A 72089-nucleotide genomic window follows, 5' to 3' on the forward strand; every position below is an offset into this window, starting at 1 on the left:
CCTTGACAATAGATCATCTTCACAATTTTTTTTTTATTTTCCTTACATTTGCCAAAACAATCAGCCCCTCAATGGGCAAACATCATGTGACTATAAAGTGTCATGGAAACCGTGCTCCTCGGCTCTCCTTCGCACGCGATGATCATGTAAACTGCACGGTAGTGACTGACAATGTCTAGAGTCCCGGACAACAAAATGCAATTTACATGTAGACATCTCCCAAGCTTTTCCCAAAGTCAAAGGAGTTCATATCTATTGAATCAATTCCGTGCCCTACGCATCAATTTCACCCTCATGCATAAATGAAGACAACAGATGACCTTGCCACTCTTTTCAGACAATTTTCATCGTACAAAGATTCTTTTTTTGAAAATGACAAATACACGCACATGTACAGCTACGGTACTTCCATATTTGGTCACCACAATGCAAAGTGGTGACTTGCTTTGATTAGAATGCTAAAATGAAGTAGATTCAACATCAGGAATAAATAATAAAACAAGTACACATGTTTATTTCAAGTGTATTTGGTACATTTTACGTTACCGGTACTCTTTCCTTTCAAAGAGAAAATGACTATAGCAACATGAGTCATTCAACATAGAAACTTGTATTAAGACACTTCAGAAAGCAACTAGCATTGTCTAGTACCGTCCACATTGTCCAGTACCGTATCCACTACAAATTACAAGTGTACAAGTAATATTTCAAAAGCGCACTCTTGTCAAAATTTACACGAGATAAGAATTATGCAAATGTTGTTAAAAGAGTGCAGGTACATGTACACTGTATTAAAAGCAATACATAAAATACCGTGAATACAGGCAAACGTGTGAAGGTTGTACATATAACCAGCTACACTGTACATGTACCAGTATCAACCTTTCATTTATGGGTCATTCCACCGGGTTGGGGAACAATGTGTGACATATGACCATATTATTAAGAAAAGCATGAATGCCTTGCTAGCAGTTGCTCTACATAATATTTGTTGTTGGGTGTTTCACGACTGCAGAAAGTTTGAAATGATTTCAATGTATTGCCCAAAATATGAGCAAAAAATGTCATTTTGGACGCAACATTGACACCGTGTCAATGTTACGTCCAAACATGACATTTGTACTTTTTTTTTAATTTCTGCGAAACATTACCCAAATTCACTTGCGTACTTCTTACTATACATGCAACACAGTAAGAAAAGCTTTTGTTATGGTAGTCAGGTATCAAATGGAGCAGAAATGATAGCTTGGTTGTGTGGATGTAACATTTACACAGTGTAAAACGCAAATGTCACACTTCCACTGAGTGATTTTTACACCGCTACATCCACACTTGAGGTATTGTTTCTGCTATATTTGAACCCTGACTATACCAAAACAAAAGCTTTTCTTGGTGCTTAGGTGTCCAGTTGTAATAGCAATGTCAGTTTGGGTAATATTTTACATACGTGTAAAAAATGGCAAAAAAAGAATATTTGGATGTAACATTGACACGGTGTCAATGTTTTGTCCGAATTAATACATTTTTGCTCATATTTTTGTCAAAGTACAGTACTTTCGAATGATTTCAAACCTTCTCAAGTACTGAAACACCCTAAGACAAATATTATATTGAGCAATTGTTTAGAATGCATGGACACTTTAAGTAATATAACCAAATATATGGATGTAACATGCGCTGCTTCCCACCCCGGTGGAATGACCCTGATCAGATATCACACAGGGATACTGTACAAATACAAATAACCCAAGGTTTCCCACGCAGTCCACCGCTTAAATTGACGATAGTTGTCCTCAGTTCACAATGACAGGGGGATAGACAACCTTTAACGAAGAGGCTACCTGTACAAAATTTGCAATGCACGCAAGCAGCTGAATCATTCACTGTACACTGAGAAGAATTTAGCTTTCCGTACCGGTAGTATGGAACGTGTATGATAGTGCGCTGTACAACGTAGCCTGCATTACATTGTGCAATGTGTACGCCAATATAAGCGGCATTCAGTGAAGGCATGGCTTAGTCAATCAAATTACATCGCCGGTCTTATCCTATTCAAATACATCTATCTGTGGCTTCGTACTCAATCTTTTTTTATTTCCCAGCGATCAAACCGTGGTAAAATCCCAAGAAGAGGGGGAAAAAATGGGGGGTGAAATTCAATTAAATTTCTGAAATTGCCGGCTAACCCTCGTTGCTTTAAAGGTCAAGCGATGGTGCCTACGCAACCCATGCGGGCATTATGCAAGGTGGGGGGACGGGGGGCTTAGGTCTGCAGAATGAGGAGAAACGTAATTTAATTGTGGTGATCAGCGTTAAGTCAATTACCCGGTACATGTAACTGTTGGCCAGAATGGTAATGTCACTGACCTTGTTAACGACACGATTGTTTGTTTTTATGCTGAAGCTGAGCATATTTCGCTTAACTTTCTTCAAATAGAGAGGTCACATGTTTGCTGATGAAATTACTGTACAGTAACCATCACCCATGGCAACACTCATTGTTTAAATGATTTTTTTTTGTATTGATATATAAGTCGTGTCAAATTTTGGGTCGATTATGAAAAGATTTTGTTTCCATTGAAATATTGAAAGATAGTGAACTGCATGAGCCTATTAAATTTGAGTTGCTGAGCAGAATTCAGCATGCAACTGTGAATTTAGAAACAATAAACAAGGAAATTCCAAACCACACAAGACTTTGTAGTAGTATTTTTCAATTTGAAAAGGCATTCATGAGAAGTAAAAAAACGAGGAAATCAGTGGATCTAAGGAGAAGTTGCATGCCTGTAAAGAAAAGGTACCACCTGCTAAAAAAAAATTAACATAGTTGGCTTTGACCAGTCGGAAACAATCAACTGTATTCACAAGAAATGCTCCCTATCAGCTTCATTAATTAATAATTCCAATTTGTTCTTTGCTTTTACACACTACTCGAGTTCAATTTCTGAACTTGTATTGATGCGCATAAAAACGTACACGTACCGGTACATGTACAGTACATACATACATGTATGCTTACTTGACAAACACTCGACATGTTCTGTATCATGCTGTTTATAACCCATTCCATTCAAATTAATATTTGTATATAATATTAATTTTTGATTATTATTATTTTGGGGGTTTATTTTCTTAATTAAAGTTTGTTCAATATAATTGGAAGTTTCTCTTGAGTTTTCTTTCTGTTTCCCTTATATATACTGTCTTTGGTTGGGTGACAAACGTAAAAACCTTTTGTTTTCGCGCAGCATTTCAGGCGCGCGTTACACAAACCTTGTCAAATGACATTTTAAGTGTTTCACGTTTCGAGACACTTTCTTAAACATACCATTAAAGACACTAATGCACACATTCAGTTTATTCTGAAAAGTCACTCTGAAATTTTTCTCCGTGTTGAATTATACAACTTTGTACAATTCAATACACTATTCATATTTTTAACAAGCTTATACTACCAGCATGACATCTGGCATGAGATGCAAGCATTGTGATGTCAGTTTGGTTATATCCAGTAAGATAAAAATCAAATATGATCTGATTTTCTCATGGTCAACGGAGGCTTTGGGCCAATTTTAATCGACCCCGGGCACAGGCAGTATTAGAGACATCTGCCGATCTGAAAAAAAGCACAAGTTTCTCAAAGGAAACCCTGGAAAATTGTATCCGACGGCAAGATAGAACAAGAAGAATTGGTGATCTAATCATACACTGTCATCATCAGGCACGGATGACATAAAATAGAAATGTATCCTCTCGTAAGACTTTGGATTTACGTCCATCGGATGGGGGAAGGAGGACAGATGTCTCGCATTTCCGAGCATGGGCGCGAAGGACGCGTGGAATTTACTCAAATACACCCACGGGACGGGAGAGGATTGAGAAGCATACGCAACTAGGGATTTAATCAAACACACTCAAAGCTACAATGCACAGTAGTTTTTACTGCTATTATTTACTCTTTCTGTAATTTGACAACAGTCTTGGGTGCTCCTCTACAGAAGGCTTTGTTCTTCTCCCAGATGTCACCCCATTCATACCATTATTTTACTGTTGATACAACATTTGAATTTTTATAACCTACCCTACTTTGTTTATTCTATCATTTTGTGTAACAACTTTTTGTATGAGTGGAAATTAAAACAAACAAACAATGTACGTAATTATATATCATGTATATCAACATACATTGTACCAGTATGTACTTCAAACACATTGTATATAATGTACATGTATACTTCATTGTATACAATGTATACAGTCAAATTCTTCCTTTTTTTTTACATTGTATACAGTGTTACATTTTTTTTTGCTACTTACATGTATGTACATTGTATTTTTCTGTCACATTTATTTATTATAATGTGTTCTTGACAAGCAAAGGACTGCAAAGAAGTAGACTCTTTCTTTTCAAGCCATTTTGCACGGTATTTACAAACAACTGCCCAAAACAGAGTAAGCAAACTTGTCCGTTCACACGCAAAACAAATTCCGCGATCGAACGACCGCTTTAAAATCCAGATTAGGTGGGGATATTTTCTCAATCAACCGCGGCAATCCGATTTTAATATAGCCCCAGCAAATGAATGTGGTCTATCGTCAACGGCCCCAGAAATGTCAGGAGTCAAATCCCTGGATGGTCTGTTTTTCACCGTCGCTGCGAAGATGCCACGAACTGCAAAATACAGTGTGTGCACGGAGAATGGGCACACTATCGCTTTGTTCGGACTGTACATGTATGGCTTGATTTACATTCCAATGCACTCACCCAGGAGAGGCCGTGACTAGACAATCATGCCATCAGCTTCAATTTCATGGAGTAACTACCTGTTCAAATTTACTTATAATTACCTACATTATAATATAGCTATAACAAGTATTAAACTTTATGAAGAAAAAAAGGTCACATGTACATGTACTTTTATACTTGTGACTGTTTCACAGTAAATTTTTAATCCTTCATTGCACAGGGGAACTTTGTACAATATTTTTATATTCAGCAGTAATTTTTTTTTACAACTTTACATACACGTATTGTACATTTATCTGGATTTTTAATTCAGTAGAGCCCTCCTGCTATCTGAACAGTCACAGACAGTCAAAAAAATCAATCCTCTTCCCCTGCCATGCCTTGTACTCAGGCTAGTTACCAACAGTTAGATCATATTTCTAGTGAAGCACTGCGACTAGTCAAATTCAGTCAACAGACAAAAACGGACAAGTGGTAGGCACAGCTGGCTTATCAATCACCAACAGTCAAAGTAGCTTTATCAAGTTACATGAACAGTCACAGCCAGTCAGTCTTGCTCTATAGGCTGGGAGCTCTTGATTGTTAAAAACAGTCACTTGATTGATTTTGACTGCAAGGACAACTTGGCAGAGAATGTTTGCATAGAAGGGTTAAGAATCAATCTGAATGCTTCAGGACAAATTCAAATCTGGTCTGAAATCTGCTATGAAAATTTGTTTTCTTCTACTGTATCATAAATGTCTAATTTTGGTTATTGGTACACCACAACAGAAGTCATACTTGTAACAGTACACCATACAACAGAAGTTATTAATTTTATTGATAAAAACATCACATATCAAAAAAAAAATGAGGCATTAGTGTTTACATTAAATTCCAAAGCGAAATGTTTTAACAGAAAACAAGGTAAGCATTCAATATCCTCAATGCTTTACTGCCAAAATGACGAATCTTGCCGCACTTTGTTGCCACAGTTTGTCTGCAAAAACCAAAAATCTAAATTTATCAAGCTCTACGGTAAGATCAACTGCTCATTCATAGGTCCAGGATGTCATCATTATCGTTGACAATTCCCTGGAGCAGTTTCGTAAATGAACTTAAAATGACTGCATGGCTCAAACCGCTCAATAATGGCAAGATCGAGGACAATTTCAGTTTTGCAGTTTCGACAATTCATGCTGGATCTCCGTGATCTCAGAAACAATGACACTTTTACGAGGCTTGACTTTGGCTAAAAATTCAATACAATGGGAGTTCTCCTCCTCAACTGACTTTCCATTTGATGACTACTTTTTTAGTAAAATGTACTCCATCCACTTGTGTCAGTGTTTCCCCTGGCTAATGAACTGAGCGAGGTGGTAACAATTCAAATTGATGATTGAAATGAAATTAACAGTCTGCAAACTGAAAAGAATGCAGCACTCACAGAAATGCGCGATGATTCCAAAAACACATCGAAACTGTGAGTTCTTGATACGTGGAGGTATTTAAGGAAAACGCTCATATATTACACAAAATGATATTTTTTCAATTGATATACCTTTATTGTAAATCTTCACAGCGAGGTGGTGATATTGGCAAAAATTGAGCGAGGTGGTCACTGAAAGTAGCGAGGTGGGCCACCTCACGTTTGAATGGGCAGGGGAAACACTGACTTGGGTTACTGATGTAATTCACCTCTGTACAAGTATCATGCGTTGCATTTCAGAGTCCCTCCGGTTCTTTTCAGAACCACACATACTCACAAAAGAGATTTATTCACATGGTGCTACCGCAAACTTATCTTGTCGTTGCATTTCAAATAAGTTTTTCAATGGGAGACTTTTGAGACGTTGGTGGCAGCAAACACACCTTTTCCTTTGTTTGCATCATACTGAGCATGCGCGCTTTAGCTTAAATATGACGTAAACAATTGAAAAGGACCGGTGTGTTTGCTGCCACCAATGTCTCAAAAGTCTTCCATTGAAATAGCTCTCACTTGCACAACATGCAAAAGTTTTTGAGTAAATTCTTTGCATCTGATGTGCAAAAGTAAATTATAAGAGTCTACAATAATTGTAAAAATCTACATAATCCACCTGATCACTTCCCCAATAAAGAAAGCTTCTGGCCAAATCATATTTTTCACAGTGATTTATTTATTTGAGGGCAGGGGAGGGCTGTATTTGTAAGGGGGGGGGGTTTGCAAATGGACCACTTGATTGAGAACTACGATATATTTTCCCAGCTTTGCCTTCATGGACTGTATGCTAGTCAATTATAGGGCTCGCTCAATGACGGCCATCTCTGTAGGAGAACTGCAAAATTTTGAGTATTTTACGCAATCAAGCACGCATTGCGCAGTATTGAAAATGTTCCAAACACTCACGCTTTTTGCTCGACATGTGTTCGAAATACATGTACAACGCAGCTGATGCGGGTATAAATGCAAGTTGACGCTCAAAATGCTGATGCACGTGGATGGTCAGTAGGAAATAACGTCATTTGAACAACATACTTGGAACCAACTTTTAGAAGTTAACTCTCATATCACTGGTTATCAATAGCCACACATACATTTTTGTATCACAATATACAGCAGGGAACCAGGAGAGGTTCAGTCCGCTCGTAATTGGACCGATAACCTATCGCACTTCAAAATCGGCGCGCAGGACGCAAGTTACATCACAAATCAATCACCCGAGATCATTAATCGAACTTGCAATCGTAAAATTCAACGATGCATGTACACATACATGTACTACGAGAATCCTGCAGTTTTACTCTCTAAGCACTGAGGGGAACTGTGACGCAAACAAAAATCAATGATCATTACAGAAACATAATCACACTGACCTTTAAATTTCACATGTTTTTTTCGCTTTGGTATCCACAGGAGAACAAAAACGGAATATTTGAAACGTAGAGAAGGAATTTTCACTTGCAAAACATGATACGTGTATGGGGTAAGGGACTCTTCAATTTTCTGATCTAATGACAAAGACTAATGAATCAAATGTATTTATTTACATTTTTTAGAATTTTATACCGAAGCATATTTGATAAGGTATGTACGTCACATTTATATGATAAGTTGGTTTACAATTCATCAACTGTCTAAAAATAGCCCAGACAGCGGTGACCGGAAATTAAAAACACTTAAGGGTGATGAACAATCGCCTGGTAACCAAATGTACATTGTGTAAGCAGCCTACATGTACGGTACGTGTATGAGTTTGTGGAAACATAGGGCCAACATGAACATGGAACGGTAGTCTGGCATGGCCATGTATTTTCCAACAGGTAAAGCATATCCATATGTGTATATTTACATTCATCACTTGTGTACACATTCTGCGCATTATGTACACATAACACATGATACAATTTGTGAGTGTTCTTGAATGTTTATTTGCAGTACATGCGTCCTTACAAAGCTGTGTGTACACAGAATTTTTTAAGGATAGCCGCCAGACTTGGAAGGTTATAATGGGACAGTTTATGCTGCCCCTCCCCCCCCCCCCCCCCCCCCAGTTCGTACACCGTAGTTCAAACTATCTCAGGATGCAATGGGCAGAGCTCCTATACTTTCATATCACACTTCCCATATTTCAGTAAAAGGGTCCATATACACGTTTGTGCGTAAAAAGTCAGGATTTTGGGACGAGATTTGACCAATCTTTAAGAATAAGAGGACTTGGGCCAACACACCTGATGCTCAGGTGACTTCGTCGGGCTAAAATTAGTCGTAGGTACTCTGTACCTGAATGTGCACAAACCGATGCGGGCATACAGTGTGATTACTCCTCCAAAGACTGGTTAAAAAGCGCCACCTAGAGTTCGCGGTACCCATACACTCCAAACCAATTGATGTACGTACAGTATGTATGTATACGGTTTGTACAATATTAGTTATCTTGCGAGCGCGAGTGGAACACGGAATAATGTACATGTAGTGCGTCTGTGTCCGAGTGGTATGTAGGACACAGACGCACTACATTTTCCGTGTTCCACGAGCGCGAGCGCGATAACGAATTTATCTTCAAGCAAACTTGACGCACAGTAAAGTTGGAACACGCAACCTTACTGGTACGCGCAACTTTTGAATTCACAGTGAATTGTGCAGCACTTATCGCGTCGCATAGGCTTACAATAGCGCAATACGCGGAGTGCGGTATGGACCGTGGACGTGCGGTATGGACCGTGGCCGTGCGGTATGGTTATATGTAGCACGACTCAGTGGCATGATGGACGTAGGCCCTATTTTCAATGATATGCCCTGTAAGATTATCACCTGATTCACAAAGATGGCGGCATCTGTGAAACCTGTCTATGACCGACTGCCATGATAATGCTTTCTAATTCTACAGGCATGCAACTTGGAATTTAGAAAAAAAATGAGGAAATTCCAAAACACACAAAACTCTGTACAGTTTTTTTTAATTTGTAATGGCATTCATGAGAAGTAAAAAACAAGGAAATCAGCAGATCCGAGGAAAAGTTGCATGCCTGTTTCTCCTTTAAAGGGAAGATACAACATTTGCAAACATCAAAAAACGAAATGATCAAATTATCACGAAATATCTCACTGGATTGTTAGGGATTGACAGTCTAAAGCATCCTGTAAAGTTGCGGCTCCTGGTGTGCTGACATTTTCAAGAAAAAGTGTATTTTTCCAATCAATGCTGTCGGCCGACTAGCGTTGGAGAAAACTGGCTTTTTTTTCAAAAAGTGCTCCTAATTTTTCATCTTTAGTTCGCCTGCGTTTTCTGCATTTGATTACACACCTGTGAAGACTACAAGCCTGCTAGACTGATTCTCATGATCTTACAATTCCCCAAAGTCTATGAATTGCACCGGTTCATCTTACATAACCATTTATTTCTGAAAACTGCAGCAAAAGCAAATGTTGTACATTCCCTTTAATTTCCTGACACCCTGTGGTTGATCACATATCAGTAGGCCAGTGTGTACTTCCTGGTTTAAAGGGGCTTGCTACAATGTACGTAGAAAGCACACTGCCAAGTTTCAAGTCAGGAGCTGATATCACCAAAAGATTGTTTTATCATTAGAAAATTTAGCTTAGCAATATCAGAATACCAGCAACAATATCAAGTGATGATAAAATGTCTCAAAATTTTACATAAAATAGAACTGATCTTTGACATTTCTACAGATAAGTCAATGTTTGCAATCACTACAACTGACCTCTCAAAGCACAGGCGGCCCAGACTTAATACACACATTTATAAGGGGAATGTACTATGGGAACATGTATTCTGCCTGGAATTTCTAGGTCAATATGCAATGAAAACACTATCTACAGGGGCTCAAGCTAGGATATATTTGGCTATCTGAAATGGAAACCTTAAACTGGAAAGTGCATGACGATTGATTGGTCACATTATTATCAAAAGGTGTTAGCCTCTCTCTGAAATTACTGACGCTGTGAGGCTGATTGTCTGTCCCCATTCCAACAAGATCAGATTGCATGTTTCAAAAGTAAAAAGTTAAAGGGAATATACATACATCATTTGCAAACATCGAAAAATAAAATTACCAAGTTTTTACAAAATACCTTACTAGGATGTTGGTAAATGACAGTCTAAAACATCCTGTAAAATTATGGCACCTGGTGTGAAGTCATTTTCAAGAAAATGGTGTTTTTGTATACATTTCCAATGGTGGTCGGCCGACCACCGTTGGAAAAACCTAACTATTTTTCAACAATTGCTCCAACTTTACCTTTTTTCCAGTCCAAATTTTGTTTGCTATTGGTGACATGTTCCTGAACGGGTGAAGGCCAGCTAGACAGGTTCCCTTACTTCACAATTTTCAGGCATCTATAAATTGATCCATTTTATCTTTACATGTACTGGAGTCAAGGAACCAGACTTCTTGAACATTTTAGTTTTTCTTGTTTTTTCCAGCATTTCGAACACAAAACTTCAAACACGTCAGTTTAACAATATTTGATCTATTAATTATCATGATTATACTAACCCCTCAAATTGTTCATTACTGAAAATTACAGCAAAAGCCAACGATGTACATTCCCTTTAAATACGGCTGATCTAAGATACGGCTGATCTAAATTACAAATGTACATGGCTATGGCTTGAATCACACATGTGTCTATGGGAGCAGTTCAAGCCACTTCACATCCAGACATGTGTATTACTGCAGTGCTAGTCCTAGCCCCGTAATTCAGATGCAGGTGAAGTCTGCAGCATTCATGATATCGAACTCAACCTTTATCAGGGTGGTGATCAATTCTATTTCATCGCACCGTGCTGACGTTAAGTGAGACAGACACTTGTGTGTGGGAGGAATGACAAGTCAAATAGGGTATTTGATCATGTCCACCGATGGAAAATAAATGTAAAAGGTGCAACTTGTGTGGGGTGTTGGGTTTTTTTGGTGTACATCTGTTGCTGTTGATTTATTTCAAAATGTAGCTGCAGAGAAATCACACTTCTGTGCAGTATTTTTATCAGGTTCTCATACAGACCTACCGGTATTGTCGGGTCAGTGCAAAAACATCGTATTCGTAACTCAGTTTTTAGTCATTTTGAGAAAAGGGCATCAATAGTTTTGCGGTGGCTGGCTAAATTTGTGCATTTCATTAAAGCTATAGTCCATCATTTGTAATTAGTGCACTTTGTTCGTTTGAAGCAATAAAAGTTTTCAAAATCTAATGAAGGATACTGAACAACTTACTTGATAAAGTTTCAGCTCAGCTTCAGCTTCATATTCCGAGAAAAACAGCATTCTTGGATCTCAATCATGTCAATTTAAAATCAAAAGTTGCTAAATCATGTTTCGAATTGTTTTGAATTGCAGCTTTACGCGATGTCGCGCACTGATCCGACGAATTATAGCAACTGCGCGCGCCCGTGCGTTGTTCCAATGCGCGCTGCGCCGAATAACAAAACGAACAACTAATTTAAATTTTCCTACGGTGCTTCTTAAGAAGCACCGTTGGAAATGCCTTCTTTCGCTGATTTCTTCAAAATGACAGCTTGCCAGAAAGGATAATTTCACAGGGAGTTTAGTCCCCTTACTATCTTTCAACCAATATGTTTTTCATAAATAATTACGCCAGTTACTTTTTTGGATAGCTGCAAATGATGGACTTGGGCTTTACATCAGAAGATAATGTAACCTCATACCATTTATAATTTATTCAGAAACAATCATGTTCAGTAAGGTGAACTCTTTGTTATCCCGCGTGATTAAAGATAAAAGAACTTTTAAATGAATGACATCAGCATACAATGTTTTTGCTTGAGACGACGCGCTATGTTTATTTTGTCAACATGTCATAACTTGTCGAGATACAATGTTTTGGCATTAACAGACAATAACGCTGGGTTACTTTAGCACGTAGGGCTTAAATCGGGTAACGTCACAAAATATTTTTACTCTATCCCTAAAAAAATCTCAGAATTGAACAGGCCTGCTTATATAATTTACAAGAATGTTCCCAGCAGCATCTTATTCAGTGTAAAGTCTCTAGTTTAATATTTCTCGTATTTTCCATTTATTTCATTTGTTTCTCGTATTTTCCCCTTACTTAATTTTTTTTTTACAAAATCATGGCGAATTTCTAATGGCGATAATTTGGTTTAAAAAAAAAATGCAAAATATTAACTTATAAATATGGTGTCACATCGACACAAAACAAGAATTTCGATGACTTTTGAGATACAACGTATTTGCTTGCATGTCCAGGTTCGTAACCTAGATACAACCTTTTGACTGTAATAAATTACTTCATGATAACGCAATATTTTGTATAGAACTCTCCTGTAATAATCTGTGGGTAAAATTAATCTTAAAAAAACAAACACAAAAGCTGAATTTTGATAAATTTGTCAGTTACAACTTTTTGCACTGACACGACGATATACGTACATGTACATGTATGTTTTGATCAACATGACGAATTGATCAACTTCAGTAGTGTAGGGCATGCCGTTTGTGATGCACATTTTAAAACAAAAAATGTATATTGCTTGAATATAAGTAGGTGGGTTACATACATGTACGTCCGCCGATTAAAATGTATTCATTTGCACAGTACTCAAGACTTCGTAACTAAATTTCATTTCACAATATTTAAATTCAAGGTCTAAGAATAATGATCAAATTATCCTCAAAGGTATATTTTGACATTGGCTATATTCTTAAATTCAGGGTTAATTTGATATGGTTTCATATTCAACCCTAGCATTAGCTTTGAATACACGTACAAAATGTATGAATCCGTGTATGCTATTTGACAACAAAGACATGTAGTGGATATTTGGCCTTTCTGACTTTCTTTTACTTTTTTAGTAAATTCTATTAAATCCACAGATCGTACAGTGCCCTCTTTGATGCGATATGAGTAGGTCTACATTATAAGGTATTAAATTACCACCATCGTTCGGAGCACGTGTGACCGAGTTAGATATAAAACAGCTCCTAGTTTTGTCAAAATGGCATCTGCCATGTCTGCATGACATTTGCGACTCAGCCCTGCTCACCAATAATTTCACTTGTCACCCAGATTGTAGGCATGGTAGGTACCACTATCTTTAACCTCGAACTCGAACTAGTATTTTTGTGGCCGTTTTTAGCCATGCAACTTGAAATTTAAAAAAAAAACACGAAAACTTCAAACCATACAATTACAAGATTTTGTACAGTATTTTTTCAATTTGTTATGGCAATTCGTGAGAAGTAAAAAAGGCGAGAAAATCAGCGGATCCGAGGAAAAGTTGCATGCCTGTCATGCCTGTGTTTTTAAGGGTAAAATACACATAAACAAATTGTGTCAAGCATTTTGCCCGACCGTAACAATTTTATCACGATACTGGTAATACACAACGTCAATGGGCCACAGGCCCGGCCAACGCGCGCTGAAAACTCACCGGTAGAAATCTGCCGCTCCTCCGGGAAGGTCGAGAAGGAGACCGTCTTCTTGCGGGACCTCCTTCGGGTCGTATCCTTGATCAGGCTGGATCGTCTCGGCAAGGTGGGCTCTGATTCTGTCGAACCTCCTTCCTCGGAAGAGATGGAACCATTTTCTTCCTTGACCATGGACAAGGGACGAAAGAAATCCGAGTTTTCCAGGGGGCTTTCCGGCTCGCATGATTCGGCAGTGGCCATCTTTTTCCGGAATTATTATCATGCGAGTTTGTGCGTGTTTGTTGAATGTTTACGTGCTGACAGCTGTCAGTAGGGCCGCGCTGGTGACCAGTAACTCACATGTCCATTGAATTCTGTCTGATGATGGGCACCAGGCTGTTCAGGTTTGGAGTAGTGGCCGACAGAGGGCGATATATGAGTAACATTGCTTTAAGCTTTATTTTTGTCGTTTATCAAGCGCGTTTATAAAACATGTAGAGAAAAATTCGTAATTTTGAAATGAAATCATTTAAAGGTTTATTTCAGCCTTCAGTTGCCGAATCATTAACACGAAACTAAATCTTTTAAGAAAAAGGTATTTTTTTTATTTCATGAAGTTAATCCATGGGCGAGCCCATAGGACGACTCAGGAGGGCGCCACATAGGAACCATTTCTTAGGTCTAAAAATACTTTGTCATTGTCTAAAGATGCTACGAAAATTCAACTTGCCAATGCATTTTGACATGCTTAAAATTACTCCAGAAATTAAATGAAGCATTAATTTTTAAGTTCTTGGGCATTTTTTTTAATTGTATATAAAGAACCACAGCACCGGTCCAATGGCAAACGGGCAATGCACCCCATGGCTTGACTGGATTGGATCCATATGCAGAGGGCGCTTAGCGGCCTCATCTTGAGGAGGTGATATTCCTGGGTTTCGGAACTCCCCGCCCTCCAGGTAGCGGTACTTTCCTCGCCTTCCAGCGCTGTGACCCGGGTTCGAATCCCGACTGGGCCAATATGTGGATTGGGTTTTCAGTCCCTGCCTGATTCCGTGGGTTTTCCTCAGAATATTCCTCTGGGCTTTTCCTTCCACCTCTCAAACTTCTCATTGCCTTCTCTCTACAGGTTTCTTCAGGCTTGCAGCTACAGTGCAGGGCAATTTTGAGGAATTCTTGGTTTCAATACCAGAAAGAAATACATTTTTTTTAAAAAATGACCCGTTGCCACTTATAGAAGCACAACAAACAACCGTACAGATTAAGGAGACTAATCAAATCGTCAAGCAGAGCCAATGAAATATGATTTAATAACGGGATATAAGTTTTGAAACTATCGATAAACAACGAACATCGAACGTACATACGAGTATCTCTTTGTAATTAATTTTTAATACACTTATAATACACCTTAAGCTTTTGACATGACAGGCCTACAATATAAATTAGCTCACAGAAATTTTAAAAATGAACCGACAATTATTTTCATGATATTTTTGGAAACAACTCTAGCCCCCTCACTAACAGACTTCACATTGTAATACAACCAAGTATAGTTTTCACTTTTTTAAAATTCAAAATTGAAATTATGAAAAAATCTTCAGCCGCTTTCGATGCGTAGATCTTGCTGGGATATCAATCCACGCTATAGCAGTTGGTAGGATCGATCTATGAGCCAATGTTTATAACTCGAATGACAGAAATGATCACTAAAAGGTTTATGATTGCTTGTTAGTGTCAGACAAACTCGAACTCAATGTCTCCAATGACTTCGTCTTCATTTCAGTCGTGAACCTAGACTTCATCAACTCGCTATTCAGGGCATGACGCCTGTTCACTACCACGGTATAGACGGTGTACAGGTACGGGTTGAGGGAGGAGTTGATGGGTAGAATGAAGACCACAATCCAGGCATACATATCTGGACCGATATCCACCGCCCCAGTCTGTGACAGAATTCCCATGATGATGACCGGCATCCAGCAGGCAAAGTCCGTCCCGACTATCAGCGCCATCTTGATCGCCATCTTGATCTCTCGGTCGCGGTGTGCGGAGTTACGGACCCTGGAGGCTGTGCGCTTGACCTTGACAAAGATGGCGACGTAGCAACCCAACACGACCACAAAACAGAGCAAATTGACTCCGAGAAACAGAATGATGGAGTAGATCCAGGCAGGCTGGTTCCCCTGACCAACAGGGATCGGGATCGTGTTGGAGTCACCAAGGTTGTGCTGTTTGGTATCGTAACTAGTCGGGACTGTGGTTAAAGGTAGACCGATACAAACATCTGATAGGCCGTACACCTCCGAGTCAGAACCAACAAAGACGGTAGGCCCGACACTCACACACACCGCAGCCAACCAGATGATAGTTATCATTACAGTGGCTGACTTTTGCCTAATTCGAAACCGACTGAAGGGGAACACGATGGAAAAGAAGCAGTTGAGACTGATCAAGGTGACGAAGAATACGGAAGCCTCGCTGGAAAGAACCGACAACACCCCAGCTATCTTGCAGACGATGCTAGACCGCCATTCACTAGCCTCGTTAGAGTAATCTTCGCCAAAGTGTATATCAGCCCCGGCTATAATCAACATGTACACCCCCATCATCAGGTCAGAAATCGCCAGATTGAAGACGAAGAAGGAGTGTGTCCTCCTCCCGCCCTTTTCTTCGCCCTGAAAACACCTCCAGATAATAACCACCGCGTTGCCGATGAGGGCGCTCAGGCCCAGAACCCACATGGAGACGCGTAGTAGTTGGTTCCTCATTAGGTCGCCGCAGAGGTTCAGCGGTGGCTGAGCTTCTGTCGTCTTGCAGTTAGTCACTGGAAAATGCGGCAAGAGTTCAACAAACTCACAACACAGGCGGTAGTCGTCTACATACCTATATCAGAAACGAGGCAAGAAAAGTCAAGGTACATTGTCTTCAGTTGAAAAGGAATCCGATGTTATAGGCTTTGTGCGGTGGAGTATTGGTAGAAAACTGTGGATGCACTATGAGAAGTGACTTAGAAGTAGTTCTAATGACAATCGCAGCTCTAGCCGAGTTAACACATCTATTTATTTCATTTCTCCTTAACAAGTCATCACTTCATAACCCTCAAATAGCCCCTATTTCATAAAGGATGCAAATTGTTCTAATTCATGAAACTGTTTTGGAAAGCCACTTACAACATTTCGAAACTCTCGAGATCGGTTAATGCATCCTTCTCGACCTCAACTGCAGTTTTGAGGGACGATTTGCCTCGGATCAGTACCCTGAAAAATAATGGAAATCATTCAAATTGGTGCCCTCATAGAGTTTTTTTTTAAATATTACATCACAAGAACTTCTTATCTAGACATCACAACGTTTATGTAAGACAGGAAGATTGCAAACGACTGCGACTGCGCTTTAGTACACGATAGACATCTCTGGAACACTTTTACGTTTGTCTTTATTGATACAAAATGGCAGAAGATTTCAACTAAGGTAAGAGCGCACCATTTTATCTATACGTCGCGCATTTGCCCAGGCCGTATATTATACAAATATTGAATGCTTCGAGTGGTGTAGTAAAACTAGGCTCCCGAGGTGATCCATGGACATTCTATTTTCCCGAGGCGAAGCAGAGGGAAAAAAGAATGCTCCATGGATCACCTCGGGAGCCTAGTTTTACTTCACCACGAGATAAAGCATTCAATATTTGTTTTATAACACTTCACCCACAGATTCTGCTTGATTTTAATATTTTAAATTATTTAAATCTGAACACAGTTGAAATAAACTTCAATTTCAATACAAAATTGGTGGAAAATGTATTTCTCTCTTCCAAACTACCCCTTCGCGAAATGTTTGAACCCAACTCTGTGGCGCGCTCTCTTTTGGAACAAAACGCGCTGCGTGCAACGCGCAACGCGCACACCAGCATCCATTTGCACACAAATACCGCGCCGTGGAAATAGTACTTTGGTTGCTAATGGTATAGTACTTTGGTTGCTATGCGCATAGTACTTTTGGCCGTGCACAGAAAGATAGCAAAATTAGAAAGTAACATGTGACTCGCTCTCGGCCAATCAAGACACAGAATCGGTGGGTGAGGTGTTATAATCTCAACTATACATTTATATCCGGGACGAGTTTGCTGATTATTGTATCGGGTATAAGTTGCAAGATGCTGAACAACTTCCCCGCAATCTTCCCGCAATGACGTTATCATGAGTGATCAACCAGTTGCAAAAAATGACGAAAATTTCCGGAAACCGGAACAAGCAGCTTCTTCCGGACACAGTGAATAATTATACACGCAACTTGTCCCGAAGTCGTCCTGGATACGAATTGAGATGGGGCTTATCCGCACTGATCTCTATATAAAGACTGGATAGCGGTTATCCATACACGAATCACACAGTAGACTTTGCATATTGACCAATTCGCCCCCGGTCTCACGAAGATGGCCGCGTATATTACAAACGTTCTACGCGCATATATCGCGCGCACTGTCTGAAGAGTTGACGCGCATTTTGGTCACGTACACGTATTATGGTGTTCTAAAAAGGACACATTTCCGCAGTGATTATTATTTCCAAAACGCCGAAAAAGGAACTGCCGCATTAAAAAAAAAGTAAACCACGACATAAGAAAAATTGTAAACCGTGGTCAGTGGTGGTGGTCAAAATATAATTCAAGTGAACCGCGATGTAACAAAAGTATTCATGATGCCTATAAAGACGGCGACTTGTCCTGTGTAGATCACCAGCCGCGGTCTCACCGGTCTCACCAATATGGCGTCAAATTCATTCATTGTGCGGCTCTTTATCTGCTATCCAGTCTTTATATAGAGATCAGTGCTTACCCGTCACGGCCAATGAACACGTCATCATCACGTGCTTTCAACTCAAATCACCACCGACAATCAGTGGTTTCGCAGCCATTTGAAAAACGCATATCAATGAAACATTGAATAATGACTTACATTATCTTCAGTTTCTTCAGTCCATTGAAGGCTCCGTTTCTGATCCAATCAAAGGACATATTCTGAGCCAAACTGTGGAGTAGGCAAAGGGAGACAATGTAATGCCAGATACAACTTCGCACCCAATAATATGAAGCCTAAGTCTAAAAACCCTTTGATTCAGCAGCCATCTAGGATGTTTTTGTTCAGCAAAAAATCGATGTCTACTCATGCGTATAGAAAAAGCACGTCCTGAAAGATGGCTGCAATGCAAAAGATCTATCAGAGCTAAAACCGTATAGATTCTGTGTTGATGATCAAAAGAGGTAAAGCAAATAATAATTGTCTGATTTTATTAAGGCCAAAAAAAATAATAAGTCGGTCTCTGGTCAGCGCGCGCGTCGATTTTAATCTTGAGCGTCAATCTTTTTTTTTCCAAAATGTTCCGGGGTAGCTCCAACAGCGCCCTCTATTGCCGCACCTCCTCAATTTTTTTTTACCAAAGAGCACCAAGGAATGGGAAATTGCACCAAGGCAAATGATCGAGAGCACCAAGGCAAATTATGGAGGACACCAATGTACATGAGAACACCAAGTAGCAAAATAGTACCCCAGCTTGTCTGTACAATCCAAGCTTGAAGAAAAAAAAGCCCCCCCCCCAAAAAAAAAGCCGCGTCCCCGCGTTAATTCCGGAACTTTGGTCTGACCAGAGACCGAATATTATTTTTTTGGCCTAAAAGGTGATAAATATCATTATGTGCCACACGACCATACGATTGGTTCACTGAGGTTTATAAGCCATTTGTCAGGCTATATTAAAACATAAAACAACGATATTGATGGATGACACTTCTAGGTACTAACATCTGCAATCTTCTTAAAAAAGATCAAATGAAATCTGTAACTGGTGTAACATTCTTACAGGCTTTGCAGATCCTTCAACTCGTGAAACCAGTCCGCTTCAAAGCTTGTGATGAGATTGCCGGATATATTTCTGAGAATAGGATAAAAAAAAAGGACAGCTCTAATCCACATTCCAAATCATTCCAATCGAAAACAGAAACGCAATCAGTCACGTGGAATTTGACGAATGATTTAAAATATACATGAGCAATATTGCATCTGCAGAGCAACATCAGCAAATATTCTAAGATCGTTGCTCTGAAATTGTACTCACAACGTTGTTAGATTTTGTAGCCCATCAAACGTCCCAGGTTCAAAATTGCTGATGCTGTTGTTGATGAGACGTCTGGAATTGTAACGACAGACACAAACGAATGAAAGTAACATTTCTGCTCTATCAAAAGAGCAATGCGAGGCAATTTATACGACCAAATATATAGTATTATTACATTTTGGTTCTGAATCAGCATTTAGTAATCGATGTTTTTGTAACTGAGCCAAATGTCTAAGCAGCAGTAATAAGCAGAAATCGCTATTGATAACAATAGGCAGAAAACCACTTACTACCAATATATATCAAACTGACTGTAAGGCCAAAAACGTCTCCGGTTTTTGGCATGCGCGCGTTTCGCCGTAGCCATGCGCGTCGGCAAAATTAAATAACATGTTTTTTTACGATGTCTCAAAACCGCAAAGGTCACTGGCTTGGCTGGAATCCTGCTGCTGCTCAGTTTTAACGTGTTTTAGGGGGGCTACGATCGAGTATAAGCTTGATGTGTCCTCTCTGGGCTCCCATATATTTTGCACTAAATTTAGTCGGGCATTTATAGAAAAAAGAGGGGGGTGAAAAAAACTCGCGTCGCTACACTACATGAGGCAAGCTCCATACCAGAAACCGGATACGTTTTTGGCCTGAGCTGTTTTAACAAAGCAAAGTATGAACGCACTTAGCAGCTCTGACATTTGCCCCACACTGATCAGACTCAAGATGAGATATTGCAGTTTAAACTTACAATATTCTCAGTTCTGAAAATTCTTTGAAGAGTCCTGCATCCAGAACGCTGACGTTGGCGCCGGACAGTGTGCTGAATTCATACCAGTGGTGAGAAATAATGGTTATAAGATCATAATAAGTGAGGGAGCACAAAGATAAGCGTAGGTAATATAGAAGATCAAGGCTTGCGATGTGAAATCCATTAAAGTTTACAAAACTGACAATTTTTTTTCGACGCACCAACCATCCAACCAACCGACTATCGAGCAAAAACACATGCCTCTAATCTCAGCTATAATTAATACAAAAAGCAAGCCATTTTGCAATCAGAAAAGTAGGCTTACACATATCTTTGCAAATGGTTTTAGGATTAACAATATTAACTTACAGGTCCTCTACTTTTGTAGCAATACGTCCGATAGTAGTCTGATTCCAGCCGCCAATGCAGGCAACCTCAAAAATCCCATTCATCTTGCATTTGCACTCAGTGGGGCATCGATGAGTTACTGACAGAAATAATCAAGCGAAATAATTTAGGAACGACAGATTCTAATGAAAAGAGGCTAAGATTTTTAGGTACACGTACATAGCTCAGGAAATCAATTTCTGAAAGCCATTTACAGATAAAAATGACCTCATGAATAAAAACAAAAGTGAAACAAGCCTGTGCTTTTTTTTTCTGTGACAGCACAAAATGAGGAAAAGTTAGAAACAAACGAATACAAATTATCACATCTCTTTTACTAAATGAAAAAGAAACATTCGTACCACATTCCCGTTCGGTCTCGTCATCTGCATTTGGGCAGTCCGGGTTGCCATCACAAACCATGGGCCAGTAGATGCACTTCACTGAGTTGTTACAGAGGAAGAAGTCTGGACAGGACACCATTTCTAGACAAAAAAATACAACCAACAGCTGACCATTGCAGAGATTATATATGATTAGGATGAGCCCATGTTAATTTTGCAGACTTATTTCTTGAGCTGTGTCAAAATTATTCAGAAAAACTCTGCTTTTTATTTTGCTACAGTATTATTTGCAGCTGGTTTCATGCGCTATTTCACGAATACACTGCCAAAATAGCGGTGTTACATTGAACGCCGCTGGTATCTGCATAGGACCACTCGTGTAAACCCACACTTGTTGCACCGGTGCACTGCAAAAGCTGTAGTGTTAATTTAACACCATTCGGTATCTATATAGGACAACACCAGTAAAATTTAACACCAGGTGGTCCTATATAGATACCAATGGTGTAAATTTAACACTGCAGTTTTTGCAGTGTGTTAAAGTTATACCACAGGGTTTTTGTAGTGTTTGTTCTTTGTCTTAATGTGTTTCTGACGTACCACAGTCTAGCTCGTCCCGCCCGTCCGTCTGACAATCTACGAAGCCATCGCACCGAGCATCAACCGACAAACAGGAACCATCACCGCAATCAAACAGGCGCGCGTCTGGGCACGGTTTCTCAGCTGTTGCGAACGCAAAAGTAATGCATATTATGTTGGCTATTTCAAGCCTTACTTCGGGATTTTCCTTTGAAAAAATGGCATTTCTTTAAGTCGTGATCCTATTTTGGGTGAAGTTCTAAGGCTAATTCGGCCTTTACTCCTATTCAGACAGCAAATGGAATTAACCATTTCTAGAGAAACATTGTCCTAATGGCCATTTGTATCCCTTTCATTAAATAGCACAATTATAATGTTTTTAAAAAAAATTTGGAATTTTTCGGCAGATATTCTGGCACATTTAATTTTGCGATAATTTTAATTCATTCTACTAAGTGAAGTGTTCAAAATAGTTAATGCAGTTAGGGCAATAGTACTTACATTTCAGTGAATAATTACCATTCAGCATGAACCAAAACCCACTGTTCGTCACAGACAGATCAGAAATGAAATGAACCTTCACTGTCGTTGCATTGAAGGCGATTGTTCGCACTTTGGTGGTGCCGTCAAGCTCAAACGCTTCGGTCGAAGCATTGACGAAAAACTGAACTTTGTCACTGTTTCTCTCTGTATCGAACTCTTCGATCGATACCAGTATCGACTCCGATTTTCTCGCCACGATCTCCCAAATGCAATGGATATCATTGGGGTAGTTGGAGGGGTAACCCGGTGACGTGAAAGAAACAGGATAGCTCCAAATACTGTAGCGACCCATCCCACATTCATCTTTGAGAAAATAAAATAAATGAAACAATTTTTCAAATAACATTGAGAACAATCATTATAGAATTAATTTCGTTGGTCACGCCATCTTAGAGTTGGAATACGTTTGAATGTTTGTCGTTTACACCATGAACACTAGAGGGCGCCTTACCCCTTGAGCATAGTGGTCGGCCCCTCTCGGACGTGTCGTTTCTAACACAAACCAGTTCGTCCTTTTTGCAAGCAATTTCATCTTCTCCACACGAAACTAAAAATAAAAATGTGCATTGATAAGAAATTAAAATGCACAGATCGTCATCTATTCGCAAGCTTTTCCCTAAATAAATTTTACAACCATAATCACATAGACTCTAATTGTTAACAAAGTATTTCGAAAATCAAAGCAGTGTAACTTTCTTGAGACGAGGAGGATTAAAATATTTCTCTGTAAAACACAACATAATTTAATGGCAGCCGAAGAATAATACTGAAGTCAGTAAACACTTTAGTCTAAACTCAAGTCTTATTGAAAAGCATATGCTTACCATATTTGGCCGGTTTCTGCTCAACATTGAGCAAAAAGCCCTTCTTCCTAACACTCAGATCGGAAGTGAACTTTGCAAACATCGTGTTGCCACTGGACGCAAGACTAATGGGAAAATATTTCCTGAAATCACAAATTAGAGGACACACCTTAAATATCGTTTACAGTCAACAACGTCACTTCCGCCAAACCAACGCTCAATTTTTAAGAACTAAATTTCAAGTTAGTTTATGATAACTAAGAAAATGGGCCCGAAAACACAATTGTTTCCACAGGATCCAAATATTTATGAATTTGAAAATGATAAAAATATTTGAAAATGATAAAAATATGGCAAGCAAATACTATAAATGACATTGTTTTAAACTTAAATGTGCTGTTCTTAATCGATATCATTTTTTGCATGCAAAAACTGGAATTCGGATTATGCGATTCAAAGACCCGTTGTTACTTTATGAGTGAACGTCCGATGCAATCAGGCAACAGATGATAACGTCACCTCGCGTTAAACAACAACCACACCTTAAGATTGTAAAAGAATTGTAGGTATAAATGCAGCTTTGGAAAAGTAGGGCAACACTTTCCCGCAGGCTTTTGACATCACAATAGATTTCCAAACCTAACTTACCCACTTGCTTCGAAAATGCTGTCTTCGAATCCAACGCCATTGCTGCAAAAGAAGTAGTCGTAGCCTTCCTCGATTAGGAACTCAGTGAAAATCAGAACGATACGGTATCCCACTTCTGCCACCACCAACCAAAAACACTGCAGTTGATCGGGGTACTCGTCGATTGGCCAGCCGGGAGAGCTGATATTGAACGATCTATTTCCTGCTAAATCAAAAATGCCTTCACCGCACGGCCCTGTTGTGTACAACAATTAGAATAAATTGTTAGATCAAAGTCTAAAACTGTTACAAGCTTTTTTAAGTTGAATAACAAATGTTACTTTAAAAAAGTGATAATGAATGGGATGGAATGAGAACAGATATTCAATCAATTCAAAGCTTGAAAAGAATTTCGTGACAAGGGAAACTGGAATGACAGTACATTAGAAGGAATAAAAACGTTTCCCATAAATGTTGCATTATAATTTTCAAGTGAAGATGTTAAGTAGATTAAACAGCTCACGAAAAATGGATTAAGGAAGAAAACAGAAAATCGCACCGCAGTCGAATTCATCTGAGAAGTCCGCGCAGTCAATGTTTCCATCACAGAGGCGATCACTTGAGACGCACTGGTCTCCCGACCGGCAGTGAAACTCACTCTCAGAACAGTTACCTGTTTGCCAAATATAAGGTTAAGGCAAAGATCTCAGAATACCTTTCATAACAATGGAAACATAAAAACTTCAGGTCACTATCAATAAAGCATTTATAAGCGATTTAATTCACTTAACTGCAGAAATATACATGGTATAGCTATTCTTTTAGAACTATCACTTACCACACCCAATTTCGTCCGAATACTCTGGGCAGTCTGCCAAACCATCGCAGACGGCTGTTTCATGGATGCATGCGATGCCAGAAGAGCATCGCTGCTGATTCGGCAGACATTCTGAAACAACGATGAACTCAAAGTAATTGTAAACATTAGATTTGTATCCTTCACACGATATATCACTCTTAATATATGAATCACAGTTGACATATGTGAATCACTCCGATATCAATGAACTGTTTTAATTACACTTTTATTTGAAAACAAAACAACCGTCTAGATAGTGTTTGTAAACATCAAATATTTCTGCAGAAATGATATCTCCTGCCAAATCCCTAAACTTACCAACATCGGTGAATTGACGAACGTCAATTGCCAACACATCTGCATAACCAGATGTAAAACATTCCTTCACGATCACCATCACCGATTCATTGGTAGAAATGGAAGTCGGGTAGTTAGTCTTCTTGTACGAAGAAGCACTGCCGACCGTCCTTATGGTCCGGATCTTGTCCAGGTCATCGGGATCGGAGGTCGTAACAAAGGTCACGCGGCACAGTCGTGGGAGCTTTTGAATGTTGGCCTGAATTTTGGTCCCCACGTCTGATTCCACCTTCCATAGACACTCCACTCTGGGGTTATTGTGCTCAATCGCATACGTGACGTTAGGACGAGTGCGTGTGGTTTCATTCCCACAGTAACCTGCGAGTATCAAAGTCGAACTATCAAGCGACAAATCCAAGCTCATAATTACCCGACTCCAACCGGTCTTGAACAGAGTATTTACCGGCCAAGCACATATTTATTTCCATTCATAAATATCTTTCCAGTCAATAAAATCAAACCTTTTCGGCCCACTTAAGTCAAAAAAGTTATTTAAAAAAAAAACATAAATTTGCCACGATTTTGTTTAACAATTTTACTTCATGTTTTTCGAAGCACCTCTCGGGCTATACAATGGAATGTCCATATCCCGAAAAGTCGCAAACATCTCCTTTGTCTCAATGTATTGAGATTGGCGCGCACGTTGGCGCGTACTGCGTAGTGTTGCGCATGCCTATAGCCTACGGGAAAAGGCACTGGATTTTCTAGGAGTCCACATTTTATGTGACACTGGAAAAGTCTTTAAGACCAACCAGCCTTTATCACCCGTTTAAAACCGATCATGGGATAGGCTCTCGACCAGTGGGAAAGTAAACTGTCTTAGGTGTTTATGGATAAAACCAATCCTTTATCATGCTGCCACCATTTCAGTCATGTTCCCTGTATCCTATAACAGTACTGAATGATAATGTTTTTGTGCAAAAAGGAACCAGACTATTTTTTCTTCCAGCCTCGCTTTGGTTTAAGTTGGAAATAATTAAGATGGCCGTAACATGATAATGGTCCATAAGGACCCTTCTATAGCTACCAACCAAACCATTCAAAACGAAACTTACCGCACAGAAACTCATCAGATCGGTCATAACAGTCAGCCTTGCCGTTGCATATTTGATAACGAGGTACACACTCTCCCGTTAATGCACACTCAAAGTGATGCTTCTCGCATAGACCTATACAATCCAGAATGATAAAACATATAGTGGTGGCATTTACTATTATTTTTTAATTTTGAGGTTAAATTGATTACATTATTCTGTCGAAAATGAAGGAAAGGGTTCCTTAACATTTGCCCAAAAACAGGTACTCTGCTTACATTAAAGCCAGTGTATAGAAACATCATACATGAAACAGTTAGTTTGGGTTCGAAGAATGTGAGAAATGTCAGCTAATTGGTCAATCTGACTACCCAAGATCAATGAGCTAGATACCCGTTTTATTGAACGATTCTGAAAAAAAAGAATCATGTTATATAATGGAAAGGTGGATTATTTTTGTGTGTAGGTTTTCCGGGATATTGAAAAACATTTTCCATTCAAATTCACCAACTCTAACATTCGATTTCGTCCGAGAAAAATTTCACGCGCTTTTAACATTTTAGTCAACAAATCCAATTTAGTCATTTACTATTCCATTTCATAGTTCGGTCAACCTCTTTAGTCACTTGGTCGAGAATATTCGTCATTACAGATCAAATTCGTCTAAGCTGTTGCCGAATGGCAGCATTCAGAGATCAAACTCGTCATATATAAATCAATTAGGCGTATTTGATTTTTGAAAAACAAGATTTAGCGTGGACGAGACGAAATCGAATACGTCGGGATGAAAACGTGCGCTCATTGTTTCAATTTGCTTGAACTGAATTTGAAATTGTCTGACAAAAGACGAAATTAAAACATAGGAAGTGCACTAAATCAACAAATTTGAATATAAGAAACGAGGAATTCTAATAATAAACTGGCCGAGAAAACCAATAATTAACAATTGACAAACAGTATCTCTCTTACCACAGCCTAGTTCGTCTCCGTATCCAGGGCACTCCCTCTCGCCATTGCACACATGAGATGCGTTCTCCAGACAACTCAGGCCAGATGGACATGCAAACTCACTCACATCACAATCTTCAAGGAAAAAATGTCCAAAAGAAAAATTAAAAGAACGGCAAGAAAGGACTAATCACCAAAGAATCCCATCATGTTATTACTAATTGCACATCATTCAGCAGTTTACTTATCAAATTTGCATCTGAAATGTGATACTAAACCTACCTGTGGTGTTGTAGGTAGTGAAGACCAGCCTCAACTCGCTGAGGTATCCATAACTTCTTGACAGCCCAAGAGTGAGCCACATTCCCTGACCACTCGATAAAACTTGAGCCGGTAAAAAGAACGATCCGGAATTCGTGTCCAGCACGAGAATTGGTATCTCGTTCACCGGATCGTATCCGTTGCCAACCGTTAGGACTATCTGGTTCCCGCTGAATTTCTCCACCACTAGCCGGATTCTGGTTCCGGCAGGCTCCGTCAGGCGCCAGACGCACTCGAACTGCATCGGTTCTTCATTGTAATGGGTTACCATGACGCCGTCTGACGAAGAGTTATCCGGAACCGGTCCGTCTGATCCGGGATATATCCCGTAGAATCCGGTGAAATGAGTGGATGAGGTGCCGACAACTTGACTTGCATTTGCCAGAATGGTGAGCGGTTCCTCAAGATGTAAAACGAGATCTGACGCACCACAGTAATCTAGGTGCGAGTAAAGTTTGTTTCAAGTTTGTACCTAAGACATAAAACTAAGATGAAAAATGAAGATTTGTCGAAATAACAAAATATGGATGAGTATGTGGTCTGTATTATTGATGGAAAAAAATACTCATATAGGGCGCCATCAAGATACAAGTTAGGCCACACGTGCATTTGCATCTCTTTCGTGTCAACTCAAATTGAAAAGAAAAGAACCACAAAAAATCATACACCAAAACTGATATTTTTAATTACGATAAATACAGACAATGGTCAAATTTCAAACTAACAACATTTTTTTACTTGGAATCCTGAAAAAGACATCTACCAAAAGGGCGCCCTTAATTCGACAACTAACGTACAAGTTTACAAGGTCCATTCGTTATATGATTAAAACAGATTGATAAGATGTGTCCAACAATGTGTCCAACAACAGCACTGCATCCTTATTATACTCATGTCAGGATTAGTTTATAAAGGATTGCCATTTCGGACACAAAGTAATACATTGCCACCACTGTTTTCTGAATCTATCGTCATATACTCACCACAGTTACCGCCCTCATCCGTGTAATCTGAACAGTGGGCCTTGCCATCACATACAGCGTGCATTGGTATGCATTTCGAATCGATGGTGCACAGTACTTGCCCAGTTGCACATTCAACTGCAGTTTGAAAGGTAAGAAGTTTTACCGAAATAGAAAATAAATAGTGATGGTTTCACTTGTGTCATTACAAACACTGCCAGCAATAAATGGGCCTACATGTCTTGGGTAAGGATGTTCATGTCTTGAGTAAGTGTGCTATTACGATGATTTTCAACCACATCTTGGTAAAAATGTAATATAAGTTAAAAGTGAAATTAAATCCCCGGTGTATACCTTCCACACTTGTAAGGTTCTCCAATCGTAAAAGGATCGTTTGAATTCGTTCTTCGCCGTTGCCCAGATGAAAGAATGACGTCAGAGAGATCCAAAGATTCCGATCAAAGAAGAAGTAGGAGGAGCCGTTGTCACTCTTGAAAGTGCCACTGTCAATCTCCGTCAGTAAGGAGGAACGATTGCTGGTGTCGTGTCCCCGTCCGAAGGAGAGCTTCTGATAATTCTGTAGATTAAGAGAGAGCAGGTCTAGGAACACGACAAATGAGTCCCGTTGGGCGACGGTGATCAGCCACACACACTCCCAAGATACTTGGTTGTCTGGGATGGACACGCTGAGAAGATGCCGGTCATCGAGGGCTATGTCGCCATACCCACAGATCAAACCTGAAGGAGGCAAATACATGTAAGTGTCCGGGCGTATCCGGATGCGGGGGGAGGGGGTTGGAGCAGGACTGGCGTGGGAGAGCCGGGTGCTCATTCTTGTTTATTTTTCAATTAAGTTTTAGACAAGACGACAAATTATTTAATGAAATGAATACCAAATCTTACCTTATCACTATTTGAAGATTAGATTAGGACTTAAACTTATATATAACATTTTTTGTACAGCTTTGTTAGCTTTCGTGGCGCCATAATGACAAATTATAATTGAATACTCCATTCAATCAGCGCAAACAAATTGGTAAACTAAACAGATTGTTTGACCGACCGACCCTAATAGTATTTTTGATAGATATGTAATCGGAAGCAAAACCAACAATTCTGGGGGCCTTATCGAGTAAAAATTGTCAATATTGTATGCTTAGTAGCTCCTCAAAATCGGCCCAGCTCTAGACTGCGTGTTTTTGGTTGGGACTTGTAGAAAAATCGAGCTTTTTCATTTTGAGGATTACATTTTACAGAGAGGTTGAAGATAATTCTGGAAAAAAATACGAAGATGAAAAATATGTGAATTTTTCTGTCAACAACAGGTTTGAAGGAAATAAATTAAAATTGTAGAGTGTGTTTCAAAAGTTTTCTACAATTTCAGATACAAACTTATATTTGTGACTCGTGAGTAAGTAATCTTAGCAAACCCATCGCAGTAGTTCGTCTGATTCCTATAGGAATTGACATTTCTAATTAAGAAACAGTTCGACCTTGCTGAAGAAAAGGTCCCATCTATACTGCCCAGTTTACACAATTACTGTAATCGAGGCATATGCTGGCCCAAATTAAACATTTCATAAAAACAGGTGAAGTTGCAATCAATTAAGTGCTGTATTTATGCCGTATCTAATACAATGAGCCCCTTTTCTTCAAGTTCGTAACTATAATTTGGTGAAGTCTGGTAAGGCCGCGTAGGAGTTCTTACTCACGGAATCCATTGTTCGAGGAAATATGTTCTTATTTGGATAGTGCTGCACACAAACATCATTTGAGACCATCGTGATTAAATCATGCATTTAAATATACTCTACTCTGTCGAAGCTGACAGCACAGAAATTCGAGTTTAATCAAATCCATGTATATCATTTGCTGAAATCTAGGTTAATAGGTTGCTGTCTTTATTGGTGATTCGTAGATATCTCATCTGTTTAATCAATTTGAATGTTACTGTATTAAAGCATGGAGGAAAAAAAACTTCCTCCATGATTAACCCTAAACGGGCCGGGGCGGAATCCGCCCCCCCCCCCCTCAACTTTTCCCGCGATAGCTGTAAAATATATTTTTTTCGCGACCCGAGCCGTTATGACTTTTTAGCCTCGAACCTTGCGCATCTTTTGATACCAAAAACATAAAAATGTTACGGTATTTTACTTTCCCTGTAAGGAGAGTTGAGTAAAATGGCGGGGGAAAAAGAGCGCCTCTTGCGTATTAAGGAAGGTCCTTACCCGAATTGTCTGGATATGGTTGTACCTCACACGAAGCCGACGCTACAGCGCTGTTCGACAAGATTAGGTGTATTTCAATCTGACCCCGTGCAGTAAACATCTCTGCAGGAAGATTTTCACTGAACGAGTACAACTGTGGGGCACCGGGAACGCCATCACGCATCGATGCATAAATGGAGTTAGGCCAACTTTGAAAGAATTGGCACGCCGCCCGCAAACCCATCCGTTCTGTAGATGTTATATTCCAGCAGTACTGTTTGTAAAGCGAATGCTGAAAGGGATCTTGAGAGGATGTTGATATTGACAGGGTGTGGTTTGCATCTACGATGTGCATGTGTTCACAGCTCAACAACGCCACTGCGAAAAAAACGTTAACAATATTAATTTTCTTCTCAAGGCAGACCAAGCTATTGTCAGAAATTAAGCTGTAACATCCCAACCCAAAAATTACAAAACTCACTGTACTAACAGTGTAGTACGTATGACAAAAATCTGAAAGCAAATAATTTGTGAATTTTGACCCTATATTGTACCACATCCAAAGCACGCATGGATGGCACGTATGGATAAATACACTCAATCAAAATAGAAAGTCCCCCCTTAATGTTTTTTTTGTCTGACTCAAAAACGACTGGGCACATCTTGCTCAAATTACGACTGATCAGTACAGAAATTCCTTAGCAATCCAGTCATACTCTTCTTTTGGCCCAAAACAGTGATAATGTGTACACAATTATGCAATTTAGGCCAATGGCAATTGCTGCTGAAAAAGGGTGCACATCTGTATGATATGCGTGCAAGGTGAGCAGTGGCGTAGCCACCGGGGGGTGTGGGGGGGGGCGACCGCCCCCAATGAAACCTTGTCGCTCCCCCCAGTCCCCCCCCCCCCCCACTGAGATTTTGACATTCTAAAAAATATATCATTGATCTACATGACGCCATGGGCGTCAATCCTGGGCGGCGGAGGGGGGGGGGGGACAGGGGGCATGTCTCCCCCCCCCCCCCCACACTTTTTGAAGGGTGGGGGACACAATATCAAATTCCCCCCCCCCCAGATTTTTGAACTCGTGTCTCATTTACAGGGCCCTATTATGTACTACAATGTATCTTTTGCTTAGAAAATATTGGTTAAAGTGGTCAGAAATTGCCTCAGATAGCACCACAGAGCATTTAGAATCCAACAATTTTCGGGGCCCTTTCGGGGCCCCCGAACCCTACGCCGTAAGGGCTTCGCGCTTTGCGCTTCGCGCTTCGCGCTCACATCAGTTCTGATCAAGGTATGTCCGCCCCCCTCCACTTTTGAGAAGCAATTGACGCCCCTTCATGACGCCCCCCATGAAATGTTCCAGCCCCCCCCCCCCCCAGCGCCCCCCCCCAACTGAAAAATTCCTGGCTACGCCACTGAAGGTGAGTGTGAACCACAATTTGCCCGTATAAAAAAATGCAACTGTTTTCGGTATCGTTTGTCATAAATTGCTTAAATTCTTACACATTATCACTGTTTTAGGCCAAATAAGGAGTAAGACTGGATTTAAGTATTGGAAGGGGGGACTTTCTTTTTTTGGTTGAGTAAAGGTCATGCAGCGAGGTTTTGGTTTATATATTTTACTTTTTCGATCTATTTATTTACTTTTTCGATCTATATATTTGACTTCTTTTTTTAATATATTTCCACCTTTATAAATCCAGATCTCGTGTGAGTGCAACTTGGCCATCACCGATAGTTCATGTACAAACAGAGAACTCTCTGTTTCATCAGGACTATCCGAGTAATTCACCGGCAAATCACGTACCTGCGAGTTGAAAGCAACGGCAGATAACCAACACGAGAAACAGCACACAACGACCCATCTCCACTCACTCGAGAAGCATTAATATGTTCTGGTGTAGAAAATGGGGAACAATTGCATTAATCAAAGGTCCGAAGCCATGAATTTGAAGAGTACTGAATTTTCCCCCAAAAAAATCAGAGAATAATAAAATAATAAACTGGTGAGCTAGTGGTAAGAGCAAAGAGATGGGTTTTGAGAAGCTTCTTGAAAATGTGGATAGATTGGGAGTCTCTGATGTGTAATGGGATCTTGTTCCATTCTTAAGGACCTGCAATGGAGAATGTTTTGTCTCCTGTACTCTTGGTGGTGATGGGTGTCTGTAAGCGGGACTTATCAGATGAAGACCTGAGCCCCTCCCTAGTATACCAGGTTCATGAAAGGAAAGAAGTTCAGCCAAGTAGGGGGAGCTGAGCCGTGTTGTGACTTGTAGACATGCCTGAGTAATTTGAAAAGGATTCGTTGTTTGAGTGCTAACCTGAGAAGCCACTCTGAGTAGTGTGTTGGGTCTCTATTGCACAAAAGAACTAAAACAATATGGCCTAATTAACATAATAATAAAATACCCTTAATGATTTATTGCACAATGGATATTAATGATTTTTGAACAATGGGTATCCCTTAAATGTTTATAGCACAATGGCATCCCTTAAATGTTTATTGCACAATGGCATCCCTTAAATGTTTATTGCACAATGGCATCCCTTAAATGACTATTGCACAAAGGGTATCCCTTAAATGATTATTGCACAATGGCCATCCCTTAAATGTTTATTGCACAATGGCATCCCTTAAATGTTTATTGCACAGTGGCATCCCTTAAATGTTTATTGCACAATGGCATCCCTTAAATGACTATTGCACAAAGGGTATCCCTTAAATGATTATTGCACAATGGCCATCCCTTAAATGTTTATTGCACAATGGCTATCCCTTAAATGATTATTGCACAAGGGCTATCCCTTAAATGTTTATTGCACAATGGCATCCCTTAAATGTTTATTGCACAAAGGCTATCCCTTAAATGGTTATTGCACAATGGCATCCCTTAAATGTTTATTGCACAAAGGCTATCCCTTAAATGATTATTGCACAATGGCCATCCCTTAAATGTTTATTGCACACTGGCTATCCCTTAAATGTTTATTGCACAATGGCTATCCCTTAAATGATTATTGCACAATGGCTATCCCTTAAATGTTTATTGCACAATGGCTATCCCTTAAATGATTATTGCTCAATGGCTATCCCTTAAATGTTTATTGCACAATGGCTATCCCTTAAATGATTATAGCACAAAGCCTTACATCGTGTAGCGCAGAAGGATGATGGAAATATTAAATAATTTCGAGTCCGTAGTAAACGATTTACTATGGCTTCACCAACGGAGCGTGAGCTCGGTCAATTAGCGGGAAATATTGTAAAGATGAGTCGTGATATGCCAGAGGATGGAAGTCAACGTCAGTGGGGAAAGTTGATGTTGAATCTTGGTTCAACAAGGGGTGCAGTCATCATCCCTCGTCTATTACTTACACCATGGAGTTTCTATTATTAGATAACGAACTTGAATCCTGACTGATCTCGACTCAAGATATGCTAGTTTTGGGTATGATATAGAAGATCTCTTATGGATGTAAGAAGATGTACTGCAGGACGGGTGCCTGTTCGTGTTTATGGAAGATTTAAATGTCTTTACAGTAAAGATGTCACAAAACTGATGGCCAATCATCCTCCTTGTCTAATACGGAGCATTAAATATTTCTGCTGAGACTACACATGATATGAAGGAGAAATAAAAGAAAATCCACTGATCGGTCTACGGATGTTCAAGTTGTTGAACATGGAGCTAAACGAGATCAAGAAACGGAAGAGTGTGATTGTAAATTCTCTCCTAACGTAACGGTCCTTTTTAAGGACAGCACATTTTCAAAGAAGAGATTGGAATTCCACGTCTGTTTTTTTTTCCCCAGCTATCTGCATCTTTCTATTTTCGTATGTAAGTACACTCACAACCAGTCCTTTTCAGGACTATGTTTAATAGGTCTTTTTTCTGGACTAACAAATTCTCAAAAAAAAAAGAGATTGGAATTTCATGTCTGTGTATTATTTTTCCCCCAGGGTTTTGTTTGCATACTCTACAGTCTCGTTCATCTCGTTTTACTTTAGCAAAAATTCATAAGCGCTATGTGTAATACCACAACGGTGACATGCGGTAATAAGCCGATCGATCGTGGCGTCTTTATAGTAACGTCGTTTCCATTGAGTGAGAGCGCAAAAAGTTTGGCTCCAGTCACTAAATCGATTCTCCTCTCTACATCAAAACATGTCGGCTTTCGTTAAACCAAGATTCAACATCAACTTTTCCCACTGACGTTGACTTCCATCCTCTGGCACATCACGACTCATCTTTACAATATTTCCCGCTAATTGACCGAGCTGACGCTCCGTTGGTGAAGCCATAGTTAATCGTATACTACGGACTCGAAATTGTTTAATATTTCCATCATCCTTCTGGGCTACACGATGTAAGGCTTTGTGCTATAATCATTTAAGGGATAGCCATTGTGCAATAAACATTTAAGGGATGGCCATTGTGCAATAATCATTTAAGGGATAGCCATTGTGCAATAATCATTTAAGGGATGGCCATTGTGCAATAATCATTTAAGGGATAGCCAGTGTGCAATAAACATTTAAGGGATGGCCATTGTGCAATAAACATTTAAGGGATAGCCATTGTGCAATAATCATTTAAGGGATAGCCATTGTGCAGTAATCATTTAAGGGATGCCATTGTACAATAAACATTTAAGGGATACCCGTTGTGCAATAAACATTTAAGGGGTGGCCATTGTGCAATAAACATTTAAGGGATGCCACTGTGCAATAAACATTTAAGGGATACCAATTGTTCAAAAATCATTAATATCCACTGTACAATAAACCATTAAGGGTATTTTATTATTATGTTAATTAGGCCCTATTGCTTTAGTTCTTCTGTGCAATAGAGACCCAACACACTACTACTCTGTTTTAAACATAACCACCATCCATTTGCAATTAGCTTTGCAAATGTAACGTCTTTCTTTAAGCTCAATCTACACTTATATTTAATTTTGAATTATATGGCTGCATGTCAACATTTTTCATCAATTTGGCTTTCATTTTTGTGTGTGCCGTCACTACAGTTATCGGGGCTCCAAGTGCTTAAATTTCATACCTAAAGTAAAAACAGTTTGATAATTTTTGAAGGCAGTTGAATCGTTTTCATTAGAAAAGATGTCAGCATGCATACGAGGCCAAATGAGAAGGACTAGCGCAGAAGAAGACAGGGAACGTGTAAAATATATATACAACTTTGACAGAGGGTCGCTTTTTATAAAAATAAAAATAAAAATTTAAAAAAAGGTTTTATCCCTTGTAAATATATGCAATTTAACCAAGAGACGTGAACAAGTCGCGGTTTATGTTAATTAAGGTGTGTATTCAGAGCTAACCTGTTTTCCTCCACCACTCATATATCACAATCAGCAATTAGATAGAGGCACGCCAACCCAATTTGCAGTAATTTATTCCTTTCTAGATGACACTTCCAAGTGGCTGATCACCGTGAATAGAAGACGGTTCCACTGTAATGGACTCCACCGGTTCGCCCCGGTGTTTCTGGCAGTGGCTGCAACATGCGCCGCAGCACCTTATAATAATGGGTCTCATATTTCTGATCAACTTCATTTACCTTTCCTATCTTTGATAATAGACATAATTTCCAGCGCCTTGAGTACCTAATTGTTGGTAGATACGAGCGCTGTATAAGACTACGGTATTTTATTTATTTATTTAACGTCAAAGGGGAAAAAAAACAAATCATTCAGGCGCTTAAAATCCTAGGCCAACCGTTTCTATGCGCCAATGTCATCTGCGATTATTATAAACAATAATATTACATTTCCCACATATTAAGAAATTCCCGCTTTTTCTGGTTTCCCGTTATTTTTGTTGCGATATTGCACTTGCGTTTGGATACGAACCTGTGTGGATAAAAAGAAGTCAGTTTCAATCGCAACCGATCGATTTTTTCGATAAAGTAAATCATATATTTATTTTGCGACGGTTTTTTCCCCAATGTGACCACGTTTGCGACTTTATTAAAGAAATCAGGATAAGCTTAAAACAATGTTTGGAAAATGACGTGCACCTTTACCAGAAATAAATTAAATAAGTAAGATTTGAGGCTTTGCATGGTGGAGATACTAAATAATGAAAGGTTTGCGGAAACGCCATGTGCGAATAATTTCTCAACTAAGAGAATGGTTCTGAAAAGAACCAGAGGTATAAACTCGACGTTCCGGTCAGTATGCTCTGACCGTCTTCAGGAGACTTGAATAAGCAAAATCTACTAAAGTACTCACCTAGGCGAAGTTTTCCCCTTTGGAAGTAAAAACTCCAACGGTAACGTAGGGAACCCACAGCGTGCGATGCCGCTGTGTTGAGCTCTGTCGAGTGACTAGACGGACGAGGTCTCGCACTGTCGCGCAATCGTCAAGATGAGCGCGCGGAGGCGTGTTGATGAAAACTACGGGTAATGATTGATCAGATCCAATGATTATCAACCCATGCGCCCATCCTCTATTTCCCAAGGCTTTTCTACATTTGCTTTTTACTGATCTTGAGTAAAAACTCCACTTGCCCTTGCATTAGTTTTGCCACTATGACCGTTAATGCTGCCTTCGCATACAGATTCCACGGTATGTGCAATGTAACATGAAAGCCATTAAACAATTAAGAATGCATGATCGGTTTTGACATTGAAAAAGTAGCGAATGGCTACAGAGGCCATTATAAAATTAAGAACACACGATGGGATTTAACCGGAAAATCTGGAATATCGACTCCAGAACATCGAATCTAAAGAATCGACGCTTATATTTTGAGTTGCTCTTACATTAATTTCGATTCGCCAAGCACTTGGTCTTAATGTCATCATCACTTACTCTGAATGAATGATGACTAGGTGGCGAAGGCTTTTAATAAATTACTCCGATTGATTTGGTAAACACTCAATCAAGCTCAAATATACGGCTGATGCGACAAAGCGGTTGTTTACTTACTTTGGGCTGACAGGTGCACCAACGCAGGAAACTGTGTTTGATTGTTCGAGATGCGTGGGGCACGTCGCCAAATAAAAAGACTACTCCAATCAGGAATCTCCAGTCAGCATTAGGTAAATTAATATGTAGAGCGGATGAAATGACCAGGACAGATCTTTGCACAACTCCAATATATAAATAAGCATTGCATGCAGACAGCCGGGAATTTATATTTTGTAAACTAAAGATTCGCATAGTATTGGCGCGTTACTTCATTGCATGTTGACATGATGCTGCGGTCCCCCTGTCGTTGTGGTGCGTCTAATAATGATGTTTAGTGAAGGCCTTCCTCTTTTGGTACACGATTCTTGCACGGCAACTTGATCGGTTCTGTACCTAGCACGGATAGCACCATAGTTGAAATCTCGTTTTAAATGTTATTTTTTAATCTGTTTGTCTGTTAGGATGTGTCTGTTGTCAGTCTGTTTTGTTTGGTTGTTTATTTGTCTTTGTTTGTCTTTCTTTAATATTTCATTTAGTTTTAATTTATTTTGTATTTTATTTGTAATTGAAATTTGTTTTGTTTTATGTATTTGTTTGGTAGGTTGTCTGTTTGCTTGTTGGGTTGTGTGTTTGTTGGGGTGTTTGTCTGTTTTTCCAAACATGGGTACATCATACATTGACATTGCCATGGTTACGGGTCTGTGACCCGTGACGTCATGGCAGACATCCTTTCACGTAGACTTAAAAAAAGAAGAAAAAGTTCTTTTTTATTTAGGGGCGGGGGTGGTAGAAAAGACGACCTGGTATTGGAAACGTGGTCTCTTAATTATGAAGTTGTGCTGCTAAAGAGAGGTCTCAACAAAACATGTTTATAGAAAGAAAAACAACAACCTAAACGCTGATTTGGTCATTCGCATGAACGTTAATTTTGACAACAATCACGTCTTTTATAAACAAACCTTCAAAGGGTGAGCCGGACGCTTCACTAAGACGGACGTTGATTATTTCTCCATTTTGATGACGCTTTTAATAAATGCGTGCAACATCCATTACGACATTCATTAACGTAAGAGCATGGCAAATAAAGAAGTGCCGTGGTTCTAATATCACAGCTTTGTAGGGGAGAATTTCGTGATGAATCTGATTTTAGCGGGGAAACGCCCCTTCCGGGCAAACATTACATCATCTCATTAATAAGCCTAAAATCACTGCCGTGTCCAGTGGTAAATAATGATGACACCTGTTCATTTAATTACGTATTTACAATAACGTTCCAACTGAGATATGGGGGGTACCAATCCATAATGGAAACAGCATAACGGGAGGCCGAGAGACCCCCCCCCCCTATTTATTTTGGCCGGGGAACGTCAAAGATGACAGCCCCGATAATTTATTTCTTTCACACTTGTTGTACTTAGCACGTGTAGAATTAAAGATAATATTGTAGGTCGGTGGAAGTCAACTGCGTTATTTTGCAGTCACATATTTGCATAATGACCATGTATTTTAAAAGAATAATCGAATAATTCCACCGTAAATTGGTACATAAAAAAGCTGAGATATGTACCCATTCCTGTATTACATGTAACCACCACTGATCTCTTTATAAAGACTGGATAGCGGATATGCATACAACATTCACACAGTAGACTTTGCATATTGACCAATCCGCCCCCGGTCTCACGAAGATGGCCGCGTATAATACGAACGTTCTACGCGTAAATACGCGCGCGTTGTATCGACAGTTGACGCGCATTTTGGTCACGTACACATATTATGATGTTCTAAAAGGAACACATTTCCGTAGTGATTATTATTTCAAAAACGCCGAAAAAGTGATTTGCGGCATTATAAAAGTAACCACTACGTTAGAAAAATTGTAGTAAACCTTGGTCAGTTGGTCAGTGGTGGTGGCCAAAATATAAGTCAAGTGAGCCGCGACGTTACAAAAGAAATCAAGCTGTCTATAAAGACGGCAACTTGTCCTTTGTAGATCCTTAGCCGGTCTCACCAATATGGCGTCAAATTCGTACATTGTGCGGCTCTTTATTAGCTATCCAGTCTTTATATAGAGATCAGTGCATGTAACACACTGGTGTCTTTAGTCTGGTTCCCTGACCTGACAACTCTGACGTACCGAAGGTCAGGTAGCCGCCAATGTCACGTGACCAAAACGGGATAAATTCCTTCCGTTTCCGAAAACGTCCGACGTCTGTCTTCCGAATACGTTCCATTGACATTCGGATATTATCGTTGACGTTCGCGATGGTCGAGTGTTTCCGGGAGAAAAATATGGTTCTAAGGTAAACAACAGAATGCACGCCTTTGTTGTCGATCCAGAAATGTTTCAGTTTTGCATTATATCGAAGCTCGCATTGGCAAAAAACAACAACACCAGACGAAATAACCAATGTCACTATAAAGCCACTGCAGGCGCGCTTAGCAAAGTTCAACCAAATAAACAGAAACTCAATGGTGATCTAGCCCCATAAATGTGGCCAATTTACTGGATTGTACCTCCGTAAATAAGGGCTACACTTGGAACATGTACCCGAAAATGTAGAACTTTGTCAAATTTTGATTTTTCACATTTGGACTATATTTGTAGTTTATTTAAGCTTTAGAAGCATACTCACCCTATAGCGATAGAGAAGAGGTCCTGCATTTTTCAGACGTCTATTTTTCGTGTGGAAACCATATCGACGAACGGACATTTAACGAAAGGAGGCACACTTGAAATAAATAATACAACTATTAATTTTTCTAACATTTACAAAGTGATAGTTTGAAGTTTTAACGATAACAGGAATACAAAGGTAGCCTAGGGTCTACCATTTACAAGTCAAGTCAAGTACAACAGAATGTCTGGACACAATTCTGTTTTGAGGGACCGCTGCGAGTGTTTTTCCAAAGCTCCGAATCAATGTAGGCCTATCACAGTTGCTTCGTTTGTATGCATTGAAAGGGAATTACTAAAATGTACCCAAAATATAAAGTAGGGCCTTCATTGCAGTTCTGTTTGTAATTTCTTTATCTGGAAGGTTTATTATGTCTTATGTGTTATACCGTTGTAGGCTATGGGTTCACACAATCACTATTTATAATGACAAAACAAAACAAATTAACGTGTAGGCCAACCGACATTATAATGGTAATCAGAAACGATTGAGGAAGTTGAACGTTGAAAAAAGACTTCCTTATAAGCGTGGCTGCTATTATTATTCCACTTTGCCAATTCTCAGAGTCGCTCATTTCAGTTTCCTTATTAATGCATGAACGGGATATTCAGCACTAGAACTTGGCCGATGAGTGTTGTGTTAATGCAAGGCAGATTACATTTGGGGCAATATCAAGCGTATGACTGCGAAACACAGCGTGGTTCTTTCCATTTTGATTGAGATTATCTTCATCTGTCACTTCAGATGTTACCATGATGTTCAGGGATCATCTTGGCACATTCCTGGTCGTCTTCGTTGTCTTCAACCTCAAGGAAGGTGGGGTAAATTCTTCAGTTTGAGTTCTGACAAGTAGGCACAGGGCCTACCAGGAAGTTGGCGGTTGCGCACTCATGTGTGCCTACATGTATAGGCCTTCATACATGTTGACCTGCATGAGTTGCGTGCACTGTAAAAATTAAACATTAAAGCTGAATCCATTGTTATTTGCATTTTGTTATCATGAGGCATAATTATGTTACTGGGATTACTATGCCCTCGTAAAGGCTTGCTTTAGAATTTACCAGCAAAAGACGGAGACTAGTGAAAACCACGCACAGCTAGCACAGCTAGTGAAAGTTATCTTTGAACTTTAATTGGACTTTATTACATCTCTTAATTTACATGAGTACAAGGTAATAAGCAGGAGGCAGGTTTTATTGTGCGAAGACAGAGAATTTATAATATCACTAAAATTGAGCATGAAGTCATCATAAGAAGCCTTGGGAGGCCTGTAAGTGACGCAAGTGACATGTTTTGTTGATGATTCAGAGTCTATTCCGACAAAGAGAGATTCAATTGAATCATTCGAATAAATTAAATCTTGCCTGACCACAAATTTTACACTATCATGAATATATAGGGCAACACCTCCACCAAGTTTTTGGGATCTATTATTTGTAATGAGTGTATAGCAAGGCAAGGAGAACATATCATATTCGGAAAGTGAGTTATATAGTTTACCGCCGGGTTTGGTTGTATATTTTTGGCCTATACTTTTTAAATTTTGTGATGACTATTTTTCACACTACAGGACTTTCTCTTGATTTGCGTGGCCCCGGAATTACAACGAGTCAGAGTTCTATTCCGCGCACTGGTTTTGAAGCCTCGAAGGCTGTGGATCGAAATATTAATACTTTATCACACACAGGTTAGTGCTATTCAATATCTCACGAAAAGAAACCGTCCTCTCAGCAGGTAAATAGCGGTCCTCTTAAAGACAGAACAAGTACGGGGCTCATCTTTTTAAAAAATAATAATGATAACAATAATAACCCATTTAAAGTATAATTGTTTAGTTGACAAATTCCAGTGTCAAGTTGAATTAAGTTTAAAATGTGTATTCCATGCTGAAATGTGGGCCTACTTTTAAACGTACTTTCGTAATATCCAACAGGAGTGTCCAAGGACTCAAAACCGTAACCTCAGTCAAAATAGGCTTTGGAAGGTTCTCATAATGAAATAGAAGTTATTTTGCAATAGTCGTTGATAAAAATGTGTCGGCGTAAAATGTATTTATTTGTCGGCCAGTGACCCGGAGTGTGCGTGTTTCACTAAACACTGCGGCGTGTTACGTTCAGGTGGGTAACGATGGCAATTCATTTGGACTTAAACAGATATCGGAGAAAGCACCTGGAGATTTCTGCTGCTTGAGGAAAATCATTCTGCTGGTGGGGTAGCCAGGAGGTTGGGGGAAATAAGGGTGTGAACCCCCCCCCCCCCCCCTTCCCCAAAATAGTTTGTAACGAGTGCCCTTTTTCACAAGTGCGCTTTTTTCAAAGCGCGTTTTTCTAACGAGTACCCTTTTTGGAACTTCGCGTGAATGTCGGCAATAAAGCCGGCAAAGTACGCCATTTTGTCTTTGAGCTTCCGGACCCCTCCGCGACCCTTCTAGGGGCGTTTTACAGGGGGGTTGCCTTTTCTCTGGCTATATATTTGACAAAATATTTTCTAATCGCAATCACCCCGAGAAACTTTCATGTTGGAATTTTATCTTGGCATTCCACAAGAAAAAATGAGTTGGTAAAAACGAATTTGACTTACGACCTTTCACGACTCTGTTCGATCACGTTTGTTTGTACATCGCGTACTTGCGTGAGAACCAAAATGATAACGATGCAAAGATTTATCTACCTACATCCGATGGATTCCAGATTCGTTCGGGCATGCTTGAATACATTTTCTGTTCATTTTAGATTTGTTTTTCCATATTATTTTAGATTTTGTTTGTAAATGAGAATGAGTCCTTCAAGCTTATTCAAAAAAAGTTGTGTGTCCCAAAAGAATTTTTTGTCTGCTGTTTAAGTTTCAGTTTTTACCCAATGATCGCCACAAGATTATTTCATTAATTTTCATTTTTGTACGAGTGCTCTGAGTTCCACAAGTCCACATTTATTTTAGATTTTCGGAAGTGAGAGATACATTTTTGGCACTATATTTCTTTTTCACGTCATACTGTTTTTCAGTTTCCATAAATTGAAATGCTAGTAATAATTTTACAGGCATTTTCCAAGGGTGATTTTCGTATGAAATTAATGTACCAAAAACAATTTTGAAAACTCCGGCTTTTGCACGTTAATTCGAGGGATCGGGAAGCGCACCACCAGTGGTAAACTTTCAGGCTATATATTGGCGCCACGAAAAGCGCCACCAATTGTCCCATAATGCCCATGATCGTCTACTTTGAACAGCACCCCCATACGAAGACGGTGTCCAGATTCCATCCCCTTCTGCGTTTCATGCTTTACGGACACAGGATGATCGGTGAAAAAAACAACCTGTCTACCACGGATCGAGAGTCCTTTTTTCATGCTCGCTCCGCCCCCCCCCCCCAATAAAAAGTACCTTGCTACGCCACTGTGGTTATTAGAAAATAGGCCTAGGCTATACACAGAAAAAAACACGTGAATTTCTTTTCATTCACACAGCGTTTGGTACCCTAGTGCAACATACGAACCCCTTTTTCTTTTCATCCATGTAGGGTATAACACTCCAGAGCAACTTACGAACCCCTGGTGGAAAGTGGATCTGGGAGCTGTCTACTGCTTGAGGAAAATCACTCTGGTTAACAGAATAGATGATGATGACGACAATGGCAAGTGCTTTGGGTTTTCAAAGGATTGGGTATGTGGTTGGTGTAACGGGGTCGGGTCATAAGTCTCAAATTGCCTGATAGCCAATGATATGACTTATTATAGCCGTGGTTTTCTAAGGTAGAGTAGATCATTTGCATCCAAAAAGTAACTGACGATATTATTGTTGGAAAACTTACTTGGGTTAAAGATAGTAATGGTACTAAAACACTTGTATTATATATTTTTTAACATTTATTTACTTCGACATTTCTGTCGCGGGTTGTGGAAAAGGTTACATACATAACCCATATAAAAATTCACAATCGCGTTAAAATATCAAAACAGGAAAATGTATATAAAATCATGGAAAAAAATGTATGAACATAATGCAAAACACACAAAACTAAACAAGCACGAACCAAGATCAAATCAAATAAAAAAATTCAAATAAAAAATGCGACACAGTTCAAGGTTGACACTCACATGTACAAAGTTAATTTACAAAGTAGGACGTAAAAATATAAATCAATTTGACAAGATTCGAGAAACGCAGAAAGAAAGAAATTACGTGTAGTAGCAAACTAACTAAAATCGGCTGGTGCAATTAAAAAAATATTGGGGTAGGATAAAGTAAAAACTGAAATTAAAACATACTTCCAAAGAATAATAATCACAAAAAGAATACAAAAATTAAAATTAAACGAAATAATTAAACAGCAAATGTAATATAAATGTGTAAATCAAAAGCTAGAAAATAAAATTAGTTAAAATAAAAACTATAAAATAGTTAACAACGAAAACGGGTACACTAAAAAAAAAATACACGATAAAACAGTTTTGAAACCCGGGGCTAAGTTCAATAATCCATGAGTGAAGACTTTAAAATACTTAAGGAGGCTCTTTGAGTGATATCACCTGGAGTGGCATTCCAATCATTGGCAGTGCGAACAAAATATGAATTCATAAAATAGTCAGTTTTAGCAAAGGGAACCCTGACTTTCAAAGCGTGGTCATTTCGGGAAATTCTGTTAGGAGGACTGAATTTACAAAGGCTACTGGCATCAATGAAGTTGATTATTATTGTATAGGCTATAGCAAGTCTCAAGTACTGTCGTCTATTTTCTAGTGAAGTCCATCCTAACAGTTGCAGTAAGACATTGTATCTGAAATCTCCGTGTCCCTGCAAACCATTCTGGCACAACGTTTTTGAACGCGCTCAAGCGTGGCACAGTGGAAACTCCTATAAGGATCCCAAGCCACGCTTCAAAGTCATGTTGCGGCCGGATTAGTGATTCGTAGAGCCGTGATTTTTATTTGGCCATCCATTTCCATAGATGCGTCAAGTTACGCATTTTTGGAAATTTACGTCAGTAGTTGGTTTGTAATTCGGCTAATCCGTAAATGGGTGCGCGCAGACGTTGACCCGACGCACACGCGCGCGCGCGGTTACTATTGGTCAGTTCAGTGCGTGACATGGCGTAGCTGCAATCGGCTGAATGAGAATGTGTCCCTGACGCTGATTTGGAATGCAAATTTTCAAAATATGACTAGGCAACTTTTCTCGGAACTGAGCGAAAAGTTTATCAGGATAGTCTTCAGATTTTGAGCACTTTTGTTGCTTTATACGAGAAGCAAAATGCACAAATGACAATCATCTACCGTACCTTACAAATTACTGACATTAATTTTCATTTGACGTACACGCTAGCTTAACAGTTTGAGGGGAGTAAAGACATTAATAATGACCATTATAGTAGCTTAGACCAGATGAAGTCATAGACATCAGAATGTCTGGGCTTGTCATTTCCATCTTATTCCTTTTTTTCATAGGACGACAGTCGTAATGGCATTTATAGCATTTTGCAAACAAAATCTTCTCTAATTGCAGCTCGTCGATTGAACGGTAGTGTAATTCGTGCTGGTTTGAGCTCCAATCACTTGCAGAATGACCCAGCGGTAGGACGGGTTGCGTACGCTGACGCTATAAGCGGAGCCGTGATTGATTTCCTACCAGACCCCTACGTCACTGCACGATACGTCAGCGTGGATATCCCTAGAAGTGGTGTGGTTAACGGGCTAGATACCATACTTAACTTGGTTGAAGTCATGATTGAAGAAGTTACCATGGATACAATCAAGACTGGCACACCATCAAGTGATAAAGGTGAGAAACAGGACAATGACCACGCTAAACAAATGTAAACATTTAAAAGTATAAAGAAAGGTTTATATTTGCAATTAGTCATATCAATCCTTAAAGGCATTTGAAAAGTTATGACAATATTGACTGCACTGAACAAATCAATAGAATAATCGAAATACAGTGCTTTGTCAGTAGTCAAACTACTTTTCATATATTTTTAACTGGCAATGTCATCTTGTATGATTTTGTACTTTGTTTTGATCTTAGTTGAAACTTTAGACCCATCCTATCTTTACCATATATGTAGCTCTCGGCAAACATTCAATGATGAGGGGTATTTTCTTATAGCAGTATTTCACAGTTCATCAGCATTTCTTGTATGTTTTCATCTGGAAATATAAGAAAATTAAGATATGAAAATAATACAAATAATGTTCCCCTTTCATATTGTCGTTGTTGGGCATCTGTGGAGAGTTTTCTACTTAATCATACATGTATTATTCCCTGCAGGTAAAAAAGTCGTTGGTTCCGTTGGCAACTCAGACGCTTGTCATTATGATATTGTTGTTGGGCCTAACATTGGCAAATATCTTGCCCCACGTGGCATAATCATAAGACTGATTTCAGTAAATGAGATTATTGCCTCTTATTGCACAAAATGAATTCTTCTTTCTTTTCCATTAATATTGAAGCCCTTCAGTTGACTGATCTCCCAAGCAGCCAGAGCTCCACTGCTTCAAGGCGGTATGCTTCGAGAGCTGTGGATGGATCTTCAATGTATGATTATAATGGCGGCCACATTAGCAGTACAAGTAAGACAGATCGCCGACTTCCATTTTGATATGACCAAATTAAAATAAAATTTGAGATGTAAGATTCATTCATTCAGTTTAACTAAAGAACAAATAGTCTGAACAACACGACCATTGATGCCCAATATCACTGATAAACTCAATCACAATTATGAAATTGTATTGATATGGTACACTTTCTAAATAAACAAAGAGTTATTTTAATTCCTTGTATCCCTTAGTATTGTATGTATATTTCATTCCAAAGATAATGCACTATATGGTGCAATCCCCGAACCATCAACCCTTCTGCCATCAACTACTTGTTTTGTTCCGTTAAAGTTACTTGTATAAGCTAACGTCCATAGCGTCACCACTAATTCAATATCCTTGCAATATTCCTAAAACCAGTTGTTTTCAATCAAAAGTGTGAGTTTTTCCCGTCACGACCATACTTTATCTGGATCCATTACCTGACTATTTTTCTTTCAGATCAAAACCTGAATCCCTGGTGGAAGATAGATCTGACTTCTGTTCACTGCATTGGGAAAATTGCCATCAGGAATCCAGATCATCTCCTACGTAAGCATCAATATGAAGCGTAGGAGTGAGTTGTGTGGCACTGACACCAGTGTTGCTAGCCTGAGCATATATTTGAATGAAGTCTTCATTTGATATTACCATCCAAATTAAGGCCCCAATGAACACTGACGCAAACATTACTCAATAGGCTAAAATGGGTGTTCTCAAATTGCACAGTCAAATCCAACTAAAATATTTACCCAAGCAAATTAAATTCTGTGCTTTAATTTCTTTTCTTTACTTTCAGACGACACTAGATTACGATTGCAAGGTGCTGTTGTCCGTGCTGGCCTGGTTGCCACGCCCACAGCAAATCCGACGTGTGGTTCACCAGTAACCCAGTATCAAGCCTTAATCAATGATTGGATTGAATTCACCTGCGATCCCTCCAGACTCGCTCGGTATGTTAGCGTTGATATTCCAAGACGGACGCATCTTGCACTGGCTGAAGTAATGGTATGGCCATGTGAACTCCATCCAGCAGGTAATGTGTGTTGTTTTAACTTGAGCTGTGCTACTGAATAAGAAAAATCCCGCTTCACAATTTGCAAACAGATGAATACAGTTTCCTTGACTCATAATTGTTTTGAATTACCAGCGGCACACCAAAGGGAAATGGGTAAAGCCAACAACAAAAATGTCATTATATTTAGGGGCATCATGGTCCAAGGTCAAAGTAATACAGTACAAAATAATACTGAATATGTATTTATTAGTTTAAACATTTTCTTTTTTCAGTGGGTAATGACCCACCACCGATGTTCAAATTTAAACTGGTGCAAAAATTAATATTTTTTTGCTGATAAAACACCGCAGTAAAACATGTTTTGCTCTGTACCTGTTCCTTGCAGCCCTCAACTTGACAGACAAACCCAGCACTCAAAGCTCAACAGAAGTTGGTTCTTTCGCTGGTAATGCCATAGACAATCTTCCAGGGGAACCGTACTGCAGCCGGACATGTAAGTCAGTTACATTACTTCCACAGCTTTACCAAACTTCATCAATTCTAGAAACCTTTATCTTTATTACAACATCTATGTTAATCACCCTGTCTTCGTTCAAGTAGTTCTTTATTGAACATGGTATGTTATGAGTCCTATGTGGATGCTTTCAGATTAGGTCATTTATGCTATGTGTACCACTACCATGGTCCAGTGGTTACGGTGTTTGACTCATTGACGATGGTTCATGGGTTCGAACCCTGCCAAGAACATGGTGTTTGTGCCCTTGGGCAATTAAGACTACAATTGTCCCTCTTCACCCAGGAGTATGAATGGGTATCCTGTGAGGGTAGAGGACCAAATTTGCGCTGATATTGGCTGCCACGATTGTTGATACAATTGTTGAGATTGTTGATACAATGGAAAGCGTATAAACATTACAATAATTATTATTATTACCCGCACTGATCGGGCTTGCTTTCATTTTAAAAAAACATCTCAGAGTCATAAACCAAATAACAATAAAACTTTCGGTTTTTTGCATTAGTTGAAGACTTGAACCCATGGTGGAGGGTGGATCTTGGATCAAGTCAGTGTCTTGGAAAAATCCAAGTTCGGCCCTCCGTTAGTGGTAAGATTTGTTTTATTACTTGAACTTTCCAAGTGAATTTATTAACACTGGTGAATTAGAACTGCAGAGTTATATTTTGGGTCTGAAAGGTATGCATTGTTTGTGAATTCTTTTGTTTTTGTTTCTCAAGTTCTAATGTAAATATAATTTAATTAAACCTTATTTCTATTTGTTTCCCTTAAATGATCATTGCAAATAGAATATTACAGAATGTTGTAAGAACGTTAATATAACAATCAATTAATGATTCATAGAGGTTTAAAAAATACACTTTTTTTAAATGAAGGACCCAGTTTACAGGGTGGTGTTGTAAAGGCTGGGCTGAGCGACAATCATACCAATAATGTAATGTGCGGAACTCCAGTAAGTCAAGTCCAAGCGGAAGCCGACGACTTCGCAGAGATTACTTGCGATTCGCCCGTACTTGCCCGGTATGTCAGCGTCGATATCCCTGGAATGGCGAGACTCGGACTATGCGAAGTGACGGTGATTAAATGTGATTTCCAGCTAACAGGTATGCCTCAGCTTTACCTTATGTTCTTGAAAACACCGTGAATGGCCATGGTTTGACCAAACAAAGTGTCCAGATCAAACCTCAGATGAGAATAATTAAATAAGGCATAACTTAGCAAAGTTTTGACCAAATACGAAGTTTAGTTTATATTTTTGACAGGCAGCAGCATTGATTTTACTCTGGTCACAAATCCTGCTCTCATTGGTGAAACTGGAGACAACGATGCAACCATGACAGCGTACAAAGGTCCTGATGACATCACAGCCAGTGCCTCGTTCGGCCGCCAACTCACAACAGGAGGGAATAGCGGGGAACTTCCCTCGGGATCTATGGTATCGTTTGATCCGTCCACAGGATGTGCAGCCAGATTGATCCTGAGATTACCAGAGGAGGGTGGGATTGACAGAACAGGCGTCTTCTACTCTGAGGCGATCAGCAGTAACATGACTACCAGGATACAGACCGTCATTTTACCGAAGGATGGTAAGGAAACAGTGGTTCCCTTTTATTTGCTTTTTTTGTTTAAACAAGAATTCTTGAGATATTGCTTTGCATGTGTTATGGCGATTTATTTTTCCTGCCTTTTCAGAAAGCGCCGTTCATATACGTCCCGTTGTGCTGACACAAACAGCAAGCATCGGAGACTCTGTGGTGCTGCAAATGCGTGACGTAAACTCACCAAACAGCAACTACAGATGGCGACGTGATAGGGGTGACGTCATTGGTACTTGGAATGACCTTCTGAGTGTATCAATATCGGATGTCACTCAGGCTGATGAAGGAGTATACAGCTGCTTTGCCTTAGATCAAGAAGAGGAGCAACTGCATGGAATCATGAGGCTTATAGTTCGAGGTATGTCGGAGAGTAGACTATCTGGGCTTCAATAAACAATAGTGGGCGTGTTCGTTCATTATTTACAAATCAACAAACAAATGAGAAAACAAACAAACGATTTTTGTTCAATTTTGAAGATTCAAAATGTGAAAGGCTTTCACTTTTTTTCAATACTAGATTGCCCTTCTGGACATTGGGATCCACCTTCATGTCTGAAGACCTGTCGTCGATGCTACAATGGCGGTGTTTGTGATGACGAGTCTGGTACCTGTGTCTGTGCTCCAGGGTTCAGCGGAGACAATTGCGAGCAAGGTAAATAGTTGTCAGTCTTTTAATTTGTTGAAATACAGTAGCGTTATAGGGCCACTCTCTCAGTAACATAAACACTGAACAATTATGGTAGACAGAATACAAATGAAAAAGTTCCCTTCAGTTTTTTTGTATCATCTGTAAGCCCATGAGGAAAAATCTGACTAATAAAATGAAACGTACCAGAATTAAGATATTATATAAAAGTGGAAAAAAAATGTGTCATCTTGGCGAGTTTTTTTGCAGTCCATGGCCGTAATGTCTTTGGTAAGACTGCTGATCAGAGGTGTTCCAATAGCACCGATCCACACCACGAGGTTTGCCGAGGGCGCTTGTTCTGTCTTCCTGATCCTTATGGATGCTCGTGTGCTGCAGGTTACATGGGACTTGACTGTATGCTAGGTATTGTAGCTTGGCTTGTTTCAGTAATTTGTTTACATAAAGATAGTTCAGTTGTTATCAAAGTATTATAATTTTTTCATGGGAAAATCTTTTTGAAAGTGTATCACCCTTTATTTGTTTTCTTCAGAGTGTGCTGAAGGAACATTTGGTGCTGACTGTAAGCAGACATGTCACTGTGCATCGGGAGGAACCTGCAGTATAGATACAGGAGAATGTAGCAATGGTGAGTGTGTCTGGCGTTGGTGAAATCCATATCATTTTAGAGTTCATTATCATTGAAATAGGTCTGGATTAGCCAGTTACACAAAAATCAATTTGTTTAATTTGCTTTTATTTGAATTTTCATCTTTATTGTTTCTTTTAATATAATTTTCCAGGGTGTGAGGCACCGTTCTTTGGAAGTAACTGCCAGTGCACAAGTAAGAGACATTCCAAAATTAAATTAATCGAAAATAAAACAACGCTACGGTGTTTTACATTTCAAAATTAATGCAGAGATCTTAGGCATTGCTAGAACATCCTCACTGTGATACATAAGCTCTGGATTGTTCAAAACTCATCAAATGTTACTTAAACTATCGATTTTATTTAATGCGGCAAGGAAATATCAATTTGAATGCCTTTTCTTCTTCTTCCCAATTATAGTTTTTGTTATTTAACTCCTATCGTTGTACTTGTACTTGTAATTAATTGTAACTGTAATTGTAATTGTAATTGTAATTGTTCTTTATTACAGTGGGGGTCTCCACTCGACAAGCTTATGCTTTTTGGAGACCTCCATCCATCCATACACAATAATTCAAATGTTAAGTAATATTATATGTACATGTTTGTGTTGGGAAAAATTAAAGATTTGATTGATTGATTGATTGATGCATTTCACCCATTTTCATCATATTTGTATCATTTCATCAGCTCAAAATGGCGTACTTGGGCTTGCGGTGACGTCAGGCGATCCTCATCAACTGTTTGTTGCCTGGCAACCAGATCCTTGCTCTTCTGGCTACGAATTGACAACCAGGGATGAGTGTGAAGACATTGTATCTCAGGAATCGATACCAGAAACAACTTACCATTTCATAACTGGCTTAGAGTCCACACTGAACTACACAGTATTCATTCGGCCGTTGTACCCTGGTGATGTGAAGGGACCTGTGGTGACCTATCCACAAACAGCAACACTTAGTGAGCTTTTGTAACTTTCATAATTACATAGAATTAATTCATTCCGCAAAGACAAGTAGCTCAGTATCCACAATGAATGATACATTTTACAGATTTAAAGTTACTTTTCGAAAGACATCGGTTTTACGTCATCCCTTAAGTTGCATGTAATTTGTAAAAACAATTATATATACTATTATTTCAGAGCCAACTGAAGCCCCAACTAAAGTGAATTGTACCTCAGTGACGTCAACCAGCCTGAGTTTTTCATGGAGTAAGCCACCTTGTGGAAGCCGAGGTGGTATCATCACAGGCTACACGTACATACTGACTGAAGTAGGCCCACCATCTACAGAAGTCGTTCAGTCAGTGACATCAGAGGAATCGGTGACCATCCAGGGTTTATCCCCGCTCACTGAGTACAGTTTTCAGGTTGCTGCCAACACCAACGCGGGAGCCGGACCGTACAGTCAAGCTCAAGTGAAAACGACCCTCAAAGGTTAAAACATTATCAAAATATCTTTGCAAGTAACTTTCATTTGGCGTACCCTCAAAATATGTGTTAATAGCAATTCTTATTATCTTTCCAAATGTTGTATTCTCCCGCCTTTTTTTGTTTGAAATTGAGGAAGGTGTCTGTATTTTTCAAACATGCTTTGCCTTTCTCCTCGGACCTTGGAATTGTCCAGATCTTACAAAATCGTAAATGAAACTTCGTGAAATGAAAAGCAATTTTTGCTTGACAGATCTAGGTCCTCTTAGGCTATCAACTTGAAGAAATACATTCTTTCGTTAACTAAGGCTTAATGGCAACTGCCTGTGATTGTTTATCAACGTAATTATTTAACCATGCTGTTTGAAATTACAGCATGTCTGCCATAACAACCTTTCTTTTGAATTCTTCAGTATACGTGTGTTTCCGGTGAAGAAATGTCGGGAGTAATTTAAACAAGATCTTTGTTAAATTACGTGACCACCAAAACCAAAAGATATCATATCTAAGATAAAGTTTTCTAACTTTTCTCCAAACTGTCTTTGTAATAGCGCCCCCAATGGATGTAGAGCCCGCCCCTGACTCCTCGGCAGTGGTAGGCGGTTCAGTAGCAGCTGCTGTAATCCTGATTCTGACGGTTATAATTGTCGTCATTGTGCTGTTCAAAAGGTACATCGAAATCATAATTGCTTAAAGGGAATGTACATCATTTGCTTTTGCTGTAATTTTCAGAAATGGATGGAATTGGGGGGTTGGAAATATATAGCAAATATAGTTACACTGACTTTTTTGAGGTTTTGGGTTCGAAAAGGCTATAAAAACCAAGAAAAACAATCATTTTCCTGTAGTCTGGTTCCCTGACTCCATTTAAGAAGAAACAGAGCAGTTTACATATATTGGGGAATTGTAAGGTCAGGGAACCAGTCTAGCTGGCTTGTACCCGTTCATAGGTGTGTAATCGATTGCAAACAAGTGCGATGGTCAACTGGGGCCAGTATTTGAAAAAAAGCCAGTTTTTTCTAACGCTGATCGGCCGATCAGCGTTGGAAATTGATACAAAAAAACCACTTTTCTTGAAAATGACAGTATACCAGGTGCCATGATTTTACAGGATGCTTTTCACTGTCATTCACTAACAGTCCAGCAAGGTATTTCAAAAGATTCGGTAGTTTTATTTTTTGATGTTTGCAAATGTTGCATTTTCCCTTTAAAGACTGAAATCATTCGCGAAAAATCTGGTTTTCTCTGTCGGCGTTGATTAGAAAGTTAGCAGTATCTTTCCCAGGAAGATAATACAAATTTCATTTTGATATTGTTTATAATATTCAAGTAATATTCCCATATTTTTTTTCTAAAATAAAGATGGCAATCACTTTTGATTTGATAACCCTTGAACTAATTTACAGAAGACGCCGTCGAAAGAACCAGCCTTCTGGCCTCAGCGGAGATACTTCTCTTCAACAGAGCAAAGCTTTCGAAGCAGGTGGGTTTTTTTGTCACAGCTATTAATTTTCAAATTGATTTGAATCTAATTCCGACTTGGTTGAAAGCAAAGCCCATTATTGGCCGTGACTAGGGACTAAAAGCCTTTGCAAAATTTCAAAATCTGCTAAACCAAAAATAGCTAAGCACGAAAGGACCTCAGCAGAAATAATGTGACAAACAACTTGCATAGCGTGAAATGCTGTGTGGAATCTTTTCCCTAACTGAAGGCCAATATTTAGGCTTAGAAAGTTTTGCTAACAGATGTGTGTGACCTTGAATTTATTTCATGTTTTGAAACCTGTCGGATGATGTTTTCTATTTAGATGTGGACTATCAGGTTCCAGAACCTACTGCGGAACCGGCCCCGTACACGAGCCTTGGCGATGGTGTAGTCACGATATCTTCCGCCCATCCCATTGCACAGAACCCAAGTACATCACAGGATGTGGATGATTATGAGGTTTCCTTATCCTCAGCCGAACCTCACGCGTACACATACGTAGACGCTGACATCATGAAGAAGTCGTCTGCACCGCAAACTGAACGAAAACCGAATCCCAAACCGCCTCTGAAACCGCACGCCGCCAACGACGCAACGTATGAGGTTCCAGATTCTGCTGTGTACGCATCCGTGGACGAGGGTAAAGAGAAGTCTTCCGCACCGTCCGTCGCACGCAAACCGATGCCCAAACCTCATCCGATACCATCCGTCTCGCAACCAGCTGCGGATGAATATGTGCAACAGCAGTTTTTCCAACACTTTTTCAGCCAGCTTTCGGTTCGTGCTGATGAGCTCGCAGAATACATCCGCAAGAAGGAGCAGGCTGACCAATATGGCTTTCCTGCGGATTTCAAGGTAAGTGAAAATCACGATGTGCTGCTAATAACCAAGACGAAGTACCCAGCATTTGGTGTATCTAAAAAAAAAAAACACTACTTGTTGAGTTTTTTCAGTCACTATTAGTAGGTAAGTTTGCAGGTATACAGTGGAATTGGTGTCTTCTGCGAAGAAGTGTGGGCCGGAAACGAACCAGTGTTGAGAATTCTTCTCGGCGTGTCGTATACATACACTCTTCCTTCGTCCGGTCAGAAAAAAAGCGATCGCGTAGGAATTCGCAGGAACTGGGGACACCAAAAGTTGGAAAACGAATGTTGTGATTAAAATTACGATGTCTTATTTCTGGATGCTAGATATAGTGTCTTATTATTCTATTTTCAGACCCTTCCAGATGGTCAGTTAGGTCCAGCGACTGTGGCTTTGAAACCACAAAACAAAACCAAGAATCGTAATGCCGATATCGTCGTCTGTAAGTATTAGTTGACATTTCGACGGCTATTTGATGCTGTAAGCTCCTTTGGTTAGAAAGCAGAAACATAAGATTCGTAAGAATACATTACACACTTCTAGAACTGATCTGACTTTTTTTTTAATCCTTTCCTTTTGGTCAAATGTCTTTCGTGTTTCAATAGAAAATACGCTTTGCTTCTTCATTTTTTTGGACAGTTGGTATTCCACTCAATTATATGAAACAGGCCACATTTAATTTCAAGCCACATTGTCAAAAAAATCAAACCGCATTTTTCCCGATGTCGTTGTTCATAGATGACCATTCTCGTGTCGTGTTGGAGCCATTGCCGAATGATCCCGATTCTGATTACATAAACGCTTGCTACATTGATGTAAGTAATAAGTACCATTTTTCATGAAAATAATTATTACTGTACACGTTTCCTAAATACGAAATTGATCAGTTTGCTGTTTTACACAATGCTCTCGACGTGCAATTTACTATTTTTTTAAATTTAAAAGAATCCCAATTTGAGTGAGCTTCAAGGTGCATCAAAACAAAATTAATACTAAAATGTTTACAACCAAAATTGTTCATTCTTCTTTAAAGGGTTATTTGGAGAAGGACAAGTACATTGCCAGTCAAGGTAATTTAAATTGAAATCTGCTTGCCTTTAGGCCAAAAAAAAACTGAAAAAATGAAAAAGGTTTTTTTTCAATGAAAGATGTCTCAGAACCGCCAAACTCACTGGTTTGACTGGAATCCTGCTGCTGCACAATTTTAACGTGTTTTTAGATTGGGTAATGGTCGAGAATAAGCTTTATGTGGCCTCTCTGGACTCCCATATATTTCCACTAAGTTTAGTCGGGCACCATTTGCAGTCATCAGCCGACATTTGAAGCAAAAAAATCAGGTAAAAAAAAAAAACCGCGTCGCCGCACCACTTTTTGGGCAAGCTCCATACCAGAAACCGGAGACTTTTTTGGGGGGCCTTAGGCTTTAGAACTTGTTTATTTTTAAGTAATTGTATGTTCAAAAATATATAGCAGTACAAGCAACCAAAAGTATATTCAATTGCTTAAGACGCTGATTATCTGTTGTCTAAAAGGACCAACCGAATCGACGGTAGGAGATTTCTGGCGTATGGTGTGGCAGATGAAGGTGGATAACATCATCATGCTGAACAATCCGGTAGAAAACGGCGAGGTAACGTGGGCCATACTTCTTGCAAATAATCTCAATGTCTTAGAATGCAATTTGTTTGTAAGGAGGACTAAATGTCTTCTTAGAGAATGTTGATAGGTCTAATGTAATTTAGTATTGTAATTTGTCTAGTGTAATTTTTCAAACGTGCGTGGAATGTATAATGTAAAAAGGATAATTTTTTTTTCATTCCATTTTATGTGTCATATAAGGTGAAGTGTCACCACTACTGGCCGGATACCGGATTCAGAACGTATTCTGACATCGCAGTCAGCACTGTAGAGAAAGAGGACGTGTTCTTGGACTACACCATTCGTGTGTTTCAGATAGACAAGGTATTGCTCTTTTGGTTTCTGTATCCTTATTGGTGTCCTGACTCCTGAAATCCCTTTGCGAGGATTGGTGTTATCAAAGGCCGGTTCCTCTTTTGCCGAAGAATTGATTCATGAAAAGGTCGTTTTAACGGGGCTGTGAAAAGTACTCAGAAACTGATTCTAAACTACTCTTTAAAGATGACTTGCTTTTAAACTTTTTTTAGCAATTTCATGTCATCAGTTTAGGTCAATTAAAGCAGAAAAATGCTTAATCGTCATACCTTATGTTTATATCACATTCAGGTGTTTAGTGCAGAAAGTAACAGGCTGGTGAAGCAGTTTCATTTCAAGACCTGGCCAGATATGGAAGCACCAGAACACCCGACTACAGTGCTCAACTTCATGCAAGTAGTGAACGCTGAACGTAACAAAGGACGCACCGTTGTACATTGCAGGTAGGAACTGTGATTATGTGCCATGAGTGATAGTCAACAGCTAAACTGCTTGATGACGTGTCTCCTTTTTCTTGTATCAGGATCCGACTTACGTTAAGTCTGAGTTGGAAATGTTGCTGTGGAATATTTTCTATGTCTTGGTGTCGCTTAAATTAATATTTTGCATTTCTTTTAATTAGAGTTGAAATTTAACCAATTTGGAGAATTGACCGACATCCATGTAGGCCAATGTCTAGAATTATACTTGACACTTGCCATTTTGACACTTGCCATTGTCTTTGATTTTTTCATAGTAATGGCATTGGCCGCACAGGAACCTACATCGCCCTGGACTCCATGCTTGATCAGATGCGCCAAGAGGGACAAGTTGATGTCCTTGGCTTCATCTATCGAATGAGACAAAAACGAAACAAGATGGTGCAAACACCGGTAAGTTCTGATACATTTGTTTTTAATGGTGGGATACACATTCCAATGAATGGGATGATAAAGATGTAAATTAACATGGTGATTTCTTCTTGTTTGAAACGTGGGCCTAATTAATATACCTGAGAAGTCAGATAACTAAGCAAAGACTTGAAGCTAGGTGGAATTGCTCCAGTTGACTAAATCACATCTGACAGAAGGAGACCAGTGGTGTTTATAGTCCATATAGAGGGCGCTTCATTTTCACACTATCAATTCTCGATCAGTTGTGTCTATTGTGATTGATAACATGAAATTATTTCATCGATGTTTATGTTTTAGGCGCAATACCGATTCATATTCGAAGCTCTGCTGGCTGCGTCTAAGGAAGATGACACGTCTTAAGAGAACGTAGGGAATGGCGCCAAGAAGGCGAAGAAACAGGTGGATGCAAAACTGACTGAAAAATAAACCTCAATGACCTGAGTTGACCAATGAGAGGCTAACATTTTACATGATAGAAAACAATACACTTTGTTTATACCCGACTAACTCTGGGTATTTGCTGTTGTTTTTGTTGTTGTTTTTTCAAGTTGTGTGTGTGGTTTTTGTTTGCTTAAAATTGTACACATATACAATGTACGCTTTATTCACTTATCATTTATCCAAGATATCATTTAATAAAAATATGTAATTTACGATAATACAGTAAACAGTGATGCATCCTTAATTACATAATTATTGTGAATAATAAGAATTGAATGAATGGTGTTAAGAAAACAAAGAAACAGTTGGATTTAAACTTACTATTAATGATTTGAGTGGTTTCTGATTACGACCAAATTTAACGAGAAAAAACGGTAACCTGTCTATTTAGTGAACAATGTTAGTTGATATCTTTGAACTTTGTTATATCCTGTTTGATATATAATAAATATAAGGTATACCTTAGATCTGCTGCTTTATATACTCATAAATAAATATACCACATTGAGTCATCTATTAATTGTATATACTCAGAAAAAGTGTACTGCATTTATTTTATTAATTGTAAGCGCAGTAAATGTTCTTGTCCATTGCTAATACATTTCTTAATTGTGTATTGAACAACCATTTAGCAATAGGTGTTAGTTGATATTTCATTGGAACTTTGTTCCATGTTTGACATAAAATACACGTGACGTATATCGTAAACCTACTCCTTTATATACTCAGAAAAAATGATACCACATTGAATTTAGCTGCTAATTGTATATACTCTGAAAAGCGTACTGCATTTATTTTATTAATTGTAAGCGAAGTCAAACGTTTTTCCCACTGCTCATACAATTTATAATTGTGTAGTGTATAATCATTTATCGTTTTGTGTAAGTTGATTTTTTTTATTGGAACTTTGTTTAAGATATATATTAAATATATATGCACGTTCAGTATAGCATAGATGTACTGCTTTATATATTAAAATAGAGAATACCACATTGAATTTATAGCTACTATTTTGGAGTGCTGTGGCCCAGTGGTTAAGGGCATTGGATTCGTGGTCTGCGGGTAATTCTGCAGGTTGTGGGTTCGAGTCCAGCCTGGGGTCATGGTGCGTGTGCCCTTGGGCAAGGCACTTTGTCACTCATTGCTTCTCTCCACCCAGGAGTAAATGGGTACCTGTGAGGGCAGAGACGGTTATTGTGATTAAATTAGCTTGCGCCTAACAGGCTGCATCGAGCTGTATACTCCCCAGGGAGCTGAGATGGTATTTGGAATGTTTCATGGGCCTAATGAGCAGGGGTAATAATAATGGTGAAGCTCCTTGAGTGCCAGTCCTGATAGATACGTGCGCTTTATAAATACCCCCTATTATCATTACTACTAATTGTATATACTCAGAAAATGTGTACTGCGTTAATTTTGCTAATTGTAATCGAAGTAAAACCCTTTTCCCATTGTTATTACCATATAAGTAATTTTGTATTATATATGTGCATTTTTTATAATTGAGCAGTAGTTAAAAGTGCAGATTTTTTTCAGTGCGTCAGGACATCGTAAAATAATGTTAATGTACGCTTAATTTTTTTTTTGAATTTTCCTGTCATGTGACTTTATTAGCAAATAGTTATCTCACAAATGATCCAGGCCGGAAGTAACAGTCGAGTCAGGGTACTAGTTAGTTAAATATTTGGGTCTGCTTTATATTAATAATTATGGTGTTTATGTGAAAATGCAGTTTGTGTTCCATTTAACCCCATTTTCAAATTTCGTTTTGCCTTTTTCAAGGGTATTTTGGTCCTTTTTATGGTAATGCTACTTTCCATAATCATGAACAAATTAATGTGTGATGTCATTTCAGGCAGAAACCTCAATGTTACAGCTGTTTCAGCACCAAAAGTTGCCAGAATTTTGGATATTTTGCTGTCGTAAATGTTCTATTCTTTGGTGACTCGTAAATGTTGTGTCAGTACACAACAGTAGGCCAGTGAGCAAACTTTTCTCACAAACGTTTTCAATGAACGATTTTTTGGGTCACAATTTGAGCAGAAAACCCTTAAACTGAAGAATGTCTTCCTGAAATGAAATCACAGCAACAGCGCCCTCGGGTGTCCGGAAAAGTGTGGACAATTTGAAATGTTTATAATAAAGTGCACTTTTCAATCAAATTAGCCAAAAATGCTGTCAAATAGTTTTCATATACAAAATTGTGCACAAACTGTGTTCCTAAGAAGAAAAAAAATCGCCCTTTAAGGATTGAGGTTTAAAATGTGTGTATTTTATTGATTATGTTGGTACAAAATAATGGTAAATAATAATGTTATAAAACTGTGTAGCTTATCCAGCCAAGCTTCTTGGACATTTCAAGGGTGTTTGACGAAGCCCGTATCATGTAAAGAAAGCAAGAGATGTGGAATCCTCTGACTGTGGTACAAGAGACCGTTTCACGGATCCCGCCATATTTGTGATGACGTGGAAATCCTTGGCGGCATTTCACTGGAGATACATCCCATCATGCCATTGTATCCTGAGCATGATGGGACGTATTTTCAATGGAATCCCCCCAAAGGTTAAACCAGGGTTTGGCCTGAACGGCATGTCCGCTTCCCAACTGCGGGTAAAAATAGTGGCGGACTAGTAAATACCGTTCCAAAAGTAGTCCACCTGGCGAGTCAAAATTATTGTAAATATAATAACAGGAATACAACTTTTCCGTGTATCCGCGGATTTCTGCGTTTAAAAAAAAAAGCCGATCCGGTACTGACGTGCATTTGGCTTGTTTCATGGCGTTGCGCCGTAGAATCTTGCGCAGATATCGTTAGCGTATAAATTAAAGGAAGAACAAATTTTACAAAAACCAAGTGATCGGTTGACGTTACAACGATAAAAGAAATACAAAAGTGAACGGTTGGTCTACCATTTACAAGAGAATGTCTAGACAAAATTCTGTTTTTCAAAAGCTATACGAATCAATGTTGGCCACAGTTGCATCGTGCATGGAAAGGGAATTACTGAAATGTACCCAAAACACAAAGTCTATTATAAAGTAGGGCCTGCATTGTAGGTCTATTTATATATTGGTATTACGTAGGCCTATGGCTTCTCACAATCACTATTTATATAAGACAAAATAAAATTAAAATAAACGTGTAGGCCTATCGACTTTGTGATGGCAATAAGCAACGATTGAGGAAGTTGAACGTTGAAAAAATATGACTTTCCTGGTAAGCGTGGCTGCTGTTGTTATTATTCCACTGGAATTGATGCATGGATAGGACATTCAGCACTAGAACTTGGCCGATGAGTGTTGTGTTAATGCCAGGCAGAGTACATTTGGGGCAATATCGAACGTATGACAGCGAAGAACTGCGTCGCTCTATCCATTTTGATAGGAATTATCTTCATCTTTCACTGGGAGATGTAACCATGATGTTCAGGGATCATCTTGTCACATTCCTGGTCGTCTTCGTTGCCTTCAACCTCAAGGAAGGTGGGGTAAATTCTTCAATTTTAGTTCAGACAAGTAGGCACAGGGCCTACCAGGAAGTTGGCGGTTTCGTGCTCAATCCATGTACATGTAAACCTATGTGCATGTTGGCCTACATGAATTATGTGCACTGTAAAAATTAAACATTAAAGCTCCATTGTTATATGCATGTTGTTATAGGCATAATTATGTTACTGGGATTACTATGCCCTCGTAAAGGCCTTAGGTTTGCTTAAGAATTTGGCCGTAGGGAACCGAGACGATAGTGAAGACCTCGTACAGCTAATACATAAGACTCATAGTAAAAGAAACCATCATAATGTCCTTACTTTTCCTCGGAAAGTGAGGTATAAAGTTCACCGTATACAGGAATGCAACTTTTGCGTCTATCCGCGAATTTCCGCGTTTTTAAAATGCCCGTCTTAAAAAAATAATCTGATACTGACGCGCATTTGGCTAGTTTCATGCCGTTGCGCCGTAGAATCTTGCGCCGATATCGTTAGCGTATACATTAAAGGAAGAACATCGCCTGGCCCTGCTTGAGCTTGTTGTATAGGTAAATAAAAGCATAACAAAGTACAGGGCACAACCTCTGTACCATACGCATTCTCCAGCATACAGTCTGGCCTTTTTAATGAATGTGCTTTTCGTTATAGCGCCCTTTACTTACGCTGGGTTAGTAGTTTGGTTCCGTATTTTTTTTTTATTACATTTTTATTTACTGGTATTAATCAATAATTTATTTAATTTACAGGGGCGTAGCCAGGTAATTTTGATTGGGGGTAAACCTTTCTTGAAAAGGGCACTCTGTACATCCGTGCTGAAACGTAGACACTTTTTCTTCGGGCAATATGCCTCCGTAAAATCGGATGGGGGGGAGGCGCTGGTTAAAATTGACGATTATGCACACTAACGGACAATACATGTAGGCCTATATGGTGCAGGATAGGTGCGGCGGAAATTATACAGACGAACGGACATTTAACGAAAGGAGGCACACTTGAAATAAATAATACAACTTTTATTTTTCCAACATTTACAAAGTGATAGTTTGAAGTTTTAACGATAACAGGAATACAAAGGTAGCCTAGGGTCTACCATTTACAAGTCAAGTCAAGTACAACAGAATGTCTGGACATAATTCTGTTTCGAGGGACCGCTGTGTGTGTTTTTCCAAAGCTCCGAATCAATGTTGGCCTATCACAGTTGCTTCGTTTGTATGCATTGAAAAGGGAATTACTGAAATGTACCCAAAATACAAAGTAGGGCCTACATTGCAGTTCTATTTGTACTTTCTGCATCTGGAAGGTTTCTTATGTCTTGTGTGTTATATTGTTGTAGGCTATGGGTTCCCCCCAACACTATTTATATGACAAAACAAAACAAATTAACGTGTAGGCTAACCGATTTTGTGATGGCAATAAGCAACGATTGAGGAAGTTGAACGTTAAAAAAATATGACTTCCTGGTAAGCGTGGCTGTTGTTCCACCTGTACTATTTTGATTTGGAAACTCTCAGAGTCGGTCTTTTTTGTTTGTTCATTGTTTGTTCATTGATGCATGCATATGACATTCAGCACTAGAACTTGGTCGATGAGTGTTGTGTTAATGCCAGGCAGAGTACATTTCGGGGCAATATCGAACGTATGACAGCGAAGAACTGCGTCGCTCTATCAATTTTGATAGGAATTATCTTCATCTGTCACTGGGAGATGTAACCATGATGTTCAGGGATCATCTTGTCACATTCCTGGTCGTCTTCGTTGCCTTCAACCTCAAGGAAGGTGGGGTAAATTTTTCAGTTTGAGTTCAGACAAAATAGGCGTATAAGGCCTACCAGGAAGTTGGCGGTTTCGTGCTCAATCCATGTACATGTAAACCTATGTACATGTTGGCCTACATGAATTATGTGCACTGTAAAAATAGCTCCATTGTTATATGCATTTTGTTATAGGCATAATTATGTTACTGGGATTACTATGCCCTCGTAAAGGCCTAAGGCTTGCTTAAGAATTTGGCCGCAGGGGACGGAGACTAGTGAAACCACGTACAGCTGGTACATAAGAATCATAGTAAAAGAAACCATAATTTCCTTACTTTTCCTCGGAAAGTGAGGTATAAAGTTCACCGTAATTCAGGAATGCAACTTTTCCGTGTATCCGCGATTTTAAAATGCCCGTCTTAAATAATCTGATACTGACGCGGATTTTGGCTTGTTTTATGCCGTTGCGCCGTAGAATCTTGCACCGATATCGTTAGCGTATAAATTAAAGGAAGAACATCGCCTGGCCCTGCTTGAGCTTGTTGTATAGGTAAATAAAAGCATAACAAAGTACAGGGCACAACCTCTGTACCATACGCATTCTCCAGCATACAGTCTGGCCTTTTTAATGAATATGCTTTTCGTTATAGCGCCCTGTACTTACGCTGGGTTAGTAGTTTGGTTCCGTATTTTTTTTTTTTTATTAAATTTTGGTTTACTTGTATTAATCAGTAATATATTTAATTATCAGAGTCGGTCGTTTTAGTTTGTTTTAGTTTGTTCATTGATACATTAATGGGATATTCAGCACTAGTACTTTGCCGCCGAGTGTTGTGTTAATGCAAGGCAGATTACATTTGGAGCAATATCGAACGTATGACTGCGAAACACAGAGTGGTTCTTTCCATTTTGATTGGGATTATCTTCATCTGTCACTTCAGACGTTACCATGATGACCAGGGATCATCTTGTCACATTCCTGGTCGTCTTTGTTGCCTTCAACCTCAAGGAAGGTGGGGTAAATTCTTCAGTTTGAGTTCAGACCAGTAGGCATAGGGCCTACCAGGAAGTTGGCGGTTTCGTGCTCAATCCATGTACATGTAAACCTATGTGCATGTTGGCCTACATGAATTATGTGCACTGTAAAAATTAAACATTAAAGCTCCATTGTTATATGCATTTTGTTATAGGCATAATTATGTTACTGGGATTACTATGCCCTCGTAAAGGCCTTAGGCTTGCTTAAGAATTTGGCCGTAGGGAACTGAGACTAGTGATGACCACGTACGGCTAGTACATAAGACTCATAGTAAAATGTCCTTACTTTTCCTCGGAAAGTGAGGTATAAAATTTACCGCCGGGTTTGGTTATATATTTATTTTGGCCTACTTTTTGGCTGTTTCGGCACTTTTGCCGAAACAGCTTTTGTTTTCGTTAAGATTTTTGTTTTTTTCTTTTATTTTTTTTTCTTCTTTTTCAGCCATTCCCCATAGCATTTGTACACGTTTTTACGGGAAGGCACTTTGGGCAATAAAATAAATCCGCTTGACTTTATACTCGGCACACACTTAGACCAGCATCTGAAGATGTGCCCCGAAGATTAACGTCATGTTGACGTGATCGACTAATTTATTATAGAATTTTGAATATTTAATTTTTCCCATAGACTTTGTACACAGACATCACAAAAAATTGTCGATTTTCAAAGGGCATTTTTTACTCTTTGCCAGTAATTCATTTGCACCAATCTTTGTCCAAGCAAAGACCTTAATTCAAACAACATTGTGTAATGATGACGTCATCATGACGTCATCCGGTGTGTATTTATAGGCAATTAAATTGTGACACTTTTAATATTTAAAAATGCATAAGAAATCAACCGTACGCGTCCGCAGCATTCTGTTACTGTCAAGTGGTAGAGTAGGTTGAGGTTTTTATTTCATTCAGTGTGCGTGAAATCACGTGACCCTTGCTTCCGGTCGTAAAAGGCCAAAACCGGAAGTGGCTTATTATTTGAAAATGGTAATAGATATAAACTTGCTTTTAACGGTGTTATTGGCTAAAAGTATTCTTCAAATCATCTACCAATGACGTCATGCAATCTTCGAGCGCCTTCTAGCGACAGGTAAAAAATTTGCAAAAATGTATTTTGAATAGATGTCTGTGGCGAAGTTTGTCGGAATCGCCTAAATATTGGTGTATATGATGACCTTGACCCACTTAAGACGTGTGCGAAGTTTTAGGCGAATGACGTCATCAGACCGGAAGTTATAATAAAAAGACCCTTTTTCATTTGAAAATTCCTGAAAAATCAACCATGGCAGTTTTTATGTTAGTTTTTACTTTAATTGTCGATTTAAGGGTAGGTCTAAAACATTTCAAAGCTTCAAGGCAATAAGCAAACTCGGACATGCCCTGCGCACGCTTAAAACTTCAGGTTGACAATACCTCTGCTCTAAAACATGCACAGAACGTCTATATGTACATACACGTACGTTACGCACATACTGTACATCGTATGTCAGTCAGCCTGCAGAGCACGTGTTGCCGAGGTCAAATCCTGTCCACATCACAGTGACCGTTTTAGCCGACTTTCGGCTAACTTTGACAGATTTTATGTTCATGCATGCGCATAGTCCGGGACGTATAATAAAAAATTATAATGCCGAAACAGCCCTATGTTTGTCCACAAACATATGTCTAGTTAAATGTTGTGATTATTAATTTCCACACTGCAGGGCTTTCTCTTGATCTGCGTGGCCCCGGAATTACAACGTATCAGAGTTCTGACTCAGAACCAGGTTTTGAAGCCTCAAAGGCTGTGGATCGAGATATTGGTACCGCATCACACACAGGTTAGTGTTATTTAACATCTCCTGAAAAGAACCGTTCTGTCAACAGGTTAATAGCGGTCCTGGATTGGACATTTCGGAGACATCCCCATAGACTTGTGCACAATATTTTCAAACTTAAATGTGCCCTAACCCAATATTCCCTTATTCTTTTTCCACGAATTTCGGTATGTTTACTAATTAGACCACGAGCAACAAAAATAACCTAATTGCGACACCAAATGTTGCCTGTAAAGGGGGGCTGTGACATTAGGGAGACATGAAAATGTCTCCCTAATGACCGGTGTCTCCCACCGTTCGAAGAAATTACGAATACTGAATTAATAATGCTATAATAGGGCGACTTTCCCATAGACTTGTGCAAAAACCTAAACTGTCGCCTAACCCAAGTTTGCCTGATACTTTTTTCCACAAAAGTTGGTATTTAGGTTAATTGGACGACAAAGAATCGATCTGGATGGGTTGCGACATTACATTTCCTTGTCCTAAGGGTCGTTTTAACAATAGGGCGACACCAAATTGTCACCCCAATAGGGTGTGTCGCCCTAATCGAGACGACACTTGAGAAATCTGTCGCCCTATTGCAGCAGTGGTAAATTTAACCTATTAAAAGTATAATGGTGTAGTTGACAAATTCCAGCGTCAAGTTGAATTAAGTTTAAATTGTTTATTCCATGCTGAAACGTGGGATTACTTTCAAACTTACGAGTGCCCTTTTTTTCACAAATGCCCTTTTTTCAAGAGCGAGCTTTTTCGATTTTTCTTTTTTGGAACGTCGTACGAAAGTCCTCAATAGAGTCTAAAAGTGCGCCATTTTGTCTTTGAGCTTCTGGACCTGGCCTTCCGCGACCCTTACTATGACCCTTTCTCATGCTATATTTTTGATAGAAACATTTCTAACCGAAATAACCCCAAGAAACATTCATGTTGGAATTTTATCTCGGCATTCCACAAGAAAATATGTAGAAAAATTTGTTGGAGATGGGAACAAACGAATTTTACTTACGACTTTCACGACATTGTTCGGGCTTGCTTGAATTGAGTATTTAACGAACTATAGGTTTTCTTGGCCAATTTCACCAAATTTCATTCAAATTCACGCCTGGCTCATTCAGTTTTGATCGAAATTTCACCCTAAAAGGGCAGGGTTGTTTTGACCATCTCTCAGCCGGGGGTCTTGGCTATCGAGTGTCAAAACATTTTGAAACTCGGTACATGCATGGAGCAACTCATCATAAACGTACCCAACGAAAATTATGACTATAGGTCAAAGGGTTTTGGAATTATGGCTAATTAATTATTCACATGTAGAATGGTAATACCGCTCTGGTATCAAAATATGTGAAAGGCTCGAGGCTAGAAAGTCATTACAGCTCGGGTTGCGAAAAAAAAAATCCCAAGGCTATCGCGGAAAAAGTCGAGGGGGCGGATTCCGCCCCGGCCCTTTTAGGGTTAAAGAGCACGCAGATCGTCATTCGACAATTAAAAAGAATCATTCAATTTCAGTTACTTTGTTACATTATACATTTTACAGACATAAAGAGTTTGAGAAAAAAAATGGACCTCAGAAAAAAATAGAAAATAAAACAATTAAAAGCATCTTATTAATTTGAATGACCAAATAAAACGATGAAAATTACTGCCCATAAACGAATAAGAAAAGAAAAACGTCATACGTCGTATGCCCAGCGACGTTCGCTAATTTGAAGGCGTCAACTGTCAAAGGATGTCAAACACTTAATGTAAGAATGCTGAAAGTTTAAGTCTTGAATGCACCGAAACGAAATAAAATAAAAACGGAAACAAACATTAGGAACAAAATATTGAGAACCAACAAAATTGAAATTGAATGCCCCAACAATGAAATAAAACCCCAGTTTGATGCGATGTGTCAAAATCATGCGAAATTGAATAGCCAATAATGCAAATGATCACAATAATTATGAAATTGGCCGGGAAAACCTACACGTATTTGTTTTACATTCACGTAGGGTATTTCACTATAGAGCAACGTACGATCCCATGGTGGAAAGTGGATCTGGGAGCTGTCTACTGCTTGAGGAAAATCACTCTGGTCAACCGAATAGGCACTAGTATCAACAATGGCAAGTGCTTGATGTTTTTCAAAGGACTTGGTCTCGAATTGCCTGATAGCCAATGATGTGACTTATTATCGCCGGGGCTTGCTATTTCTTAGCCATTTAAGGTAGAGTAGATCATTTGCAGCTATCCAAAAAGTAACTGACGAAATTATTGTTGGAAAGCTTACTTGGTTTAAAGATAGTAATGGCACTACACTCCCTGTGAAATTGTTCTTTCGGGCATGCTGTCATTTTGAAGAAAACAGTAATAATAATAATTAAAAAAATTGCATTCACTATGCGCATATACCAAAAAATGTTCAAATGCGCATTACAAAACCTGAACAATAGCAAAAATATGAAATTAACGTACAAGTTCGAATTAATATCTTAGAAAACACTGTAAAAACAATGAAACTTAAAATTACAAAAACAAGACCTACATTTAAAATAGATTATAGTAAAACCTTATACCAATGCCTTTGTAAAAAGAAAAGAGACTGAACAGACTGAATCTCAGGCGGTAGCTGGTTCCATAAGCTGGGAGCGGCTTGTGCAAATGCACGATCCCCCATAGTCTTTTGCATTCTCCCAGATGGATAATCTAAAAGCAAGCGCCCATTGGATCGCAGGGAATACTTGGAATGGACCTCAACTTTCAACATATCTATAATGTATCTGGGAGCAAGACCATGAAGAGCCTTGAAGAATTTTAAAGTGAATACGAGATTGTATAGGCAACCAATGTAACTGATAAAGTAGAGGAGTAACATGGTTCCACGATGGTTTGCCACAAACAAGCCTTGCTGCAGCATTCTGAACTCGTTGAAGCTTAACTAATTGTGAATTTGGTAAGTCATAATGTAGGCCGTTGCAATAATCAAGGCGACTGGTTATGAAAGCATGCACTAAAGTAATCAATGCATCTCTTGACAAGTATTTCCTAATTCTTCTGATATTGTGAATGTGATAAAAAGTAGTGGAGCATGTGGTAGTAATCTGCTTATGCATACTCAATTTTGAGTCGAACCAGCAACCTAAGTTACGAACTTGTAATGAAGGTGATATAGTACAGTCTCCCACATTGATACCAGATATAGTCAGTTTAGATAATTGTTGTTGACTACCAATAATGATAAATTCAGTTTTGGCATCGTTTATCATAAGTTTATCTTGTAGCATCCATAGTCGTATATCCCTTACACAGTTTTCCATGGCAGTCACCACTTGCTCTTGGTTATCTGAACTACAAAGTTTAAATGACAAGTGTAATTGGGTGTCGTCGGCATAGCAGTGAGTGTTAGGAAGATGTTGTACTACTATGTCGAATAGTTTAGATGAATAAATACTAAAAAGGAGTGGTCCCAAACATGATCCCTGTGGGACTCCACAATTCAATTTGAACTCATCAGAAAATTCTCCATTAAATAAAACACGTTGACTCCTACCGGTTAGATAAGACTTAAACAGTTTAAAGCTGCACCAGATATCCCAATTTTAGACTTAACCGGCGGTTGAGTAAAATGATCAACGGTATCAAAAGCAGCACTAAGATCAAAGAGTACAAGTTAAGTAACATGTTGATTATTCATCTTCATAAACATATCATTCTTCACTTTCAGAAAGGCAGATTCTTTACTATGATTTTTTTCTGTAGGCTGACTGAAGTAGTAGATACAATGAGTTAACAGTCATATGGTCATGGATTTGTTCAAACACAGCTGTTTCAGTTAACTTTGATATGTATTGGAGATTACTAATAGGCCGAGAATTCTGTAAAGTTGTGGAATCTAAATTGTTTCTTTTCAATATAGGAAGAACAAGGGCTTCCTTCCAATCAGTTGCGAATATGCCTGTTTCTAAAGACAGATTGATGATCCTAGTAATAACAGGCACAAGAACATCCAAACAATCGACAACCAACTGAGTAGGCATAGGGTCCAAAGAACAAGACTTTTTTAGCCTTTATCAATGAGAGCTCGCACATTATGCTCAGTAAGTGGTGAGAATTGGTCAAGTGTTACAAGTGTCTGCCCAGGTGTGTAAATATCATTGTTATCCGGCGCCTTTGAATGACTATTTTTGTCAGATACTGTGCGCCTTACAAATGCTTTGTTATTATTATTATTATCAGGCACAGATTGTAAGTTACAAGAATCAAGCCTTGCATGAATGTCAGTTATCTTTTGCATGAAGAACCGGCCCATGGCATTAGCCAAATAACGGGCATTGTTAGAGTTAGATGTAACAATATTAGCTTGCGGTCTCACCAGCTTATTTACAGCGTTGAAAAGATGTTTAGAATTACAACTGTTCTCCTCAATAAAATTAGTATTAAATTCTTGAGGAGCTTTGTTCATTAGGTAGGTGGTATGGTTTCTGCGTGTCTTATAAGTCTCCAGATCCATAATATTACCAGTATTTAACCATTTCTTCTCTGCCTTTCCACGCAAACTCTTCGCAGTTTTAATGCCGGGATTAAACCAAGGTACAAGTGGTCTAACTGTGACGTTCTTAGTTTGAAGAGGAGCATGACAATTAAAGGCCATTTCAAACATGCGTTGGAACGACGCACACGCGCGCGGTTGCTATATTTTGTCTGTTCAGTGCGTGACATCGCGTAGTTGCAATCGGCTGAATGACAATGTGTGACATTATGTGTTCAGGAAGCTGATTTCGGGCGAAATTCAAAAAATGACTCAACAACTTTTCAATTGAAACCGAGATCCTAGAATATTGTTTACTCAGAATATACAGCATTCACAGAGCTGAAAACTTCATCAGGTAAGTTTTTCAGCATCCGTCTTCAGATTTTGAGCACCTTTGTCGCTTCAAACGAAAAGAATTCACAAATGACAAATGATCTACCCTACCTTAATAACAACTGAATTTTCACTTGACTTACGGCTTACTTAACAGTTCGGCGGGGGGGGGGGGGGGGGTTAGAGACATTGATAATGGCCATTATAGTAGCTCGGGCCAGAGAAACTCAAAACAAGTCATTTGCATGTCTGGGCTTGTCGTTTCAATCATATTCCTATTTTTTTCATAGTACAGTACATGTAATTCCTTTGATTGCTTGATGTTTATTAGTATTTGCATAAATTTGGGGTCAAAGGTGTGGCAGTCCCTGTTGCACACGACCTGTAAAATTGTCCGCGCCAGTATCATTAAACTTGACTTGGCATGTACTTTGCGTTACATAATCACTCTTGGAGAGAGAAGGCGTTAAGAATGTGTCATGAATTTGCAAAATCCTACACCAGATGTTTCCCAAAAATTGGACACCCACATTTATAGAAGGACTCATATGCAAAATGCTATGAATGCCTATCCATTTCATCTAAGTGTATGGGTTGCACTTTTGTATTTGAAAACATAAACGTACACAAACCAACATGTTATTTGTAAACCACATTCACTTCAGTTTATTCTTAATTGTATTTTACATAACAGTCGTAATGCCGTTTAGAGCCTTTTGCAAACAAAATCTTCTCTAATTGCAGTTCGTCGATTGCACGGTAGTGTAATTCGTGCTGGTTTGAGCTCCAATCACCTGCAGAATGACCCAGCGGTAGGACGGGTTGCGTACGCTGACGCTGTAAGCGGAGCGGTGATTGATTTCCTACCGGACCCCTACGTCACTGCACGCTACGTCAGCGTGGATATCCCTAGAAGTGGTGTGGTTAACGGGATACAAACCATACTCAACTTGGTTGAAGTCATGATTGAGGAAGTTACCATGGATACAATCAAGACTGACACACCATCAAGTGATAAAAGTGAGAAACAGGACAA

At 39.1% G+C, this 72089-nt stretch overlaps 1 protein-coding gene and 1 pseudogene across 1 annotated transcript; one reads left to right on the top strand and one right to left on the bottom strand.

The window, feature by feature from the left end:
- Window positions 1–15039: 15039 nt before the first annotated feature.
- LOC119725396 lies at window positions 15040–30799 on the bottom strand. The gene is made up of 22 exons (XM_038196800.1): window positions 30466–30799; window positions 28592–28975; window positions 28259–28375; window positions 27237–27713; window positions 26976–27089; window positions 26028–26141; window positions 24934–25290; window positions 24595–24705; window positions 24316–24429; window positions 23778–24012; window positions 23151–23272; window positions 22778–22873; window positions 22285–22629; window positions 21805–21927; window positions 21223–21345; window positions 20843–20960; window positions 20474–20545; window positions 19735–19806; window positions 19480–19551; window positions 18579–18650; window positions 16795–16881; window positions 15040–16507 (listed from the first exon to the last, which is right to left on the bottom strand). The coding sequence occupies exons 1-22, from the start codon at window positions 30797–30799 to the stop codon at window positions 15340–15342; spliced, it is 4827 nt and encodes a 1608-aa protein (XP_038052728.1). The 3' UTR covers window positions 15040–15339.
- Window positions 30800–37002: 6203 nt separating this feature from the next.
- LOC119725397 lies at window positions 37003–58100 on the top strand (annotated as a pseudogene).
- The last annotated feature ends 13989 nt before the right edge of the window (window positions 58101–72089 follow it).

The sequence above is a fragment of the Patiria miniata genome, unplaced genomic scaffold (assembly GCF_015706575.1).
Source record: "Patiria miniata isolate m_02_andy unplaced genomic scaffold, ASM1570657v1 HiC_scaffold_19, whole genome shotgun sequence".
In the NCBI taxonomy this organism is placed as follows: Eukaryota; Metazoa; Echinodermata; class Asteroidea; order Valvatida; family Asterinidae; genus Patiria; species Patiria miniata.

What these genes read in the sequence shown, in the direction of transcription:
- LOC119725396 (XM_038196800.1), bottom strand. Translation starts at nt 30,799, where the DNA reads ATGCACATCGTAGATGCAAACCACACCCTGTCAATATCAACATCCTCT. An exon ending in CACTACCTACAACACCACAG is followed by an intron (nt 27,090 to 27,236) that starts GTAGGTTTAGTA and finishes TTTTCCTTGAAG; the next exon opens with ATTGTGATGTGAGTGAGTTT. An exon ending in TTTTCAGAACTGAGAATATT is followed by an intron (nt 19,807 to 20,473) that starts GTAAGTTTAAAC and finishes TTACAATTCCAG; the next exon opens with ACGTCTCATCAACAACAGCA.